At 42.2% G+C, this 60,948-nt stretch overlaps 2 protein-coding genes across 4 annotated transcripts; one reads left to right on the forward strand and one right to left on the reverse strand.

The window, feature by feature from the left end:
* Positions 1 to 15,950: 15,950 nt before the first annotated feature.
* Rchy1 (ring finger and CHY zinc finger domain containing 1) lies at positions 15,951 to 35,091 on the reverse strand. The gene is made up of 9 exons (XM_005068152.4): positions 34,954 to 35,091; positions 29,673 to 29,792; positions 29,406 to 29,521; positions 21,582 to 21,660; positions 19,766 to 19,810; positions 19,628 to 19,686; positions 19,513 to 19,539; positions 18,618 to 18,738; positions 15,951 to 16,588 (listed from the first exon to the last, which is right to left on the reverse strand). The coding sequence occupies exons 1-9, from the start codon at positions 35,035 to 35,037 to the stop codon at positions 16,460 to 16,462; spliced, it is 780 nt and encodes a 259-aa protein (XP_005068209.1). The 5' UTR covers positions 35,038 to 35,091; the 3' UTR covers positions 15,951 to 16,459.
* Positions 35,092 to 35,143: 52 nt separating this feature from the next.
* On the forward strand, positions 35,144 to 44,566 carry Thap6 (THAP domain containing 6). 3 transcript variants are annotated; one of them, XM_005068084.4, is made up of 5 exons: positions 35,144 to 35,270; positions 35,968 to 36,070; positions 37,209 to 37,416; positions 38,441 to 38,563; positions 42,052 to 44,566. In XM_005068084.4, exons 2-5 carry the CDS (start codon positions 35,991 to 35,993, stop codon positions 42,286 to 42,288), a joined length of 648 nt encoding a protein of 215 aa, XP_005068141.1. In that variant the 5' UTR covers positions 35,144 to 35,270; positions 35,968 to 35,990; the 3' UTR covers positions 42,289 to 44,566. The 3 variants fall into 3 exon arrangements, with proteins under 3 accessions (XP_005068141.1, XP_021081707.1, XP_021081709.1); XM_021226048.2 differs by lacking the exon at positions 35,144 to 35,270 and adding an exon at positions 35,466 to 35,532; XM_021226050.2 differs by lacking the exon at positions 35,144 to 35,270 and adding an exon at positions 35,552 to 35,828.
* The last annotated feature ends 16,382 nt before the right edge of the window (positions 44,567 to 60,948 follow it).

A 60,948-nucleotide genomic window follows, 5' to 3' on the forward strand; every position in this document is an offset into this window, starting at 1 on the left:
TGGTTACCATTCCTAGAGTCTTCATCTAGTAGCTGATGGAAGCAGAAACAAGCGCCCACAGTTAAACACTGAGCCATACTCCTAGAATCCAGTTGCGGAGAGGGAGGAGGGATTAGCAAAGAAGCCAAGACTGTGCTAGAGAAATCCACAGAAACAGTTGACCTGACCTAGGGAGAGCACAGAGACCCTAGTCGTAAAGCTGGGGAACCAGCACTGGACCGAACCAAGACCTCTGAATGCGGATGCCAGCTAGGAGGCCAAGGCAGTCTATGGGACCTGTAACAGTGGCGCCAGTGTTTATCCCTAGTGCACAAAGGACTTTGGGAGCCCACACCCTATAGAGGGATACTATCGCAGTCCAGATACAAGAAAGAGGGCCTAGGCCCTCCCCCCAAATGATGTGACCAACTTTGAAGATTCCCCCGTGGAGGGCCTCACTATCCTTGGGGAGTAGGTGGGGGGGTGGGTTGGGGGTATTGAAGGATGGGAGGATGGGAAGGCAAGTTAATGGGGGGATTGATATGTAAATAAGAGTGCTTCTAAAATAAAAAAGATTCAAATCATAAAAAAATAATTCTGTCCTATCCTAATTTATTCATGTTTGAATTGGGCACCAATATAAACTTTCATCAAATACTCATTTATATGTATTAAAATGATATTATTTGCTAATACAATAAAGTATATTTGGATTTCTTGCCATTAGTTCATTTTCTTGTGTCTAAAATAAAAATATTTGATAAAGTATGACTAGTGATTTATTGCAAAATTATTTCTTATTAATTCTTTATTAAATTTTTCTCCTATATTTACAAATAAGGCTTGCCTAAAATCCTTCTCTTCCTCAAATCTGGGTAACAATAGAGGTGCCATTGCAGGCATGGACAAACCAGATCCAGGATATTCCTGAATTTATAGGGTGTTCTGTAGATCCCCAAAGTCAGATCCCAGGGAGCGCTCCTACTTGGTAATGTCTCTCTCCTCTATGCATCTTCTCTTCTACCTCCTGGAGGATGGTATCTGCTGCATTCACAGAGCCAACACTACTATAAATGTCCTCACATCTGTACCATGTTGCTTGGAAGCATTTCCCTGAGTTACCAGCCCAGAAAACTGCTGTACACAGGTGTGTTTCTTTCTGTAGGTGCTGCTCATGTGCTCTCTTCCCTACCCTCCCTTCCCAATTCCTATCATTTTGAGATGTCTTGTCTGTTTTGCTTTGTTTATGACAGGGTTTCACTAGTTAGCCCAGGCTAGCCTAGCCTCCAAGTGCTGATTACAGGCCTATGTCACTAGCATTGTGAAACCTTTTTTGCAAATTTCTATTTTATGTGTATGGGGTTTTTGCCTATATATATGTGTGTTCACCACATGTTTGCAGTGCTCACAGGGTCAGAAGAAGACATTGGATCCCTTAGAGCTAGAGTTACAGATGGTTGTGAACTGCTCTGTGGGAGCTGAGTCCTCTACAAAGGCAGCCAGTACGTGTAACTTCTGAGCCATCTCTCCAGCCACAGAGAGATAAATATGATTCAAAACCCATTCATTATAGTTTCCAACTTTATTATTTTTCTAGCGTTGTAACTGTTTTTCTTAGAATGAGCTCTAAGTTCTTTTGGTAATCTGTCTCCCATAATGCTAATAAAAATACTTGAGGTTATTGTCTTAGGGTTTCCGTTGCTGTGAGGAGACACCATGACCACGGCAACTCTTATAAAGGAAAACGGTTAATTGAGGTGGCAGCTTACAGCTTCAGAGGTTTAGTCCATTATCATCATGGTGGGCAGCATGGAGGCTGGGAGTATGACAGCATGCAGGCAGAATTGCGGTTGGAAAAGGAGCTGAGAATTCTGTATCGTGATCCAAAGGCAACAGGAAGTGAACTGAGATACTGTTCCTGGCTTGAGCATATGAGACCTCAAGCCCACCTTCACCCCTCCCAATAGTGCCACTCCCTATGAGCTTATGGGGGCCAATTACATTCAAACTGACACAATTATATATTTTTCTTTGGGCATCAATAGCTTTTGCAAAGTACACTGATTGCTGGCATGAGGTATTCTTTTATTGCTCCCTAGAGATTTTCCAGGCACGTAGCATGTATTATAAAGTGATAAAGAAATTTCAAGTCACTGTCCTATCTTTCTATTCTTATTAAATTTTAATCCTAGAATGTGACCTGTGGTATCTCTACCACTTAAAGCTTAAGATCTTCTTTGAGATCAAGAACGTCAAGTTTTACAAATTATCGAACTATAAATGGAAAAGAATGCTTTCAATTCAAAATGTGTATATTTCTGTAAATGCCAATTACATTGACAGTATTTAAAGTAGCATTTGGCTCTCCTGGTGCTCACTTAATTTGCTCGCTAAATCTGTTTAGTTGAATGAGACATTGAAGTCTCCCACTGCTACATATCTTGATCAAGTTTCCCTTGGCTGGAAGAGCAATTACAGTTTTCAACAGTGGCTAAAGATGACTAATCAAGACCTGAAGAAAGATCAATTATGCAGTTATCTTGGAAAATAACATGCATGCTGAAAAACTATAGACTATCCAGAATGTTCTGGAAACCAGGAAGAGGTAGATAGGGGGAACAAGAGAGAGAACTGGGTTAGTGGTGAGACAGTAGGAATTAGCTTTAACTCTTCTATAAGCCATCTGCCTGGTCAGCATCCCTGAGCCACCTGAGCTTCCTTGGGAGGTCTCTGCAAACTCATCAGACCTTTTGACTTGAGACAAAGAGGCAAATGCTCCTGCCACTCTGCTTTGGGTGAAATTGGGACTCAAAAATACAGCTCTCTCCTCAAAAATTTTCTACTCTCAATCTTTCCAATACTAAATATAAGTGAGCTTGCAAACCAGTGAACCTGTAAATCCTGACCTACACTTCACAGAGCTTAGCACCTTTATTGTTTCATCCCAAACTTCCATTATAATACCTGCAATAGTTAACTTTGATTGCCAACTTAGAAATGCCTACATCATCAGCCACACTGACAACTAGCATGTAGGGACAGCACCTGAGGGGAAAGACACACTGTAAACATAGGCAGTATTGTTCCATAGCCTAGGGACCCAGAAGGAACAAAAGCAGAAGGGGAAGCTTGCACACACAGTCTCAATCTGCCCCTCTCTGCTTCCTGGGTGCTGTGAGGTCGGAAGCATTTCTGTGCCACACCCTTCCGCCATAATGTTTCTGCCTTGCCATGGGCACAAAAGCCAGCTGTCTAGGGACAGTAATCTTTCAGTTAGCGAAAGTAAATCTTTCCCCCTTTTAAATTGTTTCTTTGGGGTATGTGTTACAGCAGTGGAGATCCAAAATAATAAATGGCATATTAAAACACATGTCTAGGACTTGAAAATTGGCATCAAACACAAGCCCCCTTGCCTTGCATCAATGCACATTTGTATAGATTAATGATGTCTTCATATTAACGAGTGCTTGTTATGAACTCTGTAAATAATTAGTATTATCATGCTTGATAATTAGTAAGAATTTGGGGAGGAAGAGAGAGCAACAGGATAGGCTATTATAATTCTATTCATGAGGAAAACACATCTTTCCAGTCAACTTGCAGCTAGTGTCACAACCATATCTTGAACCCAAGTCCATACGTCCTCCAAGTTAGGTTTCCCTATTACTATTGCTTAAATAAGAACATATTACAACCAGCTGAGGTGGTAAGTCAGCATGGCTCTGTTTATACACAGTCAGACTTGTTATAAATATAATTACCTTCCCAAGTTCTCAGAAGGAGTTCTCAGAGGGAATGCTGGTCTGATAAAACTGAACAGTGAGCCAGGCGTTGGTGGTGCATGCCTTTAATCCCAGCAGTTGGGAGGCAGAGGCAGGCGGATCTCTGTGAGTTCGAAGCCAGCCTGGTCTACCGAGCGACTTCCAGGACAGCCTCCAAAACAATACAGAGAAACCCTGTCTCGAAAAAATAAACTGAACAGTGGCCCTGGGTCTATCAATGGTTTATACAAATCTTTACCAGGATGTAAATGGGAGGGAGGGAGGGAGGGAGGGAGGGAGGGAGGGAGGGAGGGAGGGAGGGAGGGAGGGAGGGAGGGAGGGAGGGAGGGAGGGAGGGAGGGAGGGAGGGAGGGAGGGAGGCTGGCTGATGGTGAGCCAAATGTCTCCGGAGACAGGTTTATCGTTACACACAGCATCCTGGCAGTTTTCTCCTGTCCACATATCTAACGACTCCCCGGAGTCTGATGGTTTCCCACGACTTTGCAGGAAAGAGTTACAGAAGAACACTTAGCAAAGTCTATCACTTCAGCTCTGTGGCCTTCTGTTACAGGGAGTCTTTAACAGTGGAGTGAGACACGGAACCCTCCCAATCCCAGCAGCTCCATCCCAGATGTAAACTCAGCTCTCCTGGGTCAGCCTGCATCCTGTGCATCGCGGCTGTGCACAGCTCTAATGAATGAACTTCTCTCTACCACCCACTGGCCTTTTGGCCTCTGCTTCACCACCATAGTCCCTCTCGCCCGGGATCATAGCACCGTCTTAGTTTGTCTATATCTGCAATCTACCTTCCAGACAATCAGTAAAGGAGATGACAGATTGCTTGAAATTTTCTAAAGTTTCCCACTTGAACAAGAAAAATATCTCGACTTCTTATCACTCAAAGCCTGTGTGAGCCCTTTAAACTGTAACACATCTTACCTATTAGTACCTGGCCAGGGTTCCACACTCTGCCTCCCCTTTTTCCCTCGGGATGCCAACCCTAACTCAGGCCCTGCATCTGCTGCTGTGTGTGCCTGGAATCCTCTGCCTCACCCAGTCTGACCCCCTCCATCTCTGCATGTCTCTCTCTCACTTCCAAGTCCTCACTCCAGTGTAGTGTCTCCAAAAGACCTGTGCAACCAACCCAGTTGAAGCAGCCAGCCCACCACAGATACTTCCTCACAATAGTAGTACTTATTGCATTGCCTCATTCTTCTCTTCTCCCCTAGAATATAAGCTCTGTGTGGGTAAGGCTCCATCTATCAGTGTCTCTGTATCCTGCTGTACCCTGAGCGCTGGCAGTGGCTGCCCAAAGGAAACCCTCGGTAAGGATGTAATTGCCATTACCTTTGGGATGAGATCCAGACTTCTCGTTCCATCTGGTGTTGACCATGTCTTCGTGCTCATCTCCTGCCACTTCCCAGGATGCAACTGGGAAGATGTGAGAGGTGACGCTGACCGGATACACCTCAGAGTCAAAAGCTTAAAATCAAAAACAAAAAAAAATGTCTTATGCCTAACACAGTCCAAGTACCAAGGAGGAAGGCAAGAGGAAAAGAGACAAGGAAGGGAAGGAGAGAAGCACTGTCAGAGGTGCCAGGCATGTGTCAGATAGGTAAAGAGCATCAAACCCAAGAGTGCGTTTCTCATGGTAAGAATTCTACTTAGAGGAAAACGAGACTTAAGGTAGGGAGGGGCTTTCAATGTGCCTGTGAATCTACAGTGCAAGGTAGATATTATGTGTTAGAAGAGTGGAACTTTTGAATAGTCATTTTAGTTCTCCAACTGGTTTTCCCCAAAGACAGTGGCTGGTTTCCCCACCTGGCTTCCTTCTTTCCTTTTTTTCTTAAATCTGCCACAAACCTTAAATGTAACATTCTTTAAGTAACAGGAAATCAATAAATGCTTACTGAGCAAAATGCATGGATGATCTCAGGGCTTATTGGGGAGGAAGAGAGCCAGAGATGGGTAAGGTAAAAAGCTGGTGTCTCCTTGTATAAAGTCAAGACTGTCTCATTGGAGATAGTCAGAGGGCCCATCTGTAGCAGAGTCAGGCCCAGAATCAACAACCCGGGCTTCACACGGTTAAACAAAGTGAGAAATCTTTCCTACCAGGAGTAGACATTAGCTCACAAATGCATCTGTGCACAGACAGACCAAGCCTGGCTAACTGAAGCTGCTCTCTGCTTCGGGGCAGAGCTCATGCTCAAGCACTGGAACAGAAAATACTTAACGTGACGACCAGGGGAGGAGCGCAATTACCTCTTCTGACCTCTGTCTCCTCCATCCGGAGAGGCCTGACTACTGGGGTCAGCTGTGAGGGTGGGGCGAAACTGAAGAGGGGCCGGAGGGAATGCCTACTCAGATGATGCTAAGTGCCTGGGTACCCGTCAGCTCCTGCTCTGCTGTGGTATCTAAGCAACACTTTCCTCTGGGCACATCAACAGCACTTATCTCCCTGCAGATGAGCAGCAAGTACTGGGCAATAGCAAATTCTCAGTTTAAAGGAAAGGAGACAAGATGTAAATCCTCCAAAAAAACAGTGAGTCTCTGTAACAACCTTATAACTGAAAACTCTAAGCTCTGTATTTTATGACTGAGGAAACCAAGGCATAAAGAAACTAAACAGTACTCTAGGGTCAGAGCAAAACCAAGATTCAAAATACAAAGACCTGCCACTAAACCCTCGGCTATTAACCATAACCATTCCAGTTCAAGTGATGAACTTCTCACTACTGCCCCAGAGTCAATCTCCAAATATGTTTTTAATACATTGTTCATGTCCACTATGGAAAATGTCAGGTACATGGAAAGCCAGATAAAGGCGTGTACTCAACCATCTTGTGCTCAGATCCCAGCTTTTACAATTATCAAGTCCCAGTCCTATTTTGTCCAGAACTCAGCTCCCTGCAATTGTGTTCATACAAGCTCTGAACATCATGTCATTCTAGACTCTTTTGAGATTTATTTTTATTGTGTAGTGTTTTCCTGTATGTATTTATATGTACCACATGCATACCTAGTTCCCACACAGGCCAGAAGAGGGTGTGAAATTCCCTTGGAACTGGAGTTACAGATGATCGTGAACTGCCATGTGGGTCTGGGCACCAAACTCAGGTCCTCTGCAAGAGTGACCAGTGAACTTAACTACTGAGCCATCTCTCCAGACCTTGGAACATTTAATTGTAGGATATCGAACATTGGTTTCTTTAGACAGACAGACATAGATGGATAGTTTTATTGAGCTATAACTAACATGCTACAAAATTCACCCATTTTAATATATAAATTCAATAGGATGTTAGTATATTTACAGTCACATAACCATTATCACACTTGATTTTAGAACATTAACTATTAACTGTCATCAACACCTTCCATAACCAGCCAACCCCTGGCAACCACTGTTTTTCTTTTGTTTCTATGGGTTTGCTTATTGTGAAAACCTCGTCTAAATGGAATCAGGCAATGATGTGTGCCCCTTTGTGATTGGCTTCTTTTATTTGACATGTTTTCAAGATGCACTCCTTTGTAGCATACTTCAGCAGTACCCCGTTTCTTTCTGTTGTTGATTTTTTTATTTATGTGTATGGGTGCTTTGTCTGCATATATGTCTGTGCATCACATAGATACTTGGTTGCCTCAGAGGGGATTGACTCTCCTGGTCACCAATGGTTGTGAGCTGCCATGTGGGCTCTGGGAATCAAACCCAAGTCCTCTGGAAGAGCAGCCAATGCTCCATCAGTACCTCATTTCTTATAGCTGAGTAATATTCCACCTTGTTTATTATGTTTCCCACACACTCTCTAAAATGTAAGCACCATGGGAGGAGAAACCTTGTACACTTGCTTCCCTGTACCCTGGGTGTTGGAAGGGCCATTTGGTGGCTGAATGACCCGTTCTCATAACAAGGAGTTCTTACTCACTTTGTTAAACCGCTAGTGTCATACCTCTTTACAAGAAGGTCGTTTACTAAGGACAGCAACTGAAATGCACATGTCGTTCCTTCCTCATTCCTGCATACTCAGAAAACTATGAGTAATTGTCTTGTCAGTGAACTTGTAACGGTGGCCACACCTCCTTGGGCGTGGCCTCAGGAAGACAGGGAAGTGGAAAGAGAGGAGGTTGAGGCATGGCTTTCCTTGGCACTCTTTCTGGTGGGTCTGTGGATCCAATAGGAAGGGCAGGGAAACGCTCCTGCAGTTCTTTGCATTTTTCTGTGTAACTGTTCCCCAATAAACACTCATTTATCATTTATCTTGGGTTTAGTGATAGCATTACAAGCTCACCTTCAGGTAATCCCCTAAATGTCCAACTTCTACAAAGTGAAACTTTACACAAGGTACTAACTTAAACAACGCTTAAAAGGAGACCATATTACCAGGATAAGCTTGCGCTATCATACAGAAATGAGGAAAACACAAATATGCATTGTATTGTAATCACAGACCTGTTGTTCTTTTAATACTAAAGAAAGAGATTGTAAGGAATAAAAATGCTCTCGAGATTGTCTTCGGGTGGTCCAGGTGAAGAGCACTTACTGTTCTTCTTTCTTCTGCCCACACTCAGTGTTTAAAAGAAAAAAAGCCATATTTCCAGAAAGGATTGTCAGTGTCCCATTGGGAGACAAGCCTATCTGCCACGTTCTGCATCCTCCTTGGTGGGCACACTGGCTCTGACTAGTTTCCAATAGCCAAGCAGTGCTTTGCCAGGTTAGACCATGCTCTGCTTGGTCCTTCAGCTTGAGGATCAAGTTACACCAGTTTCCAATAGCCAAGCAGTGCTTTGCCAGGTTAGACCATGCTCTGCTTAGTCCTTCAGCTTGAGGATCGAGTTACACCATAACAACCGTCAGCACGACAATTCACATCAGTTCTGTACTACTCTTCCTCCATCCTCCCTTGTCCACTCCAAAAAGTATTTGGTGCAACCGTAGCCATATTGTCAGCTGTGTGTTCTTTTTCGCTTGTTTTGACTTGCGTTTTGGTTGTCTGTGTTTGACTTTTTGAGAAAAGAAAATCTCACAGTGAGGACCAAGGTTATCCTCCAGGGCTGGAATTATAAGCATTGTGGTGACTTGAATGAGAATGCTCCCCCAGGCTCGTATATTTGAGCATTTGGTCCCCGTTGGTGGACTGCTGTGACACTGGTGGTGGTGAAGGTTTCAAAAGGCCATGCTAGGCTCAACGACCTTTTCTGAGATCAAGTGTGAGCTCAGCCACCGCCCCGTACCATGCCTGCCTCCCTGCCCCCACTTCCCACCCTGCTCTCTGGACTAGCCCTCTGAAACTGTAAGCAAGCCTTTAGTCAGATGCTTCCTTTTATTCTTGTCTTGGTCACGGTGCTTCATCCCAGCAACAGGACAGACTCAGACAGACATGTGGCTCCACACTTGGCTCAGTCACATACTCTTGAAAACATTCTATCTTGACAAGCCTGAGCCAAAATATACAGAAAAATATGAAATACAGGGTTAACAGACATGCCGAATCAAAATCTAAAACCACTCGGTAAGCGTGCATCCTTGGTGTCCGTTCATGTCACCATTACATAATGGACAATAAAAGTCCTCAATGTTGGTCTCCCAGCCAGGATTATTTTCAGTGCCAGGTAGAAAAAGGGAAAATAATCCTGTATAGATATCTGTTGTGAGCTATATTATGGCACCCTCTGCTGTCAGGAAGCAAAAGCTGAGGTCCCCTTAGGGCCTTTTTGTCCTACAAGCTCCTCCGCAATCCCTGTTCTTACCAGATACAAAGGCATACTTGGAGGAGAAAAGGGTTAGAGCAAGCAGGTAACAGCAGCAAAAGTAAAGACCGAGAATCCAGTTGGCGTGGGGCAAGAAAGGGAAGGTGGGGACTGAGAATTCCCAGTCAGCAGACCCACTGCAGTCGAAGGCAGCTGCTATTCCTGCCTAAGCCCCTACATGGGGGCCACTTGACAAACAGCCCACAAAACAGAGAAAGATCGAATATGTCCTAGGTCACACAGCAGAGCCAGGACACAAACCTTATTTTTAGCCACCTTGCTCTACTTCCTAACAATTAGCTAGGATTACTAGTAGAGGGAGCAAACTTCCTTAAATACATTAATATTTGTTGCTAGTTATTCTTACTCTCCCCTAAAAACTGATTGCCAGGAGAATTTCTCTCTTCATCCTAAACAAAGAGATTAAGAAATGATCTCAGTGTCTTGCCCACAGAGTTTATCTGTCCAAGGCTGAAAAGGATTCTTTTTTGGGGGGGGGGTTACAAGACAGGGTTTCTCCTGCCCGGCCTCGAACTCACAGAGATCCGCCTGTCTCTGCCTCCTGAGTGCTGGGATTAAAGGCATGTGACACCACCGCCCAGCTGAAAAGGATTCTTTTCTAAATTTAGGGGAAAATTTACTCTGAGATAAATTTGTTGTGAAATCAAAATTGAGGTCACCCCCAAAACAGTGCCCTCCATCATAGCCTCATTGAAATAGGTGCTTGTTTACAGGGCTAAACAGACTCTTCCCAGAATGTTCCACATTCCAAGACTAGTCACTTGACGCGTAGCACCAGTGACAGAAGGGTGCATTGGGGTGCGTGGAGTAGAGGTGTTTTTTCATAAGAGACACAGCAGCCAGTTCCCCTCCTCCTCAGTGGAAAGGTCCGAGTCAGAGCGGGAGGGAGCTGGAGGACTCTAGGCTGAAACTCCTCATATGGTACTAGAAGCCTGTTCGGAGCCCCTCCTGACAGATTCAGGAGCAAGAGCCAATCACTCAATGCCATTTACCCTGCCTGAGTTCTCCTAGTTCAGACGCCATGATAACAGTAGCCCTGTTGTGACTAGAGACTTAGATCTGCACAGTTCACTACAAGCACAGGCAAGAGACATCCCAGTGTTACGAACAGATATGTGCCTTAATACCTATGAAGACCTAGTATTCATCGGCAGCCTCGAGTGCCTCACACTATTCCGCCTTCACCAGTCAAATCTCAGGAGGCCTAGATGTCAGTCAGTTTTAGTCTATCCTAAGGACAGACCATTTCATCCTAAGTTACCTTCAGCCCACAGAGTCTCAGCCCTAATTCTACGTCAAAAAGACTGTTCTGTCCCCACTTAATAGTACCGAGAATAATTTTTTTCATTGTCCTTGAGTCCTCCAATCATCCCACTCTTTCAGAGATTTAGGACATCATTGCATGTATATGGTCTGGGACCTTTTGAGGATCACTGCTGTCCATAGGCAGCTGCAATGCTTAGGACTCCCTGCATCCCTTCCCAGGAGATGGGCCCTGTAGACAGAGGCCTGCTCAGTGATGCCTGGGGAAATTCAAATACACATAACCAGATACCTGGCATGCGTCTGATGCAAAATCCATTTTGTGAAATAGAATAAATAAAGGTCTCTTGGGCAAATTCCAGCAGGATTTAGTTAATCCTTGTATTTCTACCTCAAGAAAATTGTGGTAACATCAGATTTCAATCATTATGTTCCAAAAATAAACCTTTCTAGGGGAAATTTTTCAGAGACTTTTGTCCATATATGTACATGCACATGCACATACACATTTCACATGCAATTCCTTATTTCTCCTTTTTATTGTCTTTCACATCATGCATCTCCATCCCATTCATTTCCCCATTCCTTCGTATCCACCTCTGCCCTTGAAACCTCCCTGGCCTAAATATAATTTAAGAGAAAAAGAAAAAAAGAGCGTTTACTTTCTCCCTCTCCCTCTCTCTCTTCCCCCCTCCCTCCCCCTCCCTCTCCCATTCCCTCTCTCTCACTCTCCCTCTCCCTTCCCCCCTCTCCCTCTCCCTCTCTCTTATCTCTCTCTCAGCTCTGCATGGGTTGGTTACCCCTCATCCCAGTCCTTCCCTGTCCACCATTAAAACTCCACGTGGGACCATTGACTCACGGTTTGTGTGTCGTGACTGGGTAAACCTAGAAATTTTAACATTGGTTCCCTGACCGAGACAGGCTCTCCCTGCAACAACTCGCTGCTGGCCAGCATGAGCACGCAGGTAACCTGCAACTTTGAACCAATGGCCCACTTTCCATCGACCCGAACGCTCGATTTTGCATCCAACAGTGGCTACGATTTGCTTTTTATAACAGAGACAGGCCAGCTGCTGGCACCACCCCATTTCCTCCAAGAAGACTGGTGGACACTAAAGAAACTCCGCCCACAAAAGTGGCAACGCTGGCCACTAAGCAACCCTGCCCTTCACCTCAACTGCTTCAAAGGACTCTTCAGGCCATAAACAAGAGGACACTGGAATTGACTTTCTCCACGTTGCTTAGGTCAACGGTAGGAAAGCCTTCCTAAAAAGTCCCCAATCTACAGGTCTCACTATCAGAAAAAGGCAGATGTCTTTGGAGCTTCTGACTTCAACAACTGTGGAAGACCTTGAGGGTGGCTGTCCATGCAGTCAATTAGTAAGTCTCTCATTCTCCAATCTCAGGTAAAATATTATCCTTCTCAAGAACTTCTGATGCTTTTGATGGCTGGTAGCTTTGCCAGCTTAAAGTAACAGACAGGCAAAGCTCTGTCAAAACAGATTTCAGGAACAGGTATTCTAAGGTTTATCTACATAAGATAGTAATGTAATAAAGTTGAGACATTAAAAAAATAGTATGTTCCAGGTTTCTCTTTCATTATACTACTATTCATAGTCTTAACATTAGTCAATAAAGTTCTGATAAGCTACTAATCTAACTCCAACAGAGTACTAAACAACTATGCCACTATACAATCAAAACTATAAGCTCAAAATTAAGGTACTTTTCATTGTGTTAAAAAAATGTCAGTTTTAAAAATGTTAATGCTTTCAGCCAAGTCTTTTCTAACACAAATGTGCTGCTGATTATGTCTAATACTTGTTTTCACAAACTTAAAGGATTCATGTAAGTTCCAGGAAGCCAAATTGGACCCATCCAAACAGGTCAGATTCACTCCAGTTATTATTCAACCTCTCACTGGTCCCGGGATTCCCTTCCCTCATCATGGGAACCCTCAGGAACCCCTCCCTCATCTTACAATCTTCCCCTCAAATACCAGGACCTGAGAAAAAAAATCCTTAACCTAACTTTGTCCTCTACTCTGCTACCATCTTGCCAGATCTACAGAGATGCCAGAGTTCCAGACAGCCAAGACTACAATGGAACAACCAGCAACTCCAGATGTGGCAACACCCCAGCTTTCTCAGGTTCCCCCAAAGATGATTGACGCCCCCAGGTCAGCAGGAAGTAGTCTTAAGAACTCAACGTCCTTGATCCCTAACCTGCCACGTCTAACACCCCCACCTCTTTTTAATCATAAAGGTGGGAATGAAAGGTTCAGGCATTACGCTGGCCTGCCCTGTTACCTGGCAGGATGCACTCAGGCAACACTCTGGCCAGCCCAGAGATCTGTGAGAACCATGCAGGTGCAAAGCACCCCTTTAAAGGACTGACCCCTGCCCGATTACACTTTTACTTTTACTTTCTCTCTTATGCTCATCATCTCATCCTCCCTCCCTCCCTCCCTCCCTCCCTCTCTCTGTCATATCTTATCTCTCAGCTCTGCACGGGTTGGTTACCCCCCATGCCCCTGTCCTTCCCTGTCCACCAATAAAACTCCATGTGGGCCCGTTGGAAAAAAAAGAAAAAAAGAGAGAAGGGAAAAACCAATCTCATCATAGAAGCTGTAGAGTGGCAGTGAGTCAGGCAGTAAATCCTTTTATCCATATCTCTTTACTTGCAAGTCACACACACTTTTTTTATTCTTGTTTTTTAGAAACAATCATTTTACATATCAATCCCCCATTCCCTCTCCCTCCCACCCTCCCATGCCCCCTACCAACCCCCCTAACCCACCCCCCACCCACTCCCCAAGGACAGTGAGGCCTTCCATGGGGGATCAAGCAAAGTCTGTCACATCATTTGGGGGAGGGCCTAGGCCCTCCTCCGTGTATCTGGGGTGAAATAGTATCGCTCCACAGGGAATAGGCTCCCAAAGTCCATTTGTGCACTAGGGATAAATACTGGTCCCACTGTTAGAGGACCCATAGACTGCCCAGGCCTCCTAACTGGCTCCCACATTCAGAGGGTTTGGTTTGGTCCAAAGCTGGTTCCCCAGCTTTATGACTGGGATCCAATTGCTCTCACTAGGTCAGGTCAGCGGGTTATGTGGGTTTCTCCATCACGGTCTTGATTTCTTTGCTCATCCCTCCTCCCTCTCTACAACTGGATTCCAGGAGTGTGGCTCAGTGTTTAGCTGTGGGTGCCTGCTTCTGCTTCCATCAGCTACTGGATGAAGGCTCTAGGATAGCAATTAAGGAAGTCATCAATCTCATTATAGGGGAAGAGCAACAAAGGCAGTCTCTCCACTACTGCCTAGACTCTTAGTTGGGGTCATTTCTCTGGATCTCTGAACATTTCCCTAGTGCCAGATTTCTCTTTAAACCTACTGGCTCCCTCTATTGAGGTATCTCTTTTCTTGTTCTCCTCTATTCCTCCCCTGTCTCAGTCTTCCTGATTCCTCTTGTCCTTCTCCTCACTCCTCTTCTCCCCTTCTCTTTTTCCTATCTTCCTCCCTTCTTCCCCCATGCTCCCAATTTGCTCAGGAGTTCTTATCCCTTTCCCCTTCTTCAGGGGATCATATATTTTTCTCTTAGGGTCCTCCTTGTTTTCCTAGTTTCTCTGGTCACACACACACACACACATAATTCTAATCACATTCTTACATACAGTGAAAATTTGAGAAGAAATTCTTACCTCTCACTGCAAATTCAAGATTCTTCTATCTATAAAGCAAGTAAGAAAACTAAGAAGAATAAACCAGAAATGAAAGACAAATACACTAGTATTATAAAGATACAAAGTATAGTAACAGACTAATTTAGACAATCACATAACTACAATTTGAATAACCTAGAAGAAATGGATAAATTCTTAAGAACCTACAGTCTACCAGGATTGAATCAGAAATAGAAACCTGACCAGACCAAAAACAAGGAGATTGGACCAATGATGTAAAAACTCATCATTTTTTTTCTTTTTTTGAGACAGGGTCTCTCTGTGTAGCCCAGAATAGCCTTGAACTCAGAGATCTTCCTGCCTCTGCCTCCTAAGTTATAGGACTAAAAGCATGCACCAACACGTCCAGTCCCTGCCCCCCCCTTTTTTTTAAAGATCTTTAATTTATGTGTATACTCAGGTATGAATTTGTGTTGGAAACCCTGAAATTCTGACCTGGGAGCTGGGAACCAAACTCAGGTTCTTTGGAAGAGAAGCAAGTACTCTTAACAGCTGACCCTTTTTTTTTTTAATTAATAACCCACTGGGTCCAATTAGTGCTGCCATACACACACAGGTGGGGTTATCCACTGGCATATGCATAACCTGCTGGCAACCCATAGCCCTAATAAAGGTAACTTTGCCTCCACTGAGAGCCATCCCTAGGGGTAGGTTTCAGAAATCACTCCTCCACCCATGTAGGATGGCTGACTGGCTTAATGTCATACAGTCCTTGAGCAGGCAACCACGCTGCTCAAGTTCATTTGTGCAACATCCCTGTCCTGTTCAAACCACATCATTTCCTAGCTCTCCTCCTCATCCTTTTACATTCTTTCCCTCCATCCCCTGTTCCTTGAACCTGGAGATCAGGTGGTTGACATAATGACCCATCCATCGCTGGCACATTCATTAGCTTTGGTCTTAAATTAAGAGGCATATTTAATTCTATTATATAAACACAAAAAAGTACTATGAAATGAGAGCACTTGTCAGGAATATCTCATCCCACTCATTCATCTCTTACTTCTGAGAATTTAGAGCGCAATCCATTTGTTTAGGCTGAATATATACACCGCTTGCATTAACAAAATATGCTGATCACATATGAGGAATGGCAGAATGTACCACAAGGGCAGGAACTTTTGTATATACTGTTCATTGTCATCCACAAAGCATCTAGAGCCACAACTGGCTTGCATCTGCTTGACAAATGTCTGCTGAATGAATGACTCTGGAGAAGTAATTTTGGTAGACTGAAAGAAACTACTGCAACATTAATGGCTGCCTTACAGCCTTGGAAGAGCTTCACCATGTTACATCACCATCTTCCCAGATTACCCATACATATATAAAAACACCTCAAAAGAAAGAAGAGAATCTCTTTTACACTATAAAATGACATATTGTCACAACAGAAACAAAAATAGACAGCCTTGAGGAAAAAACTGTAAAACAATATCTCAGTATAATTTTATTAGTAGCTTTTACATAAAATTCCACTTATAAGATCCAAAGGACTGTCTTAGAAAATTCAAAAGCATATTTAATTAGATTTTAACAATAAGAACTTAAAAATTATATTACAGTCCTTAAAATCAAAGACTAAAATTAAATGCAGTTCTATCGAGAACTAAAATTGAACTCTGTGTGCATAGTATCACTTAAAGTTCCATGAAAATATAAAATATTTCTATGAATGTGACTATATCTGGGGCAAACATCATTGACTTCAAAACCTGACACTAAAGGAATTTCTGATCAACACATCCAAAGAGGCTTCATCTAGTAAGAGCTATGGCAATTCCATCCAGAGAGCCTGAATCCTTAGGTGGCTATGATACGACATGCTGTTGCGACAGTGGTATAAAACATCTCTACGCACAGTTAGGACACACTCTGACATCGGGATCTTTTACACAGAGCTTTATCTACATCACAGAACTGTTTTCAAGCCAAGGACAGACTGCTCACTGCTGATCCACTGAAACTCTACGGCCTCCATCTTGAGCAGTATTGTAGGAGTCACAAACCTTACATTTCATGCCTAAGATATGGAATTGGACTGTGGATCGTCTATTACAGTCATTGCAGAGAATCTGAAAAATGAAGAGTAAAAACGTAAGCCTTGTAACTACAAGTGGCACAGTTTGTATTAACAATCATTTGAGAGTCATTTAAAGGTATGAAACACACATGTATGTCAAACATATCTGCAGTGAAAATGGCTTTTCTCTGATGAATATTGTAAAGGTGATTAAGGTAGCTTTGAGTTTAGAAGATATGAATCTGATCACAGAAGACTCATCTTAAAATACTTCCTAAAAGTATATAAAATACAAGCAAGAAAATTAACAGACATATTCAGATCTCATACTCATCATTAGACAAACAATACTTAAAATATAAAATAACACATAACTTCATTATTTTCACTAGCACTCAGAATTTATCTTAATAAAACTGAAATTTTTATAGACTGGAATATTTTTGTGTAATTCTGGCAATGAATCAAGAGCCAGAACACGTTCTAAATGAGTAAAGCCAGAGAGCCTCTTGCTAGCCCCTAACACGATAAGAACTTTATGTCTTCTGGTGTTAAGACACTGAAGGCTCACAGTGTGCATCTGAGAATACATCAACATGCAATTCCATAGCAGTCTTAGCATATGCACATCACATCATAAGCAAAAAATTCCACTGGTTCTTCACATAATTTGGAAAACTACTCCTTTTAAAATACTACTGAAAGGTAGAGCGTAGATACTAAGAAGTGACTTCTAGTAGCTAGTGTTGAGGATTTTTTTGTTGTTTGGCTTTCTCTCTCTGTGTGTGTGTGTGTGTGTGTGTGTGTGTGTGTGTGTGTGTGTGTGTGTGTGTGTGTGTGTCCATCCGTGTCCCCATGTCCATGTGGTGATACACATGGAGACCTGAGGTCAATGCTAAATGTCTTTCCTTCACTGCTCTCCACCTTCATTTTTTGAGACAGCCCCTCACTGAACATAAAACTCAATGATACAGCTAGACTAGCTGACTGGCCAATGACTTTTAGGGACCTTTCTACCTCTACCTCCTTAAGGACAATGTTACAGGCATGTAGTGGCCATGCCTAGCTTTTTCCATGTGTTCTAGATATCCAAACTCAGGTCGCTGTGCTTGGATGGCCGACAGTTTACCAATGTGCCATCTCCTCAATCCTGGGCATAGGGCTTCTTTACAAGTGACAAAAATATTTTAATATTGTGGTACTGTTTGTACAGTTTCATAAATGTACTAAAAGTCACTGAATTGTATACTTTTAAGGAATGAGCTCCAATGTATGTGAGGAAAAAAGCATCTATATGAACACAGTAAACTTTAACCTTTAATAAACATCCCAATTATCATATAGTATCTAAAGGAGCTTCCATTGTCCTTAGTAACAATTTTGTTACCAATATTAATTTTGGAACTTTCCAGTGTGAATAAACCAGAAAGGGTTTTATTGTCTCTTTCTCTGTGTGCTACATATCCAACATTAAAATAGTTATTTGGCTTTGTTTCATCCTTGTGTTCTAAAGTACTGTAGACAATCAGAATATTTATATGTTCAAAAGTTATGAACGCATCAGAAAGCTATTTAATTTTCCAACTCTGATTTAAACTCAATACTATACTTAAGCTACAAGGCAGTCCCTCTCAATTCTCTGTAGAGCCAAAGAATAAGCTAATTGAGACCAAATAAAGTCTATGACAAAATACAATAGGCAGTAAATATTAAAACCCAAAAGCTAGCTTTCATAAACCAGAAAATACATTCTCTTGAAACAAAATTTTGAATAATTTAAGTGAAACACAGGTCAAATAAAACATCAGTGATCCACTTTGACTCTGCCAAAAATTCATAACAAAGTTTTTGTCTGCCATCTAGTGTTGAGGAAAAACTACACAAAGGTATTCTTAGGATTTTGTCTCCCCACAGTCTGATATCAATATAAATATTTTTTAAATAATTTGTCCTTTGCTTTAATTAATTACAATGGCATTCTGTCAAAACAGTAATTTTGGGACACATTTAAACAAAAAGGCAAAAATAAGAAAGAATATCAGCAAGAAATCTAAAACGTTCTAAGCATGGATTCTACTCACATCCACAGTCACATTCTGGTATTCCGATGGCATGGGAGTCTGGGCTACCTCATTATCCAATTGTCTCCAGTACCGAGTCATATCTAAGGCAGAATGCATACACAGTGGACATCTGTAGCCTCTGCAAGAGACAGTAAATAGGATCTATATACAAGAAGACAAAAGCTCACTGGCACATAAACCAAACAGGATAGTATTCTACTTTTCAAGTTAATTTCTCAGGAACCTGAAAATCTATGCAATATATATATATATATATATATATATATATATATATATAATTCTGTCTTATGATACTTTTAAATCCTAAGTCTTAATCATCAACTCTCTAAAATGGAGAACTAGTCAATATTCTTTGTAGGACTATGTCTTAGTAATATCAATTAAACCATTCATTGGCTAAACAACTTTAATTTCTTAGAACACTGATGCAAAGAATTTGTATTCCTTAAAAATTATTCCAATCATATTGCTACTTTTCTAAAATTTTTCAGAAGTTGCTACATTTCTACTCTTTCCTATTTCTCGTCTTAATTTATCTCCAGTTTTAAAGAAAATACACTGGTTTTCTTTGTAGTTCATTGTTGGATCAATATACTGAACTAAAAAAATATGGACACTGTTCCTCAGTGATTAATTTAGTAGCAACTATGTTCCCCAGGATACAGGACTAGAGACAAAAGGTTCTGCCTGTCTCAAGCTATGGGAGGAAACGGGCATGATAAGGGCATGGACAGACATACAGACCTGTTCCCCAAGATGCCACGGCCAACTACACACCAGTTATCTACTCTACTCGCCTCAATATGTGTATCTGTCATACCCAAAACAGGGCACCTAACCACCATGTTTGCCCACCTCCCTACCACCCTTCTTAATTCCACCAAAAACTCACTCTTTTAACATTTCTTCATAACACGTTCTGAAAGAAAATAGAACATTGTTTTAGTAAAAGAAAAACTACCTCCATTATTTCCAAATACCTCTGAGCAGGAAGAAAGTTATCTTACCTATGTAAGAGATGCCCGCACGGCAAGACGTGAGCAACAACGCGGGAGGTGTGAATGTCCTAAAAGGAGAAAAAGTAGTTAGTGCTGCATCAAGACACCAGCAAGAGACTGCCAAAGTGAAAAATATTCCACACTCACCTCCAAGCATATTGGACAATTCTGCCGAGAAACATTTTCAATACACTGTTTAAAGGAGAATCTAACATTAGCAAAAGCATCAACTATAACAGCATTAATAAAATTAATTAATTAATTAATTAAACTGACTAGAAGAGCCAGTGAGCTGACTCACTTGCCATCAAGCCTGAGGACCTGAGTTTAATCCCTGGCAGCCAGATGCTGGAAGGAGAGAACCCACTCCTGTAAGTGGTGCTCTGACCTCCTCATGTGCACTACTAAAAGGTGGAGTTTGTTAGAATCCCAGCAGTTTGAGGTTTTTAGCATGGCAAGACATGTCTAATTATATAGACGGAAATAAGGATAAGCACCAAGATGACTCCTTGTTTTTAATGGAAGCCAGAACAATGAATAATAACTAAGAATTTTTTTAAAAAAACAAACAAAAGAGAGCGCATATGTGCATGCATATATATCTTTATAAAGGCAGTTTAATGCAAAGAAAAATTCTCCAAAACAAATCAATTGAAAGATCTGGGTCATAATCCCAGCTCTGCCGTTATGACTCATTGAAATTTTAGACAAGCTAGCACTTTTCTCTGTTTATAAAATAAAGCTAATACGTATTTCATTTTGGTTCTCAAGTACATTCCACAAACCCACATACCTTAACATCTATGTAATTAGGACATTCCTGACAATTAATGCCATCGCTGAGTGAATTAAATTCAAATGAGATGATCATGCAATGGGCTGGCTGTGTGTATACACACGTGCACATGTGTGTACACAAATGTATTCTATATATGGAAACCAGAACGGAGCCAAAGAAATACAATTCATGAGGCTACTGACTCCAGGCTATCTTCATTTGCCTGTGCATTTAATTTTTTTAATTTAATGACTTTTATTTATCTTGAGACAAGGCAAGTGAGCCATGATCTTGCATGAGCCACAACCCCACCAGCTTATCTTGTTATCACCCCAAAATTTTTAAAGTCAAACTCAATCTTTAACAAACTCACGTTCTGTTTATCGAATTCCTTTAAGCTAAGACTAAGTATCTTGGGAGTTATCTTTACTCAGCATCACTCTAATTCTGAGTTATCATTTCTTAATGTTAGATATTCATCCTAACTTTCTTTACTACTCCTCTATGTCTGTATGTTCTCTGTCCCTGTCTCTCTTTCTCTCTCTCTTTCTGTGTGTGTGTGTGTGTGTGTGTGTGTGCGTGTGCGCGCGCGCACTCATGTCTGTTTCATCTTCAGACAGGTTTTTATCAGCCTCTTATGGAATGTCCTGTACTTTCATACTTTGCTCTGTTGATCCTCCATTCTTTACATTCTTACAGTAGACAGAATCACCACTATAGGTACAATGTTTCATTAGATTATTTTTAAATAAGAGAGAGGATCTGAGATTACATTAAAATTCCTATATCCACATTTATAAGTCTTAAGTATGAAATGAAATGTAAAGAATACTCTAATTATTCTTAGAACACTGTATAAAAGTTATATTTCTTAGCATTTTCCCTTTTAAAGTTAATCTTAGAAGCAGTATTAATATGGTAATAATCTATGAACCAACAGAGAAGCTGCCAGCAGTATGTTAATATCTGCTATAAGCATTCTTACGTTACAGAAAACAAAATGTAGATCATATGTTCTCAGGCACATATTTTAGATTATCTACTTAATTCTGCTTTTTAGAAAAGCAAAAAACATAATTGCAGTTGCTAATATATGAAAATTAGCATGCTTCCAAACACACTACAATTTAAACTGGCTTTCAAAAACACTAACAGTTTTTAAATCATGCGAAATGAATCATATACCTTATGTTTTCCTCGAAGATTCATGGCAAGGCATAAATTACACTTCAAGCAGTGGAAAAAATCTTCCTTTGGACCAATCCTATCAAAACATAACATGAACACCAAAAGATTATTTTTAGTACATGATAATTTGTTCACTATATAATACCCAAACTCAGCCCCACTGTAAAAATACTAAAACCACACTGAAGAATATGGAGGAACCTCCATCTTTCCAGTGTCAGAGGTAACCACCACAGCAGACTGACATTTCTGTCAAGGTGACTATAGATGCATAGGACAGATGCCCACAATTTGAGCTTTATTTCTTACACAATTCTACAGATGCTGTTCTGCAACTTATTTAACACTTAGTAATCTATCCCAAGGATTGTGTCTGTCTACTGAAAACTACTTCAGTCTTCATAGCGACACAGCAGTCATACAGTATGGATGTATCATAACTTTCAAAATATTTCCTTATTGATAAAATGCACAATCTTTCTTGCTACAATGATATAATAAAAAAAGCTCAGCTAGCATTTAACCCATATTTAGATTATATTTTCTAGTATCCCTAAAAGTGACACTATTGAGTCAGAGAGCACTGGTTCATTTACTGTAATACTGACAACTTGACCCTCTAAAGACTGCTAATTTACATTCCCATATGCATGAGCCATGTTCCTCACAACCTGGACAACACGGGCACATGTATGATAGATAAAAAATGCTATCCTAACTTTCATTTCTCAATTATAAAGACTATTCCTTAATGCTAAAGAACTGTTCAGATTTCTGTGAATTTTCTGTTGACATGCCCTGCTCATTTCTCCACCTGGGTATTTGTCCTTCACCAACTTAAAAGCAGCTTTATACTGCTTTTATAGAAATATATTCATCTTTCTAATTGTGTGCTACTGATGACTTCTCTGGTCTGTTGTCCATCTCCTCATAAAGATCCATCATTACTGTCTACGTAGTAAAAAGCCATCAGGGGCTTGAGAAATGGGTCAGTGGTTAAGACATATGCTGTTCTTACAGAGACCCACATTCAGCTCCCAACACTCATGGTAGGCAGCTAACAACCGCCCATACTCTAGTCCAGGGAATCTGACCTCTACTCTCCATGGTCACCTACATTCACATTCACACGCACACACAATTTAAAATAAAAGCAAAACGTAAGCCGGGTGGTGGTGGCGCACGCCTTTAATCCCAGCACTCGGGAGGCAGAGGCAGGCGGATCTCTGTGAGTTCGAGGCCAGGCTGGACCGACAGCCTCCAAAACAATACAGAGAAACCCTGTCTTGTAAATACCAAAAAAAATAATAATAAAATAAAATAAAAGCAAAAAGTAAAACTTAAAGGCCATCAGTATTTTCCTTTATGGCTTATGCTTTTTGCCCATTATTTAGGAAAAACTTCTGTAAACTGCAGACCATAAATATACTCCCTTTTGTATATGTTAACACTTAAAATAACTTGTTTTTATATTTTCTTTAAGTTGAAGTTCATTATTAAATTTATAATATGAATGGTAAAGATAAGATTGCTAGTTGGTCCCTACATTTCTATTCATTGCTTCTTTTACAATAAAACATTTACTTAAAAGGCAGTTATTCAGACCTATCCTGAAAATGACAATTTCCCAGCTTCTTTGGAGGTTATGAAAAGAAAATTAAAATTTTCTTGTATGAGAAGAAAGAGTTCTATGAGATGACTCAGCAAGTAAAGGCACTACCAGCAGGCCTTTAGTTCAACCCCTGAAACTGAGTAAAAGAAGGGAATAGACTCCTTCCAGCAATCCCCTAGCTTCCACATGTATACCATGGCACACAAATGGAATGAATGAATGAATGAATGGCAAACGGAAATTATTTTTTAATAAAGGGGAAACAGCATACCTCCTCCTCACAGATCTAATCATTTCCCCCTGCTCAGAATATGAGCCCAAAGAATCAAACAGGAAAACACCAAGAGTCAGAATGTGGAGAGGATGTTACATCATTTAACTACCTGAGTCAGACTTTTCCACAGGAAATAAAATTCAGCCTTTCATGAACCACTAATGAGTTTCCGTCACAAAAAGTCATATGATAATGAATACACACATTTCAAATTTGAGTTTTTATTTTCCAAATAGGTTATCAATTAACTTTTTTGTGTTTTGAAACAGGGTTTCTCTGTATAGTCTTGACTGTCCTGGAACTAGCTCTATAGACCAGGTTAGCTTTGAACTCAATGAGATCAGTCTGCCTCTGCCTCCCAACTGCTAGAATTAAAGGCGTGATATCAATTATCTTACCTTTTCCCAATTTAGAATATCACTTTTGCTTCTGACTCATATTCATAAATACCTGATCTTTCCACTACAGCAGAGGACTCAATACATTTAAAAGTAACATAAAAAGTTATAGTGAGAGGATAATTTCAACTGTGCTGCAAATGCACGGACAGACTTTAGATTCCCTTTTAGTAGTTCTGTTATTCAAAATAACAGTGGCTGGAAAGGTGGCACACACCTGAAATCACCGCCCTTGGACACCTGAGTCTGAGGTCAGCCTAAGCTACACTAGGACTCTGTCTCAAAACAAACGAAAAGGAATCTTTAACAGCACACATTATTTCTGAACAGAGATAGCATCTATCAATCTATGCAACAGGCTTTACTTCTCATATCTTTTAATAAATCTTTGAAAAACCAAGTTCTGTAAACCCTCTAGATGAATCTTCAGTGTGTCATAGGCACCCCTTAAAGCAACTACTGAGGGGCTAGGGCAACAACTGCTCTTCCAGAGGACCTGGGCATGGCTATATATTATTCATGATTTTTTAAAGCTTGCCTGAGGGTACAGAAAGCAAAGCTAGCCACAAACCATAGAGCCAGGCAATGGTGATACACAGCTTTAATGCCAGTCATACTAGACAGTCATAGAGCCAGGCAATGGTGATACACAGCTTTAATGCCAGTCATACTAGACAGTCATAGAGCCAGGCAATAGTGATACACAGCTTTAATGCCAGTCATACTAGACAGTCATAGAGCCAGGCAATGGTGATACACAGCTTTAATGCCAGTCATACTAGACAGTCATAGAGCCAGGCGGTGGTGGTACACAGCTTTAATGCCAGTCATACTAGACAGTCATAGAGCCAGGCAATGGTGATACACAGCTTTAATGCCAGTCATACTAGACAGTCATAGAGCCAGGCGGTGGTGGTACACAGCTTTAATGCCAGTCATACTAGACAGTCATAGAGCCAGGCAATGGTGATACACAGCTTTAATGCCAGTCATACTAGACAGTCATAGAGCCAGGCAATGGTGATACACAGCTTTAATGCCAGTCATACTAGACAGTCATAGAGCCAGGCAATGGTGATACACAGCTTTAATGCCAGTCATACTAGACAGTCATAGAGCCAGGCGGTGGTGGTACACAGCTTTAATGCCAGTCATACTAGACAGTCATAGAGCCAGGCAATGGTGATACACAGCTTTAATGCCAGTCATACTAGACAGTCATAGAGCCAGGCAATGGTGATACACAGCTTTAATGCCAGTCATACTAGACAGTCATAGAGCCAGGCGGTGGCGGCACACACCTTTAATCCTAGGACTCAAGAAACAGGCAGATGGATCTCTGTTAGTTCAAGGTCACACTGAGCTACACAAAATTGATCCAGTCTTAAAGAGAAACAGCTCACTCAAAGGTGATCTCAGTACTTGGGATCATGTACCTTTAATGCCATGATATGAGAGGTATAAAAGGAAGAGGCAGCAGTCTGGGATTGCAGTCTGAGGTTTGGTGAGAGATCTATTCTCCAGCCACACTGAGGACAGGACAGCCCTTTCAGCCTGAGAAAGAGGAAAGAGCTAGTGGCCAGCTGCTTTGCTTCTCTGATCTTCAGCTTGAAGCCTGAACCACAGTATGAATCTCTGGGTTTTTATTAATCATGCTACACCTGGGTTCCATTATCAAAATCTACATGGCAGCTCACAACCATCAATAACTCCAGTCCCAGGGGATCTGATGCCCACACATGGGGTGTAGCCAAAGCACCCATACACACCAAATACATAAAAATTTAAATAAAAAATCAACTACTGAGTCAGGCACAGAGGTGCACCCCTTTAATTCCAGTACTCAGGAGGCAGAAGCTAGCAGATCCGGCCCTGGTATATAGAGTAAGTTCTAGGCCAGGGGGCCATATACTGAGACCCTGTCTGAAATATATAAATATATAATTCCACAATTACTAAATAGACACGTCAAAAGACTTTTTTAAAAAGTGTAAACATCTACTAAATAGTTGAAGTAATCATAACCATTCACCTCAAACACAAGTCACATGATTCTGATGCCCAGTAACATAAAAATGAAAACATTTTCCATTTAAGAATTTTATTAATTTATTTACATTTCAATCCCAGTTCCCCCTCCCTCCTTTCCTCCCACTCCCCCTACTCTTCCTCCACCTCCCATCTGTTCCTAAGAGAGGGTAAGGCCTCCCCTAGGAAGTCTACTAAGCTTGTCCCATCATCTCATTGAGGCAGGACCAAGGCTCCTCTCCACTCCCACACCCCTGTATCTAGTCTGGACAAGATATCTCTCCATATAGAATGGGCTCCACTAAGTCAGTTTGTGCATTAGTGTTAGATCTTGGATCCACTGCCAGTAGCCTCATACATTGTCCCAGTCACACCATTGTCACCTATATTATGGGAATTTAGTTCAGTCTTATGCAGGTTCCCTATTTGTCAGACCTGAGCTAGTGATCTCTCACTAGCTTGGGTCAACTGAGTCTGTGGGTTTCCTCATCACGGTCTTGACTCCTTTGTTCATATTTCTGTTCCTCCCTCACTTTGATTGTACTCCAGGAGCTTGACCCATTGGTTAGTTGTGGATTTCTGCATCTGCTTCTATTTGTTTCTGGAAGAGGGTTCTAGCTTCTCTGGGGTTCTGGATTGTAGGCTGGGTATCTTTTGCTTTATGTCAGTATCCACTTATGAGTGAGTACATAATATATTTGTCTCTGACTCTGGGTTACCTCACTCAGGGTGTTTTTTTTGTTTTTGTTTTTGTTTTTTTTCTAGTTCTGACCATTTGCCTGCGAATTTTAGGATGCCATTGTGTCTTACTCCTGAGTAGTACTCCACTGTGTAAATATCCCACATTTTCTTTATCCATTCTTCAGTTGAGGGGCATCTAGGTTGATTCCAAGATCTGGCTATTACAAATAATGCTGCTATGAACATAGTTGAGCAAATGTCCTTGTGGTGTGAATGTGCCTCCTTTGGGTATAGGCCCAACAGTGGTACTGCAGGGTCTTGAGGTAGGTTGATCCCTAATTTTCTGAGAAATCACCATGACTTCCACAGCAGCTGGACAAGTTTGTACTCCCAACAGCAATGAAGGAGTGTTCCCCTTTCTCCAAATCCTCTACAGCATAAGCTAAGAATTTCTTAAATACTACTTCAGATTATTCACACCTTAGTTCCCGTATGATAAGGACTATGATAAACTTAAAAGCACAATATTCTTAGAGATCTGTTAAGTATGGTAGAAATAACTGAAAGGACACTACAGAAAAATCACCACTATTTGAAGTTTTCTTTTTGTACTGCTCAAAGCATTACATCACCTACTACAAAGCATTACACCATCTATTACGAAGTTTACATCATCTATTACTGCTAGTATTCAGGCATCTATACTGGCCTGTACTTGGGGTTCTGATAGAACACACCCTCAGCAGCAGCCACAAAGAGCACCACCTGTGCACATTCACTACGTTCCCTTTTAAAAGAGCCCTGCCACTGCCCATCCTTCTCTTTTCTCTCTCTTCCCTCTTCCCTCTTCCCTCCCTCTCTCTCTCTCTCTCTCTCTCTCTCTCTCTCTCCCTCTCTCTCTCTCTCTCTCTCTCTCCCTCTCTCCCTCTCTCTCCTCTCTCCCTCTCTCTCCTCTCTCCCTCTCCCTCCCTCCCTCCCTCTCTCTCTCTCTCTCTCTCTTTCTCTCTCTCTCTCCCTCTCTCCTCTCCTGCTGCTCCCATCCCAAAGGCAGGTCTCTCTCCTCTTTCCCTTTTTATGATCCCTTTCCCTAATAAAAAAATGCTGCTTGAACCCTCTTCTCCAATGGAGTGTTCTCTCAAGCACTACTTTTCTTAAATTACAACAATTACAAAGGTGTTTAAGTATGAAGACACCTTTGTAGACTTTTTCAGTTTTTCATCCAAAATGTAAAAAGTAAAATAAAAAAAGATAAATGAAGAGGCACACAGCATGCCAGACTGTGGGTTTTTTTCTTCCTAGCTTCTACTAACATTTTAGACCAGATTGTTCTTATGATAGGGAACTGTTAGCACACTCTAGGAGTTCTAATAGTATTCTTGGCTTCTATCCAGAAAACCTCAGAGTACTACCCCTTCCCTGGTTAGAACAGCCAAAAACTGTCTTCACAAGTGAAATATCCTCACCAACATGACCACCCAAACATGAACTCAACAAGGACATCAATGAACATGCCAAACTGCGTAGGAAAAAAGCCCATGAGGCTTCAACCGTACACAAAGAACTACAGCAACTGAGTAAAGCTGGGAGCAGGAGGCGGCCTCCCCAGGGAAGACCACACCCAATGGTTGTCCAGTGCCAAATGGTCAGCCCAGAAAACACACATGCAAGTTAACATTATATCGACTGAGCAGGTTATGTGTAGGAACATATATGTACATACAAATACATATAGACACATACATGTGTACATACACACACACTATATATATATGTGCTTGTAACAAGTAATGAAAAAAGAAGTCATAAATTTGAAGGAGTGGGGAGAGGTATGTGGAAGGGTTTGGAGGGAGTAAAAAGAAATATTGTGATTAAATTACAATCTCAAAACTAAGAGAAAACAAGAAGAAATACTGTACTGAACTCTAATGATAAGCCTATCGGCAATAAATCAGATTACTACTTTCAAATGACTATGGTCTCATTTGAAAAGAAAAGTCAGGCAGTGGTACACAAATTTTTAATCCCAACACTCCGGAGGCAGAGGGAGGCAAATCGAGTTTGAGTCCAGCATGAGACTATACAGCGAGCAGTGAGAACCTATCTGAAAGCAAAACAAGTTAATTTTTTAAACGATTTAAATGAATGAGAATGCCCCCCACAAGCTCCAGTATTTACATACTTGGTCCCCTATTGGTAGCAACATTTGGGAACTCTGTCCCTGGTGAGCTGAGACACAGATGACTGCTAGTTCTCTTTCTCTGTTTCCTGCTTACAGTGCAAGATGTGAGCTCTCAGTTGCCATGCCTGCCACCTGCTGCCAAACTGTCCCTCATGGGGTGGGGTGGGTGGTGGGTGGGTAGGTAGGGGTGTGTGTGTATGTGTCCACCATCACCACTCTAGCCCCCTGGAACCATAAGAGAGAGAGAGAGAGAGAGAGACAGAGACAGAGACAGAGACAGAGAGAGAGACAGACAGAGAGAGAGAGAAAGAGAGAGACAGAGAGACAGAGAGACAGAGACAGAGAGACAGAGACAGAGAGACAGAGACAGAGAGACAGAGACAGAGAGACAGAGACAGAGAGACAGAGAGAGAGAGAGAGAGAGAGAGAGAGAGAGAGAGAGAGAGAGAGAGAGAGAGAGAGAGAGAGAGAGAGAGAGAGTATGTCCACCATCACCAACTCTAGCCCCCTGGAACCATAAGCTCAAACTCTCCTCCACGTTGCCTCAGTCATGGTGTTTTATCACAGCAACAGAAAAGTGACTAAAGTAACTAATACACTATTATTGCCAAATGTACTGGAAATGATTAGGACATTTTATATACAGTACCTACAAATTCCACAATTCTCGCAATGATACTGCTTCTTATCTTTATCAAACAGATGGCATATACCGCAGTAATATTCTCCAAACAATGTGCCACATTCTTCACAAGTCTGCTGGGCCTGAAAAGGACACAATAATTAAAAACTCCAGTAAATTTACCAAAACTATTTAAAATTCAGAATTCATATTTAATCATGTTTATCTTATTTTTACATTCTAATTCATCTTAAAACTTTAGAGAGAAGTAAGACAGGTGTCATAAAAGCTTACACGCTGGATTTTTTCACAGTTGATGCACTGCACTTCCTTTACTTGGAAGCGATCTAGCTGATGATCTTCATTGGTGTCATGACACAGCCGGCAAGTATAAAGCTTGTCACAACAAGGTGCCTAACACCCAGGGGAACAAAGGGAAGACAAGAAGACAAGTTAATTATAAAGAAAGAAAGTTCCTACCTCCTCCTCTGGATCAAGGTCAGAGATTACAACCAATGGGTCCATCCCGAGCATTCATTTCTTGGCACATTTGATACTAATAATCTTTCCCTTCAATATCTGTTTGATTCTAAACACAACTTTAAAACACAAACATTAAGACAGGCAGAAATCTCTACACAGAAAAATCAACCCACAACATCTGAATCTCATTCTCAGCCTACACAGTAGATAACACCTTCTTAGACACTGCCAGAAAAAAAAAAATCATTTACACACCTTAACATCTAAACACAAATGTTTTAACTTCACTAATATTTACTGATCATGATGCACACACCTAATATTGCACAGGATTCAATAAATGTAAAAAATGAGAGACAGACATTGTTTCTTTTTCGAGAGGGTCTATCTATTCAGTCCTGGCTGTCCTACAACTAAGTAGTACAGGCTGGCCATGATCAAATTACCCCTGCCTCCTAAATGCAAGGATTAAAACATGCATCTCCACACCCAGACTCACTGATTTTGAGAATGTTAAAAATTGTCAGTTGTCCACTGAAATCTGTTCCTCTCTTCCTGAGCAGATTACTCAATTATTCTACATTTGGATCCCACAGACGACCATATGCCTTAAAATATGTCAAAATAATACAACAGAAAAAAACTTGACTCTAAAATGACCAAGTAGAACAGAGATCTCTCTTTACCCATCTGGATAGCACTTTGGAATTGTTACATGGAAAGAAATGTATTCTTGATTATTTAAACCTCATTATTGTTAAGTATTTCATTGTAAGTGCTTAACTTTTATCCTGTTATTTCAAGAAATGCCAGGCTTGGGATGTAGATTATTGGTATAATACTTTCCTGGCACATGCAAGGTACTCATTTCAAGCCCTAATCCCAGAATTCAAAACAGAAAAACTCTTTTTTGAGGGGGACAGGGGTGGGGGAGTGAAATGATCAAAATGTATGAGATTGTCAAGAAAAAAAAATGCACACACAGAGTTGGAAAAAAAGAACTTCCCAGGCCAGTTGGCTAGCCTAATGTTTTCCAATGTACTGTTACTCTGAATATCTGCACATTCCTGACCGTTTCCCAACGCTGTTACTGAAGTTTATCTTTTGAGTGCTGTAACACTTTATTGACTTCTTTTTCTCCATTACTCTTGACTAAGTTTTAGTGATGAGTACATCGACAATAATCCTTCCAATAACCTAAGTTTTTTCACTTTAGATGGCCTTGTATCCCAACCCTCCTCTGCCACACAGTCTCATACCTAAGTGTGAACACAATGTTCAAAGAACTTTTGTTTACCGTGATCAATATCTCATATCAGAATTATTCATGTTTCTCTTTCATGAGTCTTGACTCCTTCCCCTCTTGAGAAAATGTCTGCCATATACTCAAGCTTGAACGACCAATTATTTTCAAATAAAAAAAATGTTCCATGAACAAAGCAACTAATTTACTTACAAGCCAAAGAACCTTTACTCAAGAAAAACAAAGTGCTTGCTAAGTTTTCCATTTGTCAAAATTATTAAAGATATGTACATGAGCACGAGCTAAGATTTGATGAATATTATTAATTTTAGTGCTTCACTAATGACATTTTTAAGTGCAACTGGCTCTGACTATGCGTATACTTACAGTGTACCTGATTACAATACAAAATTACTGTTTGATCCACATACAGAGACTAGTTTTAACCATTGCTTTCCACCATCAGTACAAATGTCAACACACTGGATACAGAATATCTACTATTCCACAAGGTAGTTTTTTAAGAGATTCTGCTGCTCCAGAGAAAGGACTATGCTAGATCTGTATCTCAATTCCAAGAATGAAACTCTTCAGTCACTAACTCCTTGTTTCAACTAACTCCTAGTGTTCCCTTGCTCATAACCTAGCTGTCTCCTCCCTTTCTCCAAACACCAGACAACTAAAATAGTAACAACACTACTTAAATCCACTCCTACCCACTGACATACATTGGAAATATCTAACTACAGTTGAAGGAAACCACCTTTTTTGTTTGCTTGTTTTTAATTCCAGGGCATTATTGTGCAACAGAGAAGACTATACTTCTGCATGCCTGTCCCCAAGCTTTTAAATGTTATACTCTGAGATTCCTGGAAATCCCCTTCATGATCTCCATGTGAGCTTTTAAAGACTATAATCAGGAAAACTCCAAGTTTTCTTCCCTTAAACACAGATACCATTATTAACAGAACTCGTTTTTTACACTAGTAGTAAAAATTTTACTAGAATTTATCACTAAACCATTTATTTATTTATTGTCTTCACATCTTCACTGTCAGGCGACTTCCTGTTCTTAATTTCTTGGTGTAATGATCAATAAAGATAAACGTCTTTGAATTTTCTGCACCTTTCTTGACACCTGAAATTACTGTTGCTTCATTAACAACTCAGAAAAAAAATTTTATTGACACCATTTCGTAGTTAACACTTTCATTCTTCTAGAGACGAAGCCTTAAGATCTAGCACAGTGATTCTCAATCTTCCCAATGCTTTGGTCCTTTAATATAGATCCTCATGTTGTGATAACCCAAAACCATAAAATTATTTTGTTGCCACTTCCTGTGATTTTGCTATTAAGAGAACCAGTGATCTAGATGATCGTTTTACAACTTCATCTTTAAAGCTCTAACACCTCTTCCTTGCTTGCTACTAATCTCACCATTAAAATAGGAGTAATCAAAAGAAAACATTCACCCACAAGATCTATCAACCTTCTTGAGAATATGCTTTATCTTCTAGATAAAATTAGACAGAAACTAGAATCACTTGGGAAGAGTGAACATCAACTCAAGATTAGCATCCCTCAGACTGGCCAGTTAGAACATCTGTGAGGCATTGTCAACAGGGGCATCCCTGGGCAGGTGATCCTGTGTTATATAAGAAAGGAGACTGATCGAGCCATGAAGTGCAAGCCAGTAGTAAGCAGCACTCCGCGGCCTCAGCTTCAATTCCGACCTCCAGGTTCCTGCCCTGCATGAGATCCTATCTTGGCTTACCTTATGAACTGTCACAAGAAGTGTAGGCAATAAACTCTGTACTCCCTAAGTAGTTTCTGGTGATGGTTATTACAGCAATACAGAAGCATACTACTGACTGCCTTGTCTTCTTTTACAAAGACTCTACAGTTAACCCAGGCTTGCAGTTAAGATTGGCTTCACTTTGACTATTCAAGAACAGTAGTCCAAGAGTGTTCCCTTTTCCTGCTGCATTAAAAAAGTCCTCTTTGATCACTTTCCCAGTGTGCAGGAACATACTGTAACACATCTTTCAGCAAAACAGCCACATTTTTGCTCTCCTTTGCAATAAAAATCCAAAAAGTCTGTTATTTCCAGTATCCACTCCAATAAAGCTTTGCCCTGGATCCTTTCACTGACACTTCTCTTGTCAAGATCAACAGTGACCTTCTCCTGCCAAGTCAAAGGTCAAATGTCTCTCCTTACTCCTTGTCTTACTTGAACAGTTGCACTTGATCACGTAGATGACTTGTTCCTTCAAACACCTGAGTTGGCCTCTCCTATTTAAGGGAGAGGGAGAGGGGAAAGAGCAATGCTTGACACTCAGGGAAAAGCAGCTGAGGTGCCATGAAACACAAATTGGGCTGTCCAATTTCTTTGCAGGGGCCAGGGAAGAGCAAGATGTTAAATTCAGTTCCATTATCTCACTTTGAAACCGTGAAAGTTATCTCAGTAGAAACGTAATCAGAAGAAGAGTACTCAACTGATTACACATTTAATAACTGACCAGTCTGAAAGAATCTCATCCAAAGCAATGAAACAAAGTTCGCCCAACTGTGGCCTACCAAAAGGGTCTGAGTTGTCTTACAGACCTAAACTCATCACTTAATCGAGGTCATTGACCAGCAGCGCTAACTGGTAAAGTGAAATGACAAAAAAGATGAGGAAGACTGATAGTTGTAATTAACATTTACTACCCACTTCTGGGGATACACCTCCTAAATAGTACATGTGCACTCTAGAATGCAATCATCATATTGTTAATAAAAGAGAGACTTTCCCCTTGGCAATGGAGATAGAACCTACAGACTCTCTGGTGAGGTCAGTACTCTAGCAATGGTTGATAGACAGATCCCCATTTCTTTTCCTTCTTGGCAATGGCACTTCCAGGTTGGCATTCCTTCTGCCTCAGCTTCACAAATACACGTTTTTTACCACTAAGACCAGTCATGACAAAAGGAACTTCTAAAATTGCCATTTTATATGCAAGCCATTTAAAAAGCAGCTTGCTCAAAATTGCAGGGCAAATTGGGGGCAGAACTAAGGTATGGGGGAAAAGCTACAGGATTCCAACAGTCAAGTTTCTTTTCATTGGGAGGAGACTTCCGATGGGTGGCACCAGGGCCTCCAGCATTTTAAGCACAAGTTCTACAGCTGAGTTACAGCCCCAGTCAAGTATCAGGTTTTCTCAACAAAATACTCACACTGCTTCAAAAAAAAAAATCAAGAAACTCTTAATTGTGCGGGGGGGGGTGCACTTTTAAAAACTCTAGAGGACTAGAACGTTTCTCAAGCTGCAAAAATAATTGCATTTATGTACTAGGTACGTCTCCAAAATCCAACTTAATGGCGATTACACAACTGTCTCTCATACCACACTTTTATATTTTCTCCTTAACAACAAAATGAAGCTGACCAGCTATCCCACGTACTTACTACACGAGCAGGAATCACATTCTGATTTTCCCCTGGCTTATCCTCCTTTCGTTACCATCGTACACATCCGACAGTGGTCCTGGACAGGCCTGACACTGCCTCTTTCTACTGTCAACCGCCAATGACGAATAAACCCACCGGGTAAGTGACGCTGTGGCAAGGCCCGGCTCTCTACAGACAACAAGAACTTTGCAAAGTACAAAGGCTGAGAGCTACCGTCGAGCTCAAGCTCGCCTCGCCAAAAACGTTCCCTGCAAGGGGCAACCCAACTCCAGGTGCAGAAGGTATCTCAACTAGCAGCTCGGCCTGAAACTTCCGCCCAAGACTAAACCGCCCAGGCCCACCTGCCCCAGCCCAAGCCGGCGGCATCTTCTCAGGAAGCGCCCTTTCAAGTCGTCACCTTGAGGAGACAGCCTCGGTCATAGTGCTCGCAGCCCCGCCGCCCTCGCTCCGGGCTGCGGACGCCATCTTCCGTCGCCGCCATCTCCTCCACCTCCCCTCACAATCCACAGGACCTTCCCCCAGCTTGGAAGCCACGCCTCAGAGACGCAGGGCCGGCCAGACACCCCGCCTCCTCGCCGCGGCGGCCACCGGGCACTATGGCGCCTGCTCACGTGATCCGGGGCGGCCGGATGTCCGGTTCCTGATGGAAGGGGCGGAAGCGGACTGAGACGCTAAGTCCGTCGTCGACGTTAGTCGGTGTCTTCGCTGCTAACGGTAATAACTCTTAGGTTGGCTCCTCTTTCCCCCCTGCATCGCTGCCAGCCCCGATCTCGGGGCGAAGGGGACCGCGGCGACGCCGGGTGGGCCCTGCTGCAGGCCGCCCTCGGCCACCGGGCGCCTGCGAGGAGAGGCCCCGCCCCCGGCCCGCGACCGCCTCCTGAAAGGGGCGGAGCTCGGGGGCAGCGCGCGCAGCTCCTCGAGCTGGCGGTCGCCTTCCTTCCTTTGCCGTCTCGCTTTGCAGGTCCCCAGCTAAGACGTGAGGGGGAAGTAGGCACGCCGGGACATGCCCCAGTGGAACCCGCAGATGGGTAGTGAGAAAGAAAAAACAAAAACACTGCATTCATTGAGATCACAATTTGGAGGGACACTTGAAGGATAATCGTGTGTGGTGTGCCCCTGGGGGAAAGGGGACCCTCCAGCTGAAAGTTGTAGTGTGCCAGCGAGAGTTAGGGTGCACAGACCTGTGGCAGGGAAAAACCAGGTCCCTGGTGTCTTGTGTAAGGACACAAGAGAAATAACCAAGCCTACAAAGTTAGAATCTCAGACCTCAAGGTGCATAACTAAAGGTCCTCTCTTACAAAGTTACCGAGACCTTAGAGAATTTTAGCAGCAGAACTTCAGAAGTTGGGGGCTGGGAAATTGCCTTTGACTTTAGCCCTAAAGTTACTGACTCATTTTAATTCTCTTACAGTTTTGTTATGAGTTGCTAAGATCATGGTGAAATGTTGCTCGGCCATTGGATGTGCGTCTCGCTGTTTGCCAAACTCCAAGTTAAAAGGACTGACATTTCATGTGTAAGACTTCGCTGTGCTCAGGCCAATACATTGAACTTTTACTGAAATGAACGATTCTATCTAAGTCTGCAGTTTCAGGCATTAGTTCCCAAGTCCTTTTAAAATAGCTATGTGCAAGTTTTAGGTGCCAAGGAATCAGAGGAGATTAACACCACCACCAAAAATAAAATACCCACAAGTTGACAGACTCGCCTTTGCTAATATTACTTGCATTGTAACTATTAAGTTCACTATTGTTTGCTTGTATTTACAGTGTAAATTAGAGGTCTTTGTTAAAATACACATCCCTTCTATTTAGAAACAGGGGCTTAAGTGTTCACTATAAATTATTTAGCTGCGTTGCAGATAAAGCCTGAGGATTCTGCTTTAGTGTTTTAGCCATTCCTCTGACACCCATGGGAAGGGACTAATAGGATTTAATAAATGTGCTAAGGATTTTACAGCTTTTGTGTGAAGAACACTTGTCTTAGGGAAAGATCTAGTTACTTTGCTAGACATGGAAAAAAAAGTATGTATACACTACCTTATGAAAAAAAATGTTTTGAACTTGCTTGAAAATTTTAAAACTATGATTATTGACCCGCATATCTTCAGAATTCTAGACTCCACAGGCTTTCATAGAGCATCTGTAGGCCTGCTATATGTTCGATGCTATCCAAAAGTGAAAGAACAAGAGGCCCCATTCATTCAGGATAAAATCTGGCTGTCATCTCAGAAAGGGAAACGCCAGTGGTACTCTTTAACATCTGTAGATATGGGAAAACCTTTAATTGCAGATCTTTCTACAAGGTGCTAAATGTCCATTGACAAAAGTCCATATGATACGATAAATTAGAGGTCATATGTCTGAAAAATGGTTGGAAGAAAAATACAGACATTAAAACTGAGTTATGAGGTAAACAGGATGTCTCAGTGGGTAAAGGCTAAGTTCAACAACCAGGGCCCACCTGATGGGAAGAGAGAACAAACTCCCACAAATTACCCTCTAATCTATACTGTGCATACTGTGGGGTACACATATGCACACATGCAAATAAAAATGTACTTTTTAAATTAATTTGTTATGTAAGCAGGAGTCATGATTTCCTAAATATTTCAGTTCAAATACATTTCAACAGTATTTAAATTTCCTTCCTAGATTCCCCACAGATGAAAACATCAAACGAAAATGGGTATTAGCAATGAAAAGACTAGATGTAAACGCTGCAGGCATTTGGGAGCCTAAAAAGGGAGATGTGCTGTGCTCCAGGCACTTCAAGAAGACAGATTTTGACAGAAGCACTCCAAATACTAAACTGAAACCTGGAGTCATCCCTTCTGTCTTTGAGGCCCCGTATCACCTACAGGTTTGTTTACGGGCTCCTGCTCGCTGTGAGCACCCACCTCCTGGGACAGTTTTGAAGACTTCAGCACTCATGGGTTTGTCTGTGGTACTGTCTTCATCTGAAGTGCATTCTGTGTGTTTTCATAGACTGTAGCTTCTGCTTTTGTGATGCTTTAGCCAATGACATGGCCCGCAGCCACCTGTAAACATTGGTACATGACTAGGGTTTAGGTAAGTGGACTGGTGGAAGGAATCGTCTTAACTCAGAACCAGCTTCTTAAAAATCAGAGAAGGTTGAGCTGAGGTTCAGGTGGATAGTCCTTAAGAGCTCAAGAGTGGAGTGGGGGGCATGGGCTTTAATCCCAGCACTTGAGAGGCAGAGGCAGGCAGGTCTCTGAGTTCAAGGCCAGCCTGGGCTACAAAGCAAGTTCCAGGAGTACACAGAGAAACCCTGTCTCAAAAAAACCTCAAGAGCAAACTGCAATCAGGATGAAAGTATGGTTCCAGGTGAAGTCACAGATGTAAACTCTAAAGCTTAGATATGAACGGAAGTCAAAAAAACACAGGGAAAAAAAGGATACGTGAAAAAGAAGAGAGAGATGAGGTTACGAAAGGAAAACAGAAGGTTGGATAGTAAGCCTAGTTGAATTCCATTCTTTCTCAGTAGTGCTGTGAGTTGTCCACTTCGCCCTTGATGTCTCTCTTAATAAATCTGAGAATGCTTTGTCTTCCAGAAATGTGAGCCAAGATTGTTTCTTGTAACTTATGTAGTCAGGTCCTCTTCTGTCTTCTTTTTCTCAGCTGGTAGGGAGTATCCTCTTTGATTTTCACTCCTCTTCATATTTTTTGGGAAATTTCATGTTTATAGATGACCCCTGGAGTTGCTTGAGGGATGCTCTCTTAAAGTAAACAGAAGGAAATGTACTGACTTCTAGAGCAGTTTCCATGAAAAGAAGTGTGGTGTTTTACTACACACAGTTACAAAGGAACCCAACTGTAAGAACGGGCACAATATCTCAATGGTTTTTATTAACTGTTCCCAACAGGAGAGGAGAGAAAAACTTCATTGCAGAAAAAACTTCATTCTCAAAACCCTTCCAGTCACTAATCACAGTCACCAGCTTGTTGGTGCCTCGTGCATTGAAGAATTCCAACCCCAGTTCATTTTTGTAAGTAGAATTATTTGCTGAGCTAATTGCTGTTAATTGTTTTAAGGTGAATATGGTCTCTCCACTAGGATCAAATATGTCAGAGTCATAGCAAAAAACAGAATGTACACTTGTCAGGGAGGGTTCTTTAATATATAGTTTTCAAACAAGCTTGCTTCCCAGGGTCATTGTAATTGGAACATATGAGGAGCAATATACAAGCAGTTACTCTTTTGGTTACATACTTAGTTTGAAGAATGCTTTCACAAGGATGATTCTACCAATAAAATAATTCTTCCCTTTATGTATTATACTTTCTCCATGGAAATATGTAATTAAAAAAATAGCTAGCCAGGCGTAGGTAGCACACACCTTTAATCCCAGCATTTAGGAGGCAGAGGCAGGAGGATCTCTGTGAGTTTGAGGCCAGCCTGGTCTACCAAGCAAGTTCCAGGACAGGCTCCAAAGACAATACAGAGAAACCCTGTCTCAAAAAAAAAAAAAACAAATAAATAAGCCATATCTTTAGGTTTCAGTGAAAGGCAGTCACACACATTAGAGCATTCAGGCTTGCACTTAACCTATTCACAAATCTGTTCCTATAAATGCCAGGCATTGAGTAGAAACTTTTTCTACAGCTTTGTAATAACTTTAAAATCGGGTACTATTAGTCTACTCACTTTGTTATTTATCAAAGTTATTTTGGCTGTTATCAATTCTTTGCATTTTTATATGAATTTAAAATCCCTTTGTAAAATTCTACCAAAAGCCATGCAGGAATTTTCACTAGTCTGCTGTTGCCTCTGTAGATACCACAGGGAGAATAGAGAGTCAGGGTAGTAAGAGGTCTCGCAGGAATGAACCTGAGTGTTCCCATTAACCTCTCAGCGCTGTTCCATAGCATTCAGCACCTGGTGTTTTGCTTTGTCACATTAATATTAATATTTGCCCTTAATATTTTCTGCGATTGCTTGATGCTCTAAATGCTACCATTTTGTTTGCTCCAGAAGATGGAAATATAATTTATGTTGATCTTATATCTGACAAACTTGCTGAACCCAAATATTAATTATAACAGGGTTAGGGTTTTTGTTTTGTTTTGAGGGCACCAGATTTTCTGCACAGATTATCATGTTCCCTGTGGTTAAGGACAGTTTTAATTCTTCCTTTCTGGTATAAATGTTTTATGTTCCGTTGCTTTTTCTTGCTTTACTGAACTGCTTGAGCCTACAGGACTGTGATTAAGAAGTGATGAGAGCCAGTATCCAGGCAGTCCCATCTCCTAACATGATTCTTCTTTTTTAGGTTAATGTGGTAAGTTATGTCGGCTGACTTCTAAAGTGCTTAACTAACCCTTTACTCCAGGATGACCCTTACTCCATAATGCATCATTGGTTTTGTGTATTTTGTATACAGCTTGTGAATTTATCATTTAATCGTTCCTTGGATGTTCAAGAGGGATATTTAGTCTGTAGGGCTCCCCTCTTCCTCTTCTGTAATGTTTCACTTGTCTGAATTCAAGATCAGAATATTATTAACCTTTCAAAAAAGTGAGAAAATCTACCAACTTTTCCAGCTTACTGGAAAAGGAATTTAGCAGAATGATAAATTTTTTTAGACCTAAGTGCCAGACTTGTCTAGTGAAGCATTGTGGACGTTAGGGGGTTGTTTTGTTTGCATGTGGAAGAAAATAATAATAGCTTCTTTCTTCCCCGACGTTTGTCCATTTCATCACAGCAACAGCATTCATTAGGTTAAGGTATTTGATAATACCTCCTTACTGACCCTTTTGTAGACTCTTGTCGCGGGCGCTCTCTCACTGCCGACATTTGTCTCTGTCTCGCACATTGCTGATTAGTCAGTCTGAAGGTTTAACTGTTTTCTTCATCTTGTCATAGAACTCAACTTTTGTTCATTTTCTTTATACTTCCCTAGTTTCTGTTCATCGATTATACTTATTTCAGTAAATTGTTCTTGTCTTTTTCTAGTAATGTGAAAGCTGCTGTCATTGTTAAGATTTGTATCTTTCTAGTCTAGGCATTCAGTGATATTAATTTCTTCCTAAGTATTACATTCCACAATAAGTTATGTTTTCATTGTCTTTCATATTTTCAGTTTCTGTTTCAGTTTGTTCTTTAACCCATGGGTTATTTAGAAGTGTGTCATTTGGGGTAGGGGAGATGGCCCAGTGAATATAAATGTAGTAATTGTATCTTCACAGGCAGACACAGACTTCCCAAAGCAAGCTGGCTGGCAAGATTAGCCACATCGACTTGCTCTGCATTTGATTGAGAATCCTTACCTCAGTGAATGAGACCACCAGTAGATGAGTCTGGATATCAACCTCAACCTCAGGCTTCCACATGCACACACACATAAAAGTAGAGGAGAAAAAATGATCTCCTTGGTTTCCCTGATGTTTTCCTTAATCTATCCACTCCTGTATACCAAGCTCTGCCTGGAGCCCTACAAAGTCTTCCAAGGCTAAGCTGGGGCAAGTACAGGCCTCACACCTCTATTTCCCTTCGTCACGAAGCTGCCTCTCCTATGTAGTACCCATTACCCTCAAGTACTGTTTAGGTCTCTGTGACACACATTGGTTCATGTGTTGTCGGTCCAGTCTTTTACTTCATCTTGGCTAGACACAAAAGTCCTCTCCAGTAATTTTAATTTTAAGTAACTTTACAAAATTAGTTTATAGTATCTCTCTATGTCAGTGTTATTTTCCTTGTTTTCAAATGAACAGGAAAAAGTATATTGTCGAATACTTAAGCATAGCCAAGTAAATATTGATGGGAATTAAATTATCTTTTTTAAATTCCAAGACTGGCGTCCTCTCCAGTCCCCAGCACTCAGCCTAAACACCCACTCCAGTGTTTCTTTCCTGGTATAAAGTAAACTGTTCATTAAAATGAAGGAAATATTTACTGTGCCACACACCATCACTAAATCCTGGAGCTGGGAATGTAGCTCAGTTTATAGATTCCTTTCCTAACAGTCTCGAAGCCCAAGGTTTGATCTCCAGCACTGCAAAAAATGGCACTGGGAAATGCATGCATTCCTTAGATGGAGGTAGGAGAATCAGAAGTTCAAAGTAATCCTCAGCTACATGGCAAGTTCAAGACCAGCCTCAGATACATGAGCCCCTGTGTGAAAAACTAAATAAGAATAACTAGATACCGGCGCCACAGTTAAGGAGTGGCAGCTGTGTAGCTTAGCAAGTGCCATGGTGGCCGCTGCAGTCGTCTGCAGTGCTGGTCTTCCAGGGCAGGAGCCCAATGAGAAGGGCTTCTCACCAGCAGTGTTCCATGCTCCTCACATAAGCTGAGCCTCCGAAGGAAGAGAGGCTTAGGCACCCTACTACTGCTTCCGCTTCCTATCCCCTTCTTGTGTTCTTTAAGCCTCTAACCGTCTCCTCTCCATACCGCAAGTGAAGAAATAGCTGAAACTTAGTGCTAAGCTTGTCTAACCACTTATCTTTCTTATCTGAAAACCTGTTTATGTTACAGGAACATAGCTACAGCGTTATGGACAGTCCAAAGAAACTTAAGCATAAATTAGATCATGTGATCATCGAGCTAGAGAATACCAAGGAAAGTCTACGGAATGTTTTGGACCGAGAAAAACACTTTCAGAAATCACTGAGGAAGACAATCAGGGAACTAAAGGATGAATGTCTCATCAGCCAAGAAACAGCCAGCAAACTGGATGCCTTCTGTTGGGAGTGCTGTGAAAACACAGAATGAGGCTGGATCTGTGAAGTAATTTCTCATATAGTCCATCTGCAACTGACATCGATGATGCTTCCTAGAAGACCCTCACTCCATCACCAAATCCTGTCAGCACTCACAGCACTTTGGATGCCTAGCAGCATTACACATTATCCCTGCTAGCCGGAAACTTACTGAAGATGTGTAGATTGTGTTGTGGTTATGCTTTTGTATGACTTGTGATAATTATACAGACCTAAACTAGTGCTGGGTCACTATTGTAAGACGGTTAAATCTCAAAAAAGTAAGGAAATATATCAAGATGGCCTCATTGGTTATAGCAATCAGAACATCAGAATTTTAACTTTGACTGCATTTATGTGTATATGCTTTATAGTGATTTTAATTTTAAATATTTTACTATAAAGCAGAATTTGTTTACAGCACACATTCGTCTTGCATCCAACCCAAGGTGCTTTCGTTATTAATCATGCTAAAGAGTATTGTTCTTAATAAGGCACTCCATGGCACTGGCCCAGAGAATAGCCCACAGAAAAGATTTATTGGCTTTTAAGAGCCAATTAGAGGAGACTCCTGACAGGCTGACAGTTTTCTGGTACTACATCATTGCTCCTCACAAGGACTAGTCAGGATAGCTTCAAACACCACAGGCTGAAAGCGCATGTTTGACTCCAGTGAGCAGTTGTTACTGCACAAGGACGTGTCCTCCCTGCTGTTGTTTTCATTCAGCTCTTCCATGCACAGGGCTGCCACCAGCTGAAGATTTGCAGTGCTCTTTTGTGGTTTTTAGGAAGGTGATATTACTGACACTTTGAAAACTATAAAACATAAGGAAAGCTATTTCAAATGTGGGGGTCTTGCAGTGGAAACAAACAGAACTGATGACTGTCCAGTGACGGTACAGAAAAAGAGCATGCAGAAGAGCTGTCTGGAAACTTCTTGCAAAATACACAAAAGAAGAGCCTTAGCTAATCACTGATTGAGCCCAGTGTTAGGAATTTTACTTCTCTCAATTCCTTACCAAAAAACCTGCAGTTAAGAATCACAAGTACTGTACATTAAAATAAAAAATATTAGCCAGAGTCCTACTACATATTAGGCACAAGTCTGAGGATGAACTTATTCGGAGTCTTTAGAATGTGTGCGGCAATTGTTTCATTGTGTTAAGGAATCACATCCAGTTTTCATTTATTTGTTCCTTTTAACTTCATTTGTTTTATGTTAGTACCATAAGGATATGGTCAGTTGAAGTTTGTTGTTGTTGTTGTTGTATTTAAGATATTGTATTTTCATATAGGACTTTAAATCTTCCCTCTAGAAGAGATTTTTTTTCCCAATATCTGAAAGATAATTATTGTGCTAAGATTGAAATTACTGAGGTTCTTCTATTACCCTCAAGTGTTTGGGGTTTGGTTTGGTTGGTTGGTTGTTGTTTTTTGTCTGCCTGTTATTTATTTTCCTTGTTTATTTTTTAAGTCACAGTGGGTACTCTAACGAGAAGTGTGGGTAGAATCTAAATCCTCAGCCTGTATGGGACATGTATATTTAAGTTGGTGACTGGGCAGTGGCAAAAAGGAAAAGCGCAGCAGTGTCCAGACTTCCCCAACCCTGGCTGCCTGCAATAAAGCAGGCCTGGAGGACTCTCAAGAGGAAGGTTCCAGTCTCTGCCCCATTACAGTTGCACAGTCACTTTGGCTGCTGTGTCCTGTGACCTCAGTCTTTGTCCTCTCTTTCACTGGGTCTGTATCACTGAGACATTGGTAACTGGCTGGGATATCAGTAAGGACCCAGAGCCTCGCATGTGCTCTTTACTCTTGGAGAAATAGTTATCAGTAGAAATCAGACTTAAAGGTCCCTACCACCTGCCACTTAAAACAAATGCCTGAACACATGCCCTACCTCAGTCCTCTGCCCAGAGGTTGTAGCCCAGGTCTTCGGGGAAAGAACTGCTGTGTATAAAGAAAGCTAAATCGTGACCTATCTGCAAGTCCTCAAGCAGCCTAGGCTGGCCTCAGGGCTCTAGTTTCTAAACAAGGACTGGCCTCTAGCCCCTGGAACACACTTGAGTTCCAAAGAAGAGCTAAGTGTGGTATCTTCTCCATTCAAGTTTAAATTTGTGGAAATAGACTTTGTTGCTAAAGGTACCTATAATTATGCAAGTCTTTTAATTTGAAAAAAAGGTGAAAATACTAAATATATACTTAGTTTTAGTTTTTAAAAGTAAAATTCTGACAAGTAGTTGAAGAATGGAAGCTATTTATTTGAAAAATAAAAATTTTGACATGAAAGAAAACAAAAATTGTCTAGTAGTGTTGTGTTTTTGCGCCTTGATTCAATAAAATGGTCAGGGAAAGGAAAATGAAAACCACATATGTAAACAGAGGTCTTGCTTTCATCTGTGTCTTCCATCAGCCCTTAGTATGAACTGGGCTGCTTTCAGTAATCTCTTAAAGCTGCAGCTCTTCATGGTCCCCTGGCAAGTGGAGAAGAACAGAGCAGTATTGCTGGGTGTGAAATACACTGCCTTTGAACCCAGAAGACTCCCAGGCATTCCTAACTCAGCAAAGCATGCAAGATAGAATGGTTTGTCTTTTACTTCGGGGAGATGTACTGGCATGCCCCAAATTACTGTGTCTCCTGAGTGTTACAGATTTTTTGCCCCACCCTTTACAACACATGTGTTTCATGGATGCCCTGAAGAGAGTGTGCTAGACACTTATAAAAGATTTAATTATGTGTTTATGAGAAAAGGTGTGCACATGAATGCATGTGTCTGTAGAGTCCAGAAGAGGATGTAGAATCCCCAAAACTTGAGCTAGCTGCCTGATGTAGGTGTTGGGACCCAAACCCAGGTCCTCTACAAGAGCACTATGTGCTCCTATCCACTGAGCCACATCACCTTTCTTTTAAAGACCTTCCAGAGGATGTAGCCCATTCTGGCCTAGAACATGTGACCCTCGTACTATGGTCACAGGCGTGCACTAACATGGTAGGTTTACATTTGTCTCATTGGATTAACCTCTAAATTTTCCAGGAGCCAGAGTGAGTGACGGATTAAATGGAGGCATGATGAGAGTCAAAGTGATTTGCACTGAATACCTCCCATTTTTCTGGGAATCTGAAATGTCTAGTCTGCGATGGAACGCTGGATACTTGAATCCACTTCCCTGCTACGCAGGATTTCCTACATTATTGTCACAGTTTCATTCCACCGGAACCTCGGGTCATGCTTGACTATACTGAGGAAGGAATCTTGCAAGTTTCTAGTGTCCTCTCAAGTTCCGGTCATGTGTATTTTCTCCTTGCTTGTTTTGAGTTTGTTTCCTTTCCTGTAATAGCCACAAGGACAACTATATGCTGAGCTCTGTGAATCTTTCTATCAAGTCATCAGATCCAGGGTTACCCTTGGAGCCTTCAACCCAGATGTTCCTTCAGAATTGTCTGTCAGTCTGGGTAAATAAAGCTGGAATAATTGACAATCCATAACACTATTCACAGTCATAATGTGTTCTCTACCCCCAGCATTACTATTCAGCTGGTCTCTTTTTTTTAAATGTCTTTGATCCTGTAATGTCTTTAAAATGTTCTCTCTATACTTAAGTATATGTGTAATCTTTCATGTTCATGAAGTTCAACCATGTACCTAGAAATCTGTCCAAACACCTTTTCTTTTCATTATATAGCTCCTTTCGTATTCCCTGTCCAGGACAATTTCACTGGTTTAAGCCAATTTTTTTGCATTTATGGGGGAGGAGCTATATATGTGTATGGAAATACCCATGCCACAAAATGCATGTAGAAACTTTTGAGAGTTAGGATTTTGGTTGGTTGGTTGATTTGTTTTTTCTTTCCACATAGGTTCTAGGGATTAAACTCAAGCTGTCATGCATGGTCACAGGCATTCTTACCCTCTGAGTCACAAGCCCTTATTTCTTAACTTGATTTCCTGTGTCCTAGTGATAACCAGAGAAGTCCTACCTAAACTTCATACATCAATTACAATAAATGTCAGTGGCCTAAAAGCGAGTGCAGTGGTGTGGAATATTTAACCACAATGTGTGGAACGAAACTGTAACAAGCTTCACTCAAGCAGCGTTCGTGTTTTAAATGTGCTCAAGAGGGGCATTGGGCCCGACTTGCTCTAATCCCCATGTGCCACTCAAACTGTGTCTAAAATGCCAGGAAGAAGGCCGCTGGTCAGTGGACTGTCCCCATGCCCGTCGTGGCAAGAGGATGTCAGACACGGACCACCCTCTAGACCTGGCCATGGACGATGATGAGGAGTGAAGGGGCACGGGCTCTTTTGACCTGGCCACTGTCATCTCTGACAGGGAGCCCCGGGTAGGCATTAAGGTATCAGGGTGAGCCATCTCTTTTCTCTTGGACACTGGTGCCACACACTCAGTCCTGAGGGAGTTCTGGGGGCCCACCTCTCCATATCGTTTCCCTATTGTCAGGGTAGGGGGCAGCCTTACTTAACCTCCTCAGACCCCACCACTCAATTGCATTTTCGGTGGAATTCCCCTCACTCATTCATTTCTGGTTACACCAACCTGTCCTGTGCCCTTACTGGGAAGGGGTCTTTTAGCCAAGGTAGGAGCTTCTATTTCTATTGCTCCCCCCATTCGCCTAACTCCAGACTCACCAGCGGTTCCTCTCCTCCTCCTCCTCCTAGCCACTCACCCTACTGGTTCCAATATGTCATTTCCTCTGCCAGCCTTTCAGGTGGATCCCCAGGTCTGGGACACCCAAACCCCTCTGTGGCTAAACACCATTCCCCCATTGTCATTCAGCTGCAGGACCCGTTGAGGTACATCACTCAGGTCCAGTACCCACTCAGTCTCCAGAGCCTTAGGAGACTTAAACCTACCATCTCTGACCTCCTAAGGAAAAGTTACTTCATCCTACAGCCTCTCCCTTTAACACCCCTATACTGACAGTTAAAAAACCTAATGGGTCCTAATGAGCCTGGTTCAAGACCTCCAGCTCATTAATTCTACAGGTTCCCCTCCATCCTGTGGTTCCTAACCTTACACACTCCTCTCCACTATCCCCTCATTTCTCAGTTTTGGATCTTAAGGACGCCTTTTCTCTATCCCTCTCAACATTCAGTCTCAAAATATCTTTGCTTTCACCTGGACTGATCCTGACACTCACGCCTCCACACAGCTCACCTGGATGCTCCTACCTCAGAGATTCTGGGACAGCCCACATCTATTTGGCCAGGTCCTGACTTCTGACCTGCTCTCTCTGTCTCTCCCCAAATCTAAATTCATACAATATGTAGATGTTACTTTATTTTGCAGCTCATCCTTAGAAGTTAGCCAGACTGACACCTCTGCTCTTCCAAATTTCATGTCCAGCAGGGCTTATAGAGTCTCACTTCCAAGGTCCAACTGTCCACTCCTCAGGTCACCTACTTGGAACTAACCATCATCCCAACTCACAAAGCTATTACCTTAGGAAACACCTAAGCTAGTCTCTTGCAGTTCCTTCTAGTAAAAAGCAAATTAATCATTTCTAGGAATAGCTGACTTCTTATACCCCTGGACCCCCTCCTACTCTCTCCTTGCTCATCCCCTATATGAGGCAGCTCTTGGCTCTCCATATGAAGCCCTCCTTAACCCTGTTGCTAAGCCCTTTCAGAAACTCACAGGCTCTTCTCCAGGTGCTAGCCCTTCATCTTCCAGACCTAACTCATCCTTTCTCCACTATGTAACAGAAAAGGAGGGATACACCCTTGAAGTTCTAGGTCACTAACTCGTCCTTTCTCCCTCTATGTAACAGAAAAGGAGGGACACACCCTTGGAGCTCTAGACCACCAGTTAGGATCTTCCTTTGCACCGTAGTGTATCTGTCGAAGAAACTAGACCTAACTGCCCAAGGGTGAGCGCCCTGTATACTCGCTTTACCAGCTGCTGAGCTCCTCATTCATGAGTCAAACAAGCTAACCTTTGGGTCACCCATCACTGTCTTCTCCCACCACAACCTGTCTCATCTCCTAACTTATAAAAGCTTACAAACTCTGCCTCCTTCCGGAGTTCTTTCTCTCCAGGTGGCGCTGGTAGAAGATGCCTCGTTTATTTTCCAATCCTGCCCATCCCCCAATATCTCAAACCTTCTACCTCAGCCTAACACTATTCCCCATCTCATTCCTGCATTGAAACCCTGCTCCATCCTTCACACGTACAAGAGGGCACACTACCTCAGGCCACCTATACCTGGTACACAGAGGGCAGCTCCTTTTTACATAAGGGGACCCGTAGAGCAGGCTATGGCATTGTGTCCGATACCAGGGTGGTGGAGGCACAGGCACTCCCCGCCCATATACTAAGCAGCAGACTGAATTAATAGCCCATGCTTTCCAGTTAGCACAGGGATTGTCCTAAATGTTTACACAGACTCCAAATACGTCTTTTACATCCTCCTGTCCCATTCTGCTATCTGGAAAGAGTGTGGGCTACTTACTACAAAAGGAGGATCCATAACTAACTCAGGTCAAATTACGGCCATGCCAAAGGCCTCCCACCTGCCCAAAGCTATAGGGATTATTCACTGCCGGTCTCGTCAGACAGCTGGGCTGGTGAAGCAGCTGGGGCTGCAGCCCTCGGAGACCCAGATCTACCTCACCCACCACAGGGAGTTTACACACTACAACCCACATCCTCACAGTCACCTCCTGACCCTCGACAAATCCTGTCCTGTCTACACCAGCTCTTTCATCCTGACAATAAGGCTGTGTCTCATTTTGTCAAAGCTCACCTCCAGCCCACTTCTGAGGACTTACATATCTTAAAAGCTATCACTGCTTCTTGTAAAACCTGTCAGATGTCAGATCCTAACTCCAGGTATCATAGTCCCCCTTTTCCCACCCACCAGGTCAGGGGCTTTCTCCCAGGGACTGACTGGGAACTTCACTTTACCCATCTGCCCACAGCCAGACAAGTTAAATATTTCCTGGTATTAGTTAATACCTTCTTGGGGTGGGTAGAAGCATTTCCAACCACTAACAAAAGGCCCAGTCTCTGACATCCTTCTCAGGGAAATTATTCCCTGGTTTGGGATTCCAGCCTCTCTTCAGTCAGACAATGGTCCTGAGTTCACCTCTCAGATCTCCCAAACCCTGTCTAAAGCTCTCAACATCCCTTGGCATTTTCATATCCCATATCACCCCCAGTCTTCAGGAAAGGCAAAACAAACTAACCATTCTTCAAAAAAAATCTTGCTAAAATGTCACCGGAACTTCACCTTGACTGGGTAAAGCTCTTGCCTCTGGCTCTCTTCAGGCTTAGGGATCTCCCCAAATGATCCCCTTACATCTCACCCTTTGAACCCATGTATAGGCGGTCAGTTCTGACACCTGGCCTCTCACCTAAACTCTCACCTCTCCCTGACCACCTGCTTACATCCTTACTTTATCACCTCCGTGCCCTCCTATGGAACTTTACTGACCATTCCCTACCTCAACCATGTGCCAACCCCTGTACATCCCCAATTAACACAGGGAACCTGGTCCTTCTCTATCCTCCAGACCAACGCCCCTCACCCATATCCCCTAAATGGCAGGGTCCCTTCAAAGTAATTCTTGTCACTCCAACAGCTGCTAAGCTTGAGGGCCTTCCCTACCTCAAACCCTTTACTTCTCGACCTGAGACTCACCCCTCATATACAGCTACTGCAACAGGACTCTGTTCCCTTAAGCTTTGGAGGACGCCTTGCTATTTCAGAAGAATAAGGCTTCACGCCTACAACCACTCTGTGCTGAACTGGGAACCCTGGATGATTTCCTTCCTGACTCCTCTTCCTCTCCTCAGGCTGATCTGAACTCTCCTGTTTCTAATGACACCCTGCTCATCAATCTCCTCTCTATGTATCCCTAAATAACTCATTCAAACCTTCTTTTTCCCCTCAATATATGTTTTTATTTAAATTAGAAATGTGAATATTTCACATGTCAGTCCCAGCTCCCTCTCCCACCCCTCCTCCCTTGTCCCTCTACCAGTCCCCCAGCCCCCCATCCAATCCCCACATCATTCCCCAGGGAGGGTGAGGCCCTCCTTGGGGGGGGGATCTCCAGACTCTGTCATTTCATCCAGGGCAGGACCTAGGCTCTTCCCCATGTGTCCAGGCTGAGAGAGCATCCCTCTATTTGGAAAGGGCTCCCAAAGCTCATTCATTCAAAACTTCTAATCCAACTGATTGCCAGGCGGAAGTCACGGATCTGGAGACACAAAGACCATCAAACATTTGTGCCTCCTGAGTGAAGGTAACCATACAAATTCCATACAGCCTAGACGACAATGAAACAACCAGCTAATAAGCTATTAACTCTGACAGGGTACTAAACACCAAACTATACCACTATGTGACCATAACTGCAAGCTCAAAATTAAAGTGCTCTTCATTGTGCTAAAGGTATCTGCCAGTTTTTAAATGTTAATGCTTTCAACCAAATCGTTTCTAACATGAATTCTAACATGAATGTGCTGCTAATGTGTCTAATACTTATGTTTTCACAAACTCAAAGGATTCTTGTAAGTTCCAGGGAGCCAAATTGGACCCACACAAACATGTCAGATTCACTCCAGATAAATATTATTCAATCTTCCCCTGGTCCCAGGACTCCTTTCCCTCATCTTGGGAGCCCCTCCCTCATCTTACAATCTTCCCCTCAAGTACCAGGACCTAAGAAAAAATAATTTTTCCTAAACTTAACCTTGTCCTCTACTCTGCCAACATCTTTCCAGGTATAAAGAGGTGCCAGAAAGTTCCATACAGCCAGGACTGTGATGAAACAACCAGCTACCCCAGAACATGGCAGCACCCCAGCTTTCTCAGGTTCCCCAAAGATGGTCAACGCCCCCCAGGTCAGCAGGAAATAGTCTTGAAAACTCGACACCCTTATTCCCCAACCTGCCACGCCTAACACCCCACCTTTTTAATAATAAGAAGAGGTGAGATTGTTGGAAGCCCAGCATTATGCTGACCCCGCTCCCTGACAATGGACGGGACACACATGCCACCTTATGGTCACACGTTATGGGGCTGTGTAAGGACTCAGTACATACGTGCAAACTTCACCTTTAAAGCAAGCGCTCCTTACCCCTTTGCTCCTTTTTTTTTCTATATTCCCGGTTGGTCAACACCTAACCTTGTTCCCGTCTTCCAATAAACTCCATGTGGGTTTGTTGAGTCTCGTGGTTTGTGTTTCATTGCCTGCCGCTGCAGCAAAAGAACAACAGAGACCCTAATACACTCACAAAAAAAGTCATACTCTGAGGAAGACTTTGGTCAAGCACTTTAATGCCCTCAGATGTGAGGGAAAATAGGATCCTCTGTGTTCCATGGGCTTAATATTGTGAAAGGAAACTAGGAAATGTGAATGTGGTGGGAACGTGTCAAGAGGTCTGGCTGTAGCCATGGGTTCTTCTTGTCTAGAGCCTGACAGTTGCACTTACAGAAGGCCTGAGCCCCTACCTGAAGGAATGTAAAAGACATCAAAGTAAAGAATGAGGTCAGAGTCTGGGGGAGGAATGAAGGTGGGTGGGTCTGGAGGCCTGGGTGCCACCTTCTGACTTTCTTAGCTGTTTCACAGTCAGACTCCACATGGCTTCCTCAGGTTTCATATCCTAGTTCTAACAGCTGTCACCAACCTTTCTTAGAGAAAGTCTTCAGCAATGTCCCCCAGGTTCTCAAATCATTCACAATGTATAAAGCAGTCATGCTTCTCCTCAAAGAATTGTGCTTGGTGGTCAGCACAGCTCTCAGAGATGTTTGTGGGAAAAGGAAGGGTTTTGTGAGAACCAAGAAACCCAGGAGCAGATGACACACAGTTTGTAACCTGAGGAACACGTGGGTGTAGATGGTGGCAGTAGTAGCAGTGGAAGAGGAGATACTAAAAAGCATATTCAGAAGTTCCACACATTTTTCAGTTATAGGAGTGATATGCAGAGAATATGTCAGGCATTGGACAAACTACAAAAAGAAGACCCATTTCTGGTCCTGAAGGTTACTGATCAGTGAGAGAAATTCTAAAACCCATAATTCATGGATATCAAGGATGTTATATCTGAAAAGGATGGTTTGATTACTAATTTCTCCTTACTGTACATTGCTTTAATTGATAACATCATACTGTAACATTAAGTCTGAGTGTTGGGGTCTCATTCATTTGATATATTCTCAGAAACATAAAGAAGTTTACCTATTAACATTTAATGTAATAACCATTTTCAACAGTCCATACACTACTGTAAAGGATACAAAGATAATAAAATGAAATCTATAATCTATAGGGACACAGAGGTATCTAACAAAATACTGATATGTGGCAAGTGCTGTGGCAAAGATAACAATACTAAAACTAATGAAGCCTCAGAATTTTTTAAGTGTGCCAATGTGGGCAATTTACAAGTTCTGAGCCTTATTGTTTTTATCTGCTGCATGGTAGGTGTACCTGATCCTAACCTTGCCTCAGCTGCTGACTGCATGGTTCAGGGAACCTGTGTGTCCCATCCCGCCACTGCTTCCTCTGCTGCTGTCTCAACCACTCCACGTAAGGAGGTAAATGTTGGTTTTGGCTAAGTCTCTATCCTTTTATTTTACCAATAAAGATTTGGGAGCTAGATGCTGGGATGCAAATCTGTTAGCTCAGATGGGCAGAGAGAGCAGGTGGTTAACCTTCCTCCTTCACCATCATCCCAGAAAGAGCTCTCCTACGTAGTCAGAAACAAAACAAAACACTTCCAACCAGATATCCCTCCCTTCTAATCTCTCTCTCTCTCTCTCTCTCTCTCTCTCTCTCTCTCTCTCTCTCTCTCTCTCTCTCTCTCTCTCTCCATATATATATATGTGTGTGTGTGTGTGTGTGTGTGTGTGTGTGGTGTGTGTGTCTTTCTCTTTCTCTTTTCTCTGACCTCCTGACTTCCCCTCACTCTCTATGGTTACTTCCAGTCAGCTGGTTGCTTGCTCCACCTTTTGACCCATGGTTGATTTTATTTGAATAACATAATTTTGGGGTTCACAGCGTGATCAGATACATGATTCTGTTGGCATCCTCATCAGACAGAATAGGAAACCAAAGCACTCATGGAAGTACAAACACAAATGGATTGAAATCCCAGGCAGCTCTACCACTTTATTACATATAGGTCATAATCCGGGTGCTGAATTTCTGAGCATTTACAGTGTAGACAATAAAAGAGAAAACTATGTATAAAGCCCAGACATACAATGAACTTTTCATGGAATGTTTTTCTCTTTTAAATTCCAACTCAGAAGCATTGGAATGGGGTCAGAACAAAAAGAGAAGAAATCAGCAAGAGGAAGAAATATTTGAAGGAGCTGATAGCAGTATTGAGAAATGTGACCAGGAATAAACAATGCTACTCAAATCATGTCCTATAGATTGGTGTTCAAGTGAATTTTCAACAGAATGTAGATCAATTACATCATGAAGCACAGTTTGATTCAGTCAATGATAGGTTTTCGTGAATGGAACAGTGTGTTAATTGGTGTTCTGGAAGAAGTGCCTTATCTCATTCTGGAATAGTCACAGCTCAAAGTCTGGCTCCTACTGAGTCGCTTGCTAAATAGTCTTTGACCAACAGAGCTGTGGTTTGTGGTCAATTAACAGCAGAGGAGCTCCCGACAGATCTGTGTCAGATAATCAACTCCCCCAGATCCTTGTGGCAGACCATATGCATTTGAAAGGTGACATCACATCTGACTCAGCAGTTTGAGGCCTTGTGCTTTATAAAATAAGTGCTTTTATTAAATAAAGAATGAGGTACAGAGGTTATGCAGGATGCCAACCACAAAAATCAGAAATGAATACCTTGTGGAGACAGGCATTTAGCCATAGAAATAAAGTATACTCAACACACAAGTCAATAAAAATGAAGCCTACTTGTGATTATTTCAGAAGTAGATTTTATAATGCTATGAAATGCTCCTGGGCTACACAACTCTCCCCAAAATGCAGCTACCAGATTTTTAGCTCCACAGTCCAGAACCAGGAACTAAATAGACCTCTTTCCTTTATGAAACCATCCAGTTCCATGTATTCTGCTATAGTAACAGAAAACAAACTAAGATACGCATTCTACAAACTAATATCTAAATCATTTCATCTGTGGAAAATGGGAGGTTACTTGTTATCATTCCCTTCATCATTTCCCAGGGTACAGAGTCCTTGTCCTGAATTTCTATTTCCAGTGACACCTGGAAATTTCAAGGAATTTTCCCAAGCTGTACTGGCTTAACTATTGAGATTCTCAAAACCATTGTCTGTGTAGGTGTGGTCATAATGTTTTACTTAGCATGTCTGTAACTAGTCACTTAACAGAATCCAACCCTGTCCATAACATTCAAACACAGATTTCCAACCTGCTCAATGTCCCAGAGAATCCAGAACATGACTGTAAAGTCTCAATCATTGAGAAGTGTCACCTGCTCTCACTCTCATAGAGTCAATCACCATTTTTGAAAATCCTTATGTTTCTGTTCTTCTTAGGATTTGCATTAGACACCCATGTTCAAGAAGTTTGTAGACAGAAGTTTCTGCTCCACCCAGTCCTTCAAAAGTTCGGTCCCAAATAAACACACAGAGGCTTATATTAATTATAAACCATTTGGCTGATGACTCAGGGTTCTTATTTTCTAGCTCTCTTTTAATTATTAGCCTATGTCTATTAATCTGTGTGTGATCCTGTGATCTTGGCTTACTGGTGATGAATGAGTCTCTTGCTACATAGTGTCTCCCAGAATTCTCCTAGACTAGTAGCCCAGCCTATACTTCCTGCCTGTCAATTGGCCAAAACAGCTTTATTCATCAACCAATAAGAGAAACATATATTCACAGCATACAGAAGGACATCCCCCAGAAATGTTTGTTTGGGGAAGATTTAGTTTTCACTAGAAAGACAGATAACATTTACAAGATGCTGATCTCTATTCCAATCAACTAATTTATCTTACAGCCATCCTGTAAGGTAAGGACTGCTGTCAATCATTCTAATTCTGCAGCGGAGAAAACTGAACAGAGAAGAGTAACCTGCCCTTTTCCCAGGCCTCACAGCTGGAAGAATAAAAACAGTAAGAAGAAATCTTATTCTTGTCAGCTCTGATCTGCAGTGCCAGACCGAGGTTTGGATGTTGAGTTGTTGAATTATTCACAATGTCCTTCATGCCAGACTTCAGCAGTTCCATTCAGAAGCATCCAGGGGGTGACTATGAGGAATGAATGTGATGTCATACTGGTCTGAGGAGGAGGAAAGCCCACAGTTACTCATTACCACAATCTGAATCTGTCTGATGCTACTGCCAGACTCAGGGTGAAGTCACCTCCCCACCTTACAGGCAGGACAAGCAGGCATGCATGTGTTTCTCCTACACTGGTATCTGTCCCCTTCCATAGCCTCTCTGTGCTCTCAGAAGGGATGCATGGAATGATACAATGGCCCTGATCTATAAGTATGGAAATAGAAGCTTTCACCACTCTTCCTTCTGCTTTTTAACATGCATGATTCTCACTCTCAGTGACTTGCTACTACAGACTGCCTGGGTGATGTTTCACAATCAGATGCAGCAAACCACACACAGCATACTGTGTATAGCTTCATATACAGCGGGCTCTAGAAGTTCAAGTATCGGAATCTAATATCCCTCCATTTGTTAATCAAGCAGTCTCTCCCTCCCTAAGGGCACGTCTCCTGACAACTTGAAGTTCAAAGGCAAAAAGTACGCTCCCTTTCCTGTCACTCACACAAAAATACCAAGACTTCGTTTATTTGCAGTACTAGGAGTTGAACCCGAAGTCTTACGGATGTTAGCACTGAGCTACACTCCCAACTCTTTTTTTTTTTTTTTGGTATTTTTAATTTTGAGACAGGATCTCACTAAGTTGCCCAGGCTACACTTGCATTTACCCTATAGCTTACACCAGCCCTGAGCTTAGTATCCTCCTGTCTCAGCCTCCCAAACAGCTGTTATTACGTGATCCTGGAAACCTGCCCTGCTTTAGACCAAGAATTTTCTGGCACTAATGGACTTGGCTTGAGTTCTGCACCTATTCTTAAGTCAGTCCCTCTGACCATGTTTGCTATGATTGGTGGGCTTAGGCTATGCCACAATTGTAGAGCCAGAAGGACAGGGAAATGGTGATTTCATGGAAGGAACCCAGAGTAAGGTTCCTTCAGTGACGGTGAGGATGTGTGCTGGACTGGGCAAGCACAGACAGCGGCCATGGCAGTGAGAGCACTGGTTCCCTGAGAGCCAGGTTGGGGCACTGCAGAGAGGAGCGCCTTTGCTAGGAATCCTCTTCTCCATATGTTTTCCCAGCAGAATAAGAACAGTTAAAAGCATACCTGGGACCAGTAAGAAAGACACAGAACCATTTTATCACTGTATTTGGCCCAGACATTTAATGATATTCCTGATCTTATGGCAGCGCAGTTCTCAACTCACTGTGGACCAAATTCATCCACAGTTGTGTGTTCACAGGCTCATACATTCAGCTAGATGATTCTGCAGCATGTCAGCCACATGTAAACAGTCATAGGTATCTCCCCATGTAAATGTGTACCCTTAGATGGTGAATCTCTTAAGTAATGGCCCACCAGTCTACTTTTAAGTAAATGTATTTATTGTTGTTGTTATTATTTTGGTTTTTTTGACACAGGGTCCTGCTATGCAGCCCTGGCTGTCCTGAAACTTACTGTGTAGATCAGGCTAGCCTCAGATTCACAGAGATCCTCCTGCCTCTGCCTCCTGAAAATCCCAGGATTAAAGATGTGGCCACCACAACCAGCTTCACAACCCTCCTTCCAGCTCCCTGTGGAGTGTTGCTATGCTTGCCTGGTGAGGTAGAATTAAACAAATGTTCTTATAGTTTGACTTTTTTTAATGTATCATTGTAAATTCGAGACAAAATAGTTTAACTCTAATATGATCATCACCTACTATTAAATAGTTATGAATCATGGGTAATCTTCCATCTGGAGCCCTATCTACTCCCCTTTCCTGGTCATTTTTTGGGGGTGGTTTCGAGACAGGGTTTCTCTGTGGCTTTGGAGGCTGTCCTGGAACTCGCTTGGTAGTCCAGGCTGGTCTCGAACTCACAGAGTTCGCCTGCCTCTGCCTCCCGAGTGCTGGGATTAAAGGCGTGCGCCACCAACGCCCGGCTCCTGGTCATTTTTAAGCAAATCTGAGGTAGCATATATTCTATAAATACACATAGCTCCTAAAAGTGCAATTCTGCTTTGTTTTCTTTTCAGAATAATAAGCCATACATTATTACCACACTGGGAACTAGGTAACAATAGTCCTTTAGCATCATCAAGCGTCTGTCTAACCAGTGTTCATGTTCCCCAGCTGCCACTTTTTTAAACAAAAATTGTTTGAAACAGATGAAGGTCATGCATCGTACTTGGTCAATGAAATATCTCGTGCCTTTCACTCTATACTGTCTGTTCTAGTATCATTCCTATTGCTGGGACATTCTAATAAAGGAGTTTAGGGGAGAAAGAGTTTACCCAACTTGCAATTCTTGGTTACAGTCCACCACTGCAGGGGAGTCAATGCAGCTAGTCACATCACATTAAGAGCAGAGAAAATAAGTGCATACATGCTCACTTTCTCGTCCTTAACTGAACAATGACTTAACATTGTTCACAGTGGGCTGTGACTTTCCATTGTCAATGAACTTAATTAAGGCAATGCCCTGCAGACATACCCACAGGCTAACCCAAGGTCGACAGTTCCTCACTGACATTCTTAGTCAGGGTTTCTATTTCTGTGAAGGGACACCATGACCACAGCAACCCTTATAAAGGAAAACACTTAACTGGGACTGGCTTACAGTTCACTGGTTTAGTCTGTCATCAGTCGGGCAGAAGCATGGTAGCACACAGACAAACATAGCGCTGGAGGAGGAACCAGAGTTCTGCATCTGAATCTGCAGGTGGCAGGGAGAGAGCCAGCCAGCCTGGCTTGAGCTCCTGAAACCTCAAAGTCCACCCCCACCCCCAGTGACACACCTACTCCAACAAGGCCACACCTCCCAATATCACTCCCTAAGCATTCAAATATGAGACTATGGGGACCGTTCTTATTCAAAACACCACACTGACATTTTCTTCCAGATGAGTCAAGTTGTGTCAATTGACAATTACAGCTGGCCATCACAGGGTTCCTCCCTTTCTTTTTACTTACTCCTTTTTTTTCCATAAGAACAAATTAATAAATCTTTTGTAGTACAAGGATGAATTTTAAAAGCTACTTCCGTGGATCTTTTACTAAAATTGAGAGCCCGAGTATCAAAGCATGAGATGAAAGGCCAGAATTCTGGAGTCAAATTGCTTGGGTTTATTACCATTTCCTAACCACATCTGCACTCTATGTGCCTCCATTTTCTCATCTTTAAAATGGGAGTGACAACTATTCCTGTAGGAACTCCTGCATTACACTGACCCCGCCCCCTGAGGACGGGGGGGGGGGGGCACGCATAGTGACCGGCTACATCATCATTACATCACTTGTTACGGGACTCAGTGCACGTGTGCAGCCCCCCCCTTTAAGGGACCACCTCCACGTGGTCGCTCTCTCTCATCCTCTCTCTTATCTCTTACTCCCCTTACTTTGCTCTCTCTCATGTCTGACTTCCCCCTTTCGGTCTCGCTATAATAGACTATGGTTAACGTGCTCTCCGTGGCTCATGTTGTATCGCCCTGGTCCCGGTTCCCGTCCCCGGTTCCCATCTCCTGCAACACTTTCTTTTTCCATTTTTCTAATTTCTAATCTTAAGTAAAATGACAATACCTATGTCACTCAGTCATTTAAAAAGTCAGGGATTTGTATATTCCAGTGCTTAGACCATAGTAAACAAAACAGAATTGAAAAAACTGAGAAGTAATGAGACTGACTGGTCCAAGGTCTTACAGCTAACTGGTGACATGGCAAGAACTAGAACACTGATTTATCCCAAAATGCCATCAGAAAAACAAATATTTACATTGCAATTCATAACAGTAGCAAAATAAATCATAAAGTACCAATGAAAATAATTTTATAGTTGGGGTTCACCACAGCAATAAAGGACCATAGCATTAGGAAGGTTGAAAACCATTGAATTCCACTGGTTTAATACTGTGTTTCAATCCCTAATTGAGAAGGGCTTGATAAAGTGGGTACCACTCTGACTTCAGATGTTATTGCCATTTTGTTGTTAAATCTCTGACTTCGGGAGTTTTCTGCAGCCCTTGGTCCCCCTGCTCTGCAAAGTGGAGGAATTAGAGGAACAGCAAAGATGGCTGAACCTCCTTTAATAGAAACCCCCAAGCCAAGAATTAACCACTCTATTTTTAATGCAGCCTGACGCTTGTCTTTCTGATCTGAGCAGCTTCACCTGTTAGTCAGGAACTACATGTAGGCAATTTGATCAATAAACAAAAAAATCATCACTTGATTACTTGTAGATATCTGCAGAACTGAAGATTTCTTGTAATTAAACAGTTGAGGTGTGCAGCATCTGTTCACAGACCTGGGACCTTGTGATGATGAGAAGGCATCGAGCAGTGTGTTAGTACCCATCATCCATCTCTGCACATCACATGCTCCTAAATCAGCTTGCATCACAATGGGGTTTTCAAATACAGTCGCCTCTCGTCTCAGCACCTTATCTCTAGACTTAATTGGCCTGCAGTACCAAGTACCACTCCAGTAACAACCCCAGTAGATGATTCCCTAACATGTGCTATATAGGGAAGTCAGAGCTGCGCCTCAAGTCAACACTAACCACAAAGCCTTTATACCCCCTCAAAGACCATTAGCTCCAGCCGTAGCAGAGCTTCCTCAGCTTGACCCACAGGCATCCGCCTCTCCCATGCTCCCTGTGTCAGCCATCCTGATCCATGGCGTGTCTCAAGGCAGCTTCTAGCATTACTCACCAGACCCTATGAGAGTCCCTCTCCCAGGCAGGGAAAGCGCTTACAGTCTAATCTAATGCAGGGTATGTCACCATTGTAGCTCTAACTCCAGGCTACAGAGCGCACCTCTCGGCAGAGTAGTGCAGGGCAAAAGCAATCTGTCTTTGCAGAGACCCAAGTCCTCAAGTGTCCCCAAAGCCACAGGACAGGCAGGACAGTCCTTCTGAACATCCCCCACCCATTCTAACTTCCATTTCAATTTATACTCAAATTGAGTCTCAAAAGTAAGTGCCATGGGCCAGAGAGATAACTCAGTGGGTAAAGACACCTGCCGTCAATCAAGCCTGCCAGCCAGGAATCCACACAGCAGAACAAGAGAAAATTTTCCACAACTTGCCTTCTGAGCTCCACATGTTCAAATGCACACACACAACAAATAGATGATAGAAGATAGATAGATAGATAGATAGATAGATAGATAGATAGATAGACAGACAGACAGACAGATGAGTTCTCTGTGTAGCTTTGGAGCCTGTCCTAGAACACTCTTTGTAGACCAGGCTATCCTTGAAATCAACAGAGATCCACCTGTCTCTGACTCCCAAGTGCTGGGATTAGAGACGTGCACAACGACCACCCACCTGTAAAACTGCTTTTAAAGGTGTATTTTAATCATTTTAATTATGTGTATATGTGTGTTTGTGTAGGAGTATGTTATATGAGTGCAGGTGCCCAAAGAGTCCAAGGTGGG

Source organism: Mesocricetus auratus, unplaced genomic scaffold (genome assembly GCF_017639785.1).
Source record: "Mesocricetus auratus isolate SY011 unplaced genomic scaffold, BCM_Maur_2.0 Super-Scaffold_100006, whole genome shotgun sequence".
In the NCBI taxonomy this organism is placed as follows: Eukaryota; Metazoa; Chordata; class Mammalia; order Rodentia; family Cricetidae; genus Mesocricetus; species Mesocricetus auratus.

Coding starts and splice junctions, on each gene's coding strand:
- Rchy1 (XM_005068152.4), bottom strand. CDS start 35,037: ATGGCGGCGACGGAAGATGGCGTCCGCAGCCCGGAGCGAGGGCGGCGG. Junction 29,793..34,953: donor ACCGAGGCTGTCTCCTCAAG/GTGACGACTTGA, acceptor CCTGGGTGTTAG/GCACCTTGTTGTGACAAGCT. Junction 21,661..29,405: donor GAGAATTGTGGAATTTGTAG/GTACTGTATATA, acceptor ATGTTTTGATAG/GATTGGTCCAAAGGAAGATT.
- Thap6 (XM_005068084.4), top strand. CDS start 35,991: ATGGTGAAATGTTGCTCGGCCATTGGATGTGCGTCTCGCTGTTTGCCA. Junction 37,417..38,440: donor AGGCCCCGTATCACCTACAG/GTTTGTTTACGG, acceptor TGTTCCCAACAG/GAGAGGAGAGAAAAACTTCA. Junction 38,564..42,051: donor TCCAACCCCAGTTCATTTTT/GTAAGTAGAATT, acceptor TTTATGTTACAG/GAACATAGCTACAGCGTTAT.